The 71928-nt window shown below is 50.9% G+C and overlaps 1 pseudogene; it reads right to left on the reverse strand.

The window, feature by feature from the left end:
• Positions 1-25141: 25141 nt before the first annotated feature.
• LOC141478381 (TRPM8 channel-associated factor 2-like) lies at positions 25142-51822 on the reverse strand (annotated as a pseudogene).
• Positions 51823-71928: the final 20106 nt, after the last annotated feature.

The following is a 71928-nucleotide window of genomic DNA, read 5'->3' on the forward strand; positions in this document are numbered from 1 at the left end:
GCCGATCCTTCACTCCACTCCTGGGGGTGTCGTCGGGCGCTCTGCCGAGCTCGCCGGGCTACCACCGTGCGCCTCCGGGTGTCGCTGCGTGTCCTCCCGACCCCGACACACCCTCATCCCGCCCCTCCGGGTGCCGTCGGTTTCCCGTCTGACCTGCCCGACCCACTCCCCCCGCCCCTTGTGGTGTCAACGAGTCCTCGTCCAACCCGCACGTGCCCTCACCCCACTCCTCGGGGTGCTGCCGAGTACTGTACGAGTTTGCCGCGCTACCACCCTGCGCCTCTGGGTGTCGCTGCGCGTCTTCCCGACTACGCCGAGCTTTCACTGCGCTCTTCGGGGTGTCGTCGGGCGCTCTCCCGAGCTCGCTGCGCTACCAGCGTGCGCCTCCGGGTGTCGCTGCCCGTCCTCCCGACCCCGACGAACCCTCACCCCGCTCTTCGGAATGCCGACGGGCACTGTCCGAGATCGCCGCGCTACCACCCTGCGCCTCTGGGTGTCGCAGCGCGACTCCCGACAGCGCCGTATATACACCCCGCTCGGCAGGGTGCCGCCCGGCGCTCTGCCGAGCTTGCCGCGCTACCGCCGTGCGCCTCCGGGTATCACTGCGTGTCCTCCTGACCATGCCGATTCTTCACCCTGGTCTTCAGGGTGCTGCGGGGCCCTCCCGAGCTCGCCGCGCTACCATCGTGCTCCTCCGGGTGTCGCCGAGCGCTCTCCCGATATGGCCGTTCCTTCATCCCGCTCATCGGGGTGCCGCCGATCGCTCTCCCGAGCTTGCCGCGCTACCACCGTGCGTCTCCGGGTGTCGCTGCGCCTCCTCCCGACCACGATGATCCTTCACCCCGCTCTTTGGGGTGCTGCGGGGCTCTCCTGAGCTCACCGCGCTACCATCCTGCTTCTCCGAGTGTCGCAGCGCGCCTCCCAACCGCGCCGTGTATACACCCTGCTCGGCAGGGTGCCGCCAGGCGCTCTCCCGAGCTCGCCACGCTACCACTCTGCGCCTCCGGGTGTCGCTGCGCGTCCTCCCGACCCCAATGCACCCTCATCCCGCCCCTCCGGGTGCCGACAGGTGCCCATCTGACCAGCCCGATCCGTTCTTCCCGCCCCTTGTGGTGCCGACGAGTCCTCGTCCGACCCGCACGTGCCCTCACCCCTCTCCTCGGGGTGCTGCCGAGTACTGTCCGAGCTCGCCGCGCTACCACCCTGTGCCTCCGGGTGTCGCTGGGCATCTTCCCGACTACACCGATCCTTCACTCTGCTCCTCGGGGTGCCGCCGGGCACTGTGAGAGCTCGCCGCTGTACCAGCGTGCGCCTCCGGGTGTCGATGCGCTTTGTCCTGACTACGCCGATCCTTCACCTCGCTCTTCGGGGTTCTGCGGGGCTCTCCCGAGCTCGCTGCCCTACTACCTTGCGCCTCTGTGTGCCGTGGCGAGTTTGCCCGACCATGCTGCTCCTTCACTCTGCTCCTCGGGGTGTTGTCAGGCGCTCTCCCGAGCAAGCCGCGTTAGCACCGTGCACATCCGGGTGTCACTGCGCGTCCTCCCGACCCGACGCACGCTCATTTCGCTCATCGGGGAGCCGCCGGGCGCTCTCCCGAGCTCACCGTGCTACCATCGTGCATCTCCGAGTGCCGCTGGGCGCTCTCCCGATATGGCCGCTCCTTCACCCCGCGCGTCAGGTTGCCGCCGGGCGCTCTCCCAACATTGCCGCTCCTTCACCACACTGCTCGGTGTGCTGCGGGGCTCTCCTGAGCTCACCGCGCTACCATCCTGCTTCTCCGAGTGTCGCAGCGCGCCTCCCAACCGTGCCGTGTATACACCCTGCTCGGCAGGGTGCCGCCAGGCGCTCTCCCGAGCTCGCCGCGCTACCACCGTGCGCCTCCGGGTGTCACTGCGCGTCCTCCCGACCCCGACACACCATCAGCCCGCTCTTCGGAATGCCACCGGGCGCTCTCCCGATCTCGCCGCGCTAGCAACATGCGCCTCCGAGTGCTGCTGAGCGCTCTCCCGATATCGCTGCTCCTTCACCCGCGCCTCCGAGTGTCTCCGAGAGCTCTCCCGATATCGCCGCTCTTTCACCACGCTGCTCGGGGTGCTGCCGGGCACTCTCCCAATCTCTCCACGCTACCACCGTACACCTCCGAGTGCCGGCGAGAGCTCTCCCGATATTGCCGCTCCTTCATCCCGCGCATCGGGGTGCCGTCGGGCGCTCTGCCGAGCTCGCCACACTACCACCATGCGCCTCCGGGTGTCGCTGTGGTCCGCCCGACCCCGACGCACACCCATCCCGCCCCTCCGGGTGCCGACGGCCGCCAACACGATCCCGCCGAGCTTTAACCCACCCCTCGGGATGCCGACGAGCGCCTGTCCCACCTGCCCGAGCCATTCCCCCCGCCCTTCGGGGTGCCAACGAGTCCTCGTCCGACTCGCCCGTGCCCTCATCGTCGGGGTGCCGAGGGGCACTGTCCGAGCTCGCCGCTGTACTACCCTGCGCCTCCAGGTGCCTCCGAGCACTCTCCCGACCCGACGCACCATCAGCCCGTTCATCGGGGTGCCGCCGGTCGCTCTCCCGATCTCTCCACACTACCACCGTGCTCCTCCGGGTGCCGCTGCGCGTCCACCCTACCCGACACATCCTCATCCCGCTCGGCAGGGTGCCGCCGTCGCTCTCCCGAGCTCACCGCTCTACCATCATGCGCCTCCGAGTGCCGCCGAGCACTCTCCCAATATCGCCGAGCCTTCACCCCGCGTGTCGGAGTGTTGCCAAGCGCTCTCCCGATATCGCCGCTCCTTCACCACGCTGCTCGCGGTGCCGCCGAGTGCTCTCCCGAGCAAGCTGTGCTACCACCATGCACCTCCGGGTGTCGCTGCATGCCCACCCGACCCCGACGCACCCTCATCCCGCCTCTCGGGGTGGCGCCGGTTGCCCGCCCGACCTTCCAGAACCTTTCCACCGCCCTTCAAGGTGCCGCCAGGCGCCCACCCAGCCCTGACGTGCCCCTCCCCCACCCCTCGGGTTGCCGACGTGCACCGGTCTGATCCCACCTCGCCCCTCCCACCTCCCCTCGAGGTGCCGCTGGATGCCTACCCAACACCTTCGCGCCCCTCCCCTTGCCCCACAGGTGCCACTGGGCTCCCATCCTTACCCCTCCGGTCCAACGTCCCCATCCCTCGCTGTGCCACCAGGCGCCCACCTGACCCACCAGCACCCTTCCTCCCGCCCCTCAGGATGCCACTGGGCGCACGCCGGACCCGCCAGTGCCTTTCCTCTGCCCTTTGGAGTATGGCTGAGCCTGATCCACCTGAGCCTCTTCTCCCGCTCCTTGGGACGTCACAGGTCACTTGCTTGACCCTGCCGCACCCTGACCCCATCCCTTGGCGTCATGACGTGTGCCTGCCTCACCAACCCGCACCTTTATGCCACCCTTCCGTGTGCTGCCTGACTGACCCGTTCACACCCCATCCCCTGCTTCTAGGGGTGCCGCTAGGTGCCCGCCCAACCAGCCCGCGATCCTCCTGCCACCCCTGCCGTGCTGCCGTGTGCCTACCTGACCCTGCCAGCGTGCCTCCCCTCACCCCTCGGGGAGCAGCAAGTTGCCCGCCCGACCCGCCTGCACCCTTCCACCACCTAACAGTGTGCCGCTGGGTGCCCAGCCAACTCTCCTGCACCCCTCTCCCGTCCCTCGGGGTGCCGCCGGGACCCTGCCCCACTCGCCCGCACCTTTCCACTGCACATCGGGGTGCCGCTGGGCACACGCCCGACCCTGCTACACCTTTTACTGTGCCACTGGGTGCCCGCCCGACCCCGCTACGCCCCCAGCTCACCCCTTGGGGTGCCGCTGGGCGCTCTCCTGTCCCCAATGCGCCCCCACCCCGTCCCTCAGGGTGCCCACCCGACCCGCTCGCACCCATGCCCTAACCCCTCCTGTGCCCCCGGGCATCCGCTCGAGCTGCCCGCGCCCCCACACTGCCCCACGGGGTGTTGCTGGGGGCCCATCTAATCCACAAGCGCCCCTCTCCTGGCCCCTCAGGGTGCTGCCTAGTGCCTCTCCGACACTGCCGCACCCCCATCCCGCCTCTCCGGGTGGTACCGGGTGCCTGCCCTTCCTGCCTGCACCTCTCCCCATGCATCGTGGTTGCCCCCGGGCACCCACTCGACCCCACCACGCCCCCACACCACCCCTCAGGGTGCCACAGGCCACCTACCCAAGCCCGCCGCGCCCCTCCCCCTGCCCCTAAGGGTGCCACTGGGCACCCACCCGGTCTGTCAGTGCCACCCTTCGGGGTGCTGCCAGGCACCCGACCGACCCCGCCGTGCCCCTCACTCTGCCCCTCTGGGCGCCACCGGGCGTCCGCCCCACCAGCCTGTGCCTTTCTGCCACTTTTCCGGGTGTTGCTGGGTGCCCATCCGGCCCTCAACCTGCTCCTCAGTATGCCGACGTGCGCCCACCCGATCACCCATCACCCCTACCCCCGCCGTTCGGGGTGCTGCCGGGCACACCGGAGGTTTGGGTAGGAGCACGGCGGCACGCTGAAGGGCGGCGGGAGGGTCGCGGGCTGCTTGGGCAGGCACCTGGTGGCACCCCGAGGTGCGGGGGAAGAGGCATGGAGGGATTTGGCATGCTCCTGGCAGAAAGCCAAAAGGTAAGAGAAGCAGAGCGGGGTCGGGCGGGCGCCCGGTGGCACCACAAGGGGCAGGGTGAAGGGGGGGGTGGGTCGAGTGGGCAACCGAGGGCACCGGAGCAGCTTAGGGAGGGACACAGGCATGTGGGCTGGGCGCCCGGCAGCACCTTGGGGAGCAGGGTGGGGGCTCAGCAGGGTCAGGCTAGCATGTGGTGTCGCCCCGAGGGGCAGGTTTGGGCGGACACACGACGGCACCCCGAGGGGCCTAGGGAGGGGCGCGTTGGCATTGGGAGACCGCCTGGCAGCACCCCGAGGGGTGGGGGCACTGGTGCAGCGGGGTTGGTCGGGCACCTGGCCGCACCCAGAAGGGCAGTGGAAAGGCGCTGGTGAGTTGGGCGGGTGGCCAGTGGCACAGCGTGGGGTGGGGAGATTGGACCGGAGGGGAAAGTCGAGCGCTTAGTGCACTGAGAGGGGTGGGGGGAGGGGTGCGGGTGGGTCGGATGGGCGCCCAGCAGAACCCCATCAATCGGGGTGGGGGCACATTTGGCTTGGGCGACTGCCCAGCTGAAACTAGAGGAGGGTGGTGAGAGATGCAGCAGGGTCAGGAGGGCGCCCAGCGGCAACCAGAGGGGCGAGGGGTGTGTCGAGCAAGCACCCGGCGGAACCCCGACGAGGTGTGGTGGCAGCACGAGCAGGTCGGATGGGTGACTGGTGGCACCCTGAAAAGGCGGGATGGGGGCGCAGGTAGGTGGGGCAGTCAACCAGCAGCACCCGGAAGGGTGGTGGAAAGATGCAGGGGTGGTGGAACAGGCGCCCGGTGGCACCCCAAGAGCTGTTGTGGGGGAGCGGCAGGGTCGGGCGGGCACCCAGCAGCACAGAGATGGGTAGGGGGAGGGTCGCAAAGGTGTCAGGTAGGCACCCGGTGGCACTTCGAGGGGCAGGGGGAGGGGTGAGGCGTGATCGGGCCTGTGCCCGGCGGCACAGAGAGGGCTGGGGAGATTGGACCCAAGGGGTAAAGTGAGCGCTCAGTGGCACCCCAAGGAGCAGAGTGGGGGTGCAGCGCAGTCAGGCAGGCACCCAGCGGCAACCCGAGGGGTGGGGGGAGACGTGCAGCAGGGTCAGGCAGTTGCCTGGCCTCAACCCGAAGGGCGGGGGCCCAGTGGCACAGCGAGGGGAGGGGAGACTGGACCCGAAGGGTAAGGCAAGTGCCTAGTGGCACCCCGAGGGGCGGGGGAAGGGGCACGAAGATGTCGGGTAGGCACCAGCAGCATCTTGAGGGGCAGGGGGAAGGGTGAGGCGGGATCAGGTGGGCACACGTTGGCACCTGGTAGGGTGGGGTGAGGGGCGCGGCGGGGCTGGGCAGGCATCCAGCAGCACCCTGAAGGGCAGTGGAAAGGCAATGGTGAGATCGGGTGGGCGCACATCGGCAACCCAGAGGCAGAGGAAGAGGCACGGCAGGTCAGGTGGGCGCCCTGCAGCACCCCGAAGGGCGGGGGAGGCACAGTGGGGTTTGTTGTGCTCCTGACGGAAACCCGAGGGACCTAGGGAGAAGCGCAGAGGGTTCAGGCAGGCACCCGGGGGCACCGGAGGGGTTTGGGTAGGGGTGCGGGAGGGTCGGGTGAGCGCCCGATGGCACCCCGATGGGCAACAGAAAGGCATGGGCAGTTGGGGCGGGCACCCAGCGGCACCCCCAGCGCAGGGTGGGGGCGCGGCAGGGTCGGGGGAGCGCCTGGCGGCACCATGAGGGGCATGGGGAGGGGCGCAGGAGGATCAAGCGGGCTCCCGGTGGCACCCCATTAGGCGGCGGAAGGGCACGGGTGGGTCGGGTGGGTGCCTTGTGGTGCCCCGAGGGGCGGGATGGAGGTGCAGGGGGTCGGGTGAGCGCCTGGCAGCACCCCGAGGGGCGGGGGGAGGAGCATGGCCGGGTCGGGCGGGCACCCGGCAGCACTCAGAGGGGCAGGGAAAGAGGCATGGTGGGGTCAGGTAGGTGCGCTGAGGCACCCTGAAGGGTGGCAGAAAGGCTTTGGCAGGTTGGGTAGGTGCCTGGTGGCACCCCGATGGGCGGGAGGAGGGAGGCAGGTGGGGCGGGTGGTCACCCAGTGGCACACCGAGGGGCGGGGTGGGGGCACAGTGGAGTCGGGCGATTGCCTGGTAAAACACCGAAGGGCAGGGGGAGGGGCACGTTGGGGTCAGATGGGTGCCCGGCAGCACCGTGAGGGGTGGAATGGGGACGCAGGGGGGTTGGGCAGGCTCCCGGCGTCACAGAGAGTGGTGCGGAGACTGGAACGGAGGGGTAAGACGAGCACTCAGCGGCACCCCGAGTGGCAGGTGGGAGGGGCGCCAAGGTGTAGGTGCCCGGCAGCACCTCAAGGGGCATGGGTAGAGGTGAGGTGGGATAGGACAGGCAGCCGGTGGCACCCCGAAAGGCGGGGTGAGGGGCACGGTGGGGTCGGGCAGGCACCCAGTGGTACCCCAACGGGCAGCGGAAATGCGGTGGCAGAAATGCACACCCTTCAGGGTGTAGCTGGGCGCCCGCCCGACCCCACCGCGCCACTCTCCCCGGCACTTGGGGTGCCACCAGGCACCCATCTGACCCCGCCACGCCTCTCCCCCACCCCTCTGGGTGCCTACAGGTGCTCACCCCACCCCAACGCACCCCCACCCTGCCCCTCGGGGTGCTGCTAGGGGCCCATCCGACCCACCTGCGCCGCTCTCCCTATCTCTCAGGGTGCCGCTGGGTGCCTGTCTGACCCCCCCACACCTTTTCACAGCCCATCAGGTGCTGCCAGACGCCCGTCCGACCCCACCACATCCCCACCCCTCTCCTGGGTGTGCCGTAATGCGCCCGTGCGACCCTGCCGTGCCTCTTCCCCCACCCCTTGTGGTGCTGCCGTGCACCCGCCTGATCCCACCTCACCCCTCCACCTGCCCATCGAGGTGTGCCGGGTGCCCGCCCAACCTGCCAGCACCACCACCCTGCCCCTCCGGGTGCCGCCGGGCGGCGGCCCGACCCACCTGCACCTTTGCCCCCACCTCAGGGTGCTGCTGAGGGCCCGCTCAACTCCGCTACGCCACCCTCCACCCCTCTGGGTGCCACAGGGCGCCCATCCAAACCCGCTGCGGCCCTCCCTCCGTCCCTCGGGATGCCTGTGGGCACCTGTCCAACCCCGCCGCGCCTCTCCCCCTGCTGCTGGGGGTGCCGCCGGGCGCCCACCCGCAACCCTCCCGCTGCCCCTCAGTATGTCCCCGTGCGCCTTCCCAACCTGCCCGTGCCCCTCCCTGTGCCTTTCGGGGTGCCTCCGGGGCTTGCTTGACCCCGCTGCACCCCCATCCTGCCCCTCGTGGTGGCGCCAGGCGCCCGTCCGACCCCACTGCACCACTCCCCAGGCCCCTCTGGTCCCACTGGGCGCCCATGCAGCCCACCCGTGCCCCTCCCCCCACTCCTCGGAGTGCCACCGGCTGCCCGCCTGACCCTGCTGTGTCCCCATCCTGCCCCTCAGGCTGCCACCGGGCAGCTACCCCACCCACCAGAGCCCTTCCCCCCGCCTTTCGGGGTGCTTCCGGACACTTGATTGACCCCGCTGCACCCCCATCCTGCCTCTCAGTGCTGTCGGGCGCCCACCCGACACCGCCGCCACTCTCCCCCTGTCCCTGGGTGTGCCATCGGTTGCCCGCCAGACCCATCAGTGCCTTTCTGCTGCTTTTTTGGGTGCAGCCGAGCATGCACCCAACCCACACGCGCCACCACACCGCCCCTCTACATGCCATTGGGCACCCCACTGATCCACCCGCACCTCTCCCCCCATCTCTTGGAGTGCCGCCAATTGCCCCTCCCCCTGCCCCTCGGGGTGCTGCCGTGTGGCTGCCTGACCCCACCATGCCTCTCCCCCCACCCATAGGTGTGCCGCCGGGCGCTTGCCTGACCCTCACTGTGCCCTCCACATACCCCTTGTGGTGCCACTGGGCGCTCACCCCACCCGCCCGAGCTTTTCTGCCCCCCATCGGGGTGCCGCCGGGTGCCCACCCAATCCGCCCACTCCCTTCGCCCCACCCCTTGGGGTGCCGCCGGGCACCTGCCTGACCCACCAGTGCCTTTCCAATGCCCTTCGGGTTGTGGCTGGGCTCTGGCCCGAGCAAACCGAGCCACTCCCCCAACTCCTCGGGGTGCTGCCAATCACCCGTCCGACCCAGCTGCGCCTCTCCCCCAGTCCTTTGGAGTGCCTCCATGCGCTTGGCCAACCCCATCGCGCCCCCACCCCACCCCTCAGGGTGCCGCCGCGCACCTGTCTAACCCGCCCGCACCCCTCCCTCCCCCCGCCCCTCAAGGTTCCGCCTGGTGCCAGCCCAACCCCGCCACACCCCCACCCCGCCCCTCGGGGTGCCACCAGGTGCCCAGCCGACCTTGCCGCACACCTCCCCTTGCCCCTCGGGGTGCCATCGGACGCCCACCCCACCCACCCACACCATTCCGCCGCACATCAGGGAGCCGCTGGACGCCGGCCCAACCCGCACAGGCCCTAACCCCTGCCCCTCAGGGTGCCACCGGGTGCAGACCCGAACCCTCCCCACGCCCCTTGCCCAATTTTTTTGGGTTGCTCCAGGCACCCGCCCGACCCTGTCGTGTGACTCCCCCTGTCCCTCAGGGTGCCGCCATGTGCCCGCCCAACCCCGCCGTGCCCCCCCACCCCTCGGAGTTCTGCCCCTCACCCAGCCCCCCAGGTTGTCGCCATGTGCCTACCCGACATCTTCACGCCCCTCCCCCCACCCCTCAGGGTGCCACTGGGTGCTCGACTTACCCTTCCAGTCCAATATCCCCACCCCTCCCTGTGCCGCCATGCTCCCACCCCACCCACCCATGCCTTTCTCACGCCCATCGGGGTGCCGCCGGGTGCCCGCCCGACCCCACGGTGCCTCTTCCCCCACCCCTTGGTGTGCTCCCTGGCGCTCACCTTAGCCCTCCAGTCCAATCTCCTCACCCTTCGCTGTGCTGCAGGGCGCCCTCCCAACTCGCCTGCGCCTTTCCCACGCCCTTCGGAGTGAAGCCAGGTTCCTACCCAACCCCACCCGCCTGTTTCCCCGCCCCTCGGGGTGCCACCGGGCGCACACCTGACCCTGCCCACCCCTCTCCCCGCCCCTCGGCGTGTAGCCGGGCGCCCGCCCGACCCCGCTGCTCCCCTCCCTCCGCCCCTCAGTGTGCCACTGAACAACCGCCCGACCCCGCCGCGTCTCTCCCCCAACACTAAGGGTACTCTGGTCGCCCGCCCGCCCCTTTGTGTCCCTCCCCCAGCCCCTCGGTGCGCCGCCAGGCACCCTCTTGACCTCGCTGTGCCCCTCCCCCCCGCCCCTTGGGGTGCCGCTGGACAACCGCCCGACCCCGCTGCACCCCTTTCCCTGCCCCTCTGGGTTTTGCCTGGGGCCCACCCAGCCCCACTGCATCTCTCCCCCCGCCCCTCGGCATGCGGCCGGGAACCCGCCTGACCCCTACATGCTCGCCATTCCCAGGTATGTCTTATGCAAGGTGGTCAGCATGGTTGCATAGATGAACTGTGACCTCTTCACAACGACTGAAGAGAGATGTGACTGGTATTTTAGGAACAGGATCAGAAGTCCTAAATAGTATAGATGCTGAAGTACTTGACCACAAACTAGTCACAACCACTGCTGATCTAAACAACACATCCCCTACAGTCTTCTTTATCAGCCTTGGGGAACTACCAATGGCTTTTATCCAATATATTACATCAATGGGAAGAAACAACTGAAAAAGACCACCAGCTGACTGCAAATGCACTTGATACGGCCCAAAACAATATTTCTTTGTCTCTTAGTTGTATCCAAGCCCAACTAAGGATGCAATCGATGACAGGGAAGGTGAAGAAGGCACCTTGCCCACCTAAATTCAAAAAGTAATATGGGATAATGCAATTGAGTTTGAAAAGAAATTTCAGTCCTGGTGGTATCTGGTTAATTTCACCTACGATCCCACTGAGAGCAAAGCCACTGCTTTCGTCTTAACAATACTCAATGCTTCGGTATACACCATATACCAAATCATTGCACTGGGGTTGAATCACCAAGGAGCCATACTCTATCCAACAGAGCATAGAGTGTGGGCACAACAAAGAATAAATGGCAAACTGTTGATGTTGACGCATGCGTCACACGAGATCAACAAGGATTCATTTGTGAGAGTAATACCCTCAAGGCACAAGACGTTTGTCTTGACACCGACCAAAATGTTTGTCATTTTGAGATGCATCCTGATGAAACTCCAGAAACTGTGCTTGTATATATTGGGAAAGGGTGTGTCTGCATGACATCTCCCTGTAGTTTTGTGTTCATAGATAACATAGCAGTAGATATGACTAATCACTCAAATCTTTGTACTTGTGACTTCACTAACGTTGTTGGATGTGATTTCAATTATTCAGCTCCTGTCACATCTTATCAACTGCTACAGTTTAACTATATGCTGATTCATGATTTATTATTTGCCTCTATTGGGATGAACATTACATTGGTGAAGAAGCTGCTACAACTTAATAACTTGAAGCGACTGTTGAAAGAAGCCCAAGAAAATGGACAAAAGCCTGATTACTGCCCATCACGATGACGAGGAGATATGCCGAGAGTTGGAAAAAGTCAAGAAAGATGGAGAACATGAATGGTGGGATACTCTTTTTGGATGGTCACCAACAACTACAGGAATCATTAACAAGATGTTCCACCCTGTTGTTGTTTTGTTAATACTCACTGAATTGTGCTTTGATTTGACAATCGCTTTGTATGTTAGACTTTGGATTATGATGAAGAACTTGCTTGATAGCTCCACAAGATATATTTGTACTTGACAACCCTCATCACAAGAGCATCTGTGATATTCCCAATCAGTTTGGAATATTGTGGAGCTTGAGTGACTATAGTCACGGGGTGGATAACGTGGAATAATTCCTAAAATAAAATTATATTAAAAATATAGCATTGTTCACACATTAAGGAAAGATGTAAAATCGAAACGTTTCCAGGGTGGAACACAGCAGCAGCTGGTATGCAAGGAATCCACTACATCTATGACTCCCTGAACAATATTGCTTGCAAAAGCAACACGGAGGATGGAGTGGAGTGAAGATTCCAAGGCCAAGCTCTGTGATTACACAGCAGAATGGGAACAAGGTGATCCTATGGAACTGATAAGCAGCACACACAAATGGTGTGTAGGCATGTTTCATGTTGAGGTTTGTTGCATGTTGAGGCACGTTGCGTCTTCAGGGGATGGATGGTGGTGCATGGGGGTGTTTGCACAAGGGCTCCCACAAAGATTCACTTGATGATTTGCGTGAGGCTTTGCACAACAGTTTGCACAAGGGTTTGTCAGGGGATGGCAGATCAGGGTGGGGGGGAGCTGTCGGGGTTAGGGGATGGCAGAGGGGGGTGGATTTTGGATTTTGTGCAAGGGGATTTTGCACGAGGGTTTGTAGGGCAGGGGGGGAGGAGAAGGGGTGAGGGAGGGGGTTAAAGGGGGGTTTGGGGGTTGGGAGGTGCGGGAGGGAGGTGGGAGTGGCACATGAGGAGCTTTTCCGGGAGGGTTTGCACAAGGCTGGAGGGATGGGACGTGGGGGAGGGGGGATGGTACAGGGGATTTGGTACAAGAACTTGCACAAGAATTTGCACAAGCCAGTGCAAGAGGACTCGCACGAGAGATTGTAGGGATCTGGAGGCTGTTGCAGGGGGGAGAGACGGGGAGAAGGGGATGGGGAATGGGGGGTGGGGCAGGAGTTCACACGAGACCTTGCACAATGGGTCATAGCAGGGACGATGGTGTGGGGTTGGGATTTTGCACGAGGCCTCACACAAGGATTTGCAAAAAGTTTTGGGGGGTGTATTTTGGCGTGGGGGAGGGGTGGAGGAGCTGTGGGGTGGGGTAAAAAGGGGGCTCACATGAGGATTTGCACCAGGATTAAGACAAGGCCTTGCACAAGTTGTTCCCAGGAGGGTTGGTAGGGGGGTGGGGAGGAAGGTGCAGGAAGGTTTGTAGGGCGCTGAGGGGGATAGGGGGGTTGAGGAGGGATTTGGGAGGTGGGGGAGGGGTGGGGCTGGTGGATGCACTCGAGGGGGCTCACCAAGGATTGGCACAAGAATTCACATGAGGTCTTGCACGAAGGTTTCATGGGCTGGTAGTTCAGGGGAGGGGCTATTGGGGGAGGGGGAGGGGAGGGGGGGGGGGCTACAACAGGGGGTTGCAGAAGGGTTCATGGGGGGGTTGCAGGGTGGGGGAGAGGTTGGGAGCGGTTTGGGGGTAGAGGATGGGGGAAGGAGGTGGATGATGGTACATGACCATTCTCACAAAGCCTTGCACGAGGATTTGCATGAGCGTTTACACGAGAGTTCACATGAGGGTTTGTAGGCAGGTGGGGAGATTTGGGGTGGGAGAGGGGAAAGAGAGGGGGATGGTGTCGCACAACAGGGTTCACATTAGTATTTCACGGGGATTTGCACAAGGCATCGTATGAGGGCTCACACAGGGATTCGTGTGGGGGAGGGATCTGAAGGGGAGACTCAGGCATGGGGAAGAGGGGTGGATGTTGTGCAATGGGGTTTTGCACGAGGGTTCATGGGGGGATGGAGAGGGTTGGAGGTGTGGGAGAGGGATTTGAGGGGGGATTTAGCAGGGTGGCACACGAGGGGGCTCGCACAAGGATTCACACGAGGGTTTGTGGGGAATATTGGGGTGGTTCAGGAGGGGTTTGAGGGGAGATTTGAGGGGCGGGGGATGGGTGTCCTACGAGGTGTTTTTGCACGAGGGTTTGAACGAGGATTTCCAGGAGGGCTTGTGGTAGGGGGCTGGGGAGCTGGGGGGGACGGGGGACAGGGTTGACAAGGGATCTGGAGGGTGGGGAGGGGGTGGATGATGGGACGAGAGTGTTCACACGACGGGCCGCATGAGGGTTTGTGGGGTGAGAGTGTGGGGAAGACGGCACTTGAGGGGATTTTGCACAAAGATCTGCAGGAGGCCTCAAAGGAGGGTTCATTGGGGAATGAGGGGGTTTGTGGGGGTGGGGAAAGGTTGGAGGGTGGGTTCGAGGGGATGGGGTTCAGGGATGGGTGATGGCACAGGAAGGGGCTTGCACAAGGCTTAAGGCAAGAATTCACACTGGGTCTTGCAGGAGCATTTGCACAAGGTTCATAGGGGGGTGGGGGAGGGGTTGAGAGGGGTTTGGGGGTGGGGAGGGGGTGGAGGGTGGCACATGAGGGGATTTTGCACAAGGATTCACATGAGGCCTTGCACGGGGGTTCACAGGAGGGTTCACAGGGGAGTTTGGGAGGGCGGGGGAGGGGTCAAGGAATGATATGGGGAGCGGGGGAGGGTGGGTGGGGGTTGGTGCATGAGGAGACTGACAGGAGGATTCGCATCAGGATTTGGTGGGGGCTGGGGGTTGGGGGAGGGGTGCAGGGGGGATTTGCAGTGTGAGGGGGGTGGTAGTGCATGAGGGGTTCTCACAGGAGGGGTTCTCACACAAGGGTTCACACTGGGATTCTTATCAGGCCTCACACGAGGGTTGTTGGGGGGGGCAGGGGAGAGGGTTGGGGTTGATTTGGGGACTGGGAGAAGGGGGTAGGATACTGGGGTGCGAGGAGATTTTGCACAAGGACTCACATGAGAATTTGCCCAAGGCCTTGCATGAGGATTCGCATGAGAGTTTGTAGGCAGCTGGTGGCCTGGAGGGGTAGGGGGGAAAGAGAATATTTGGTGTGGAGAGGGGGCGAGTGGGACGGGGGGTGGCGCAGGAGGCGGCTCTCACAAGACTTTGCACGAGGGCTCATAGAGGGATGACAGCGTGGGGTTGGGATTTTGCATGAGGCCTCGCATGAGGATTCGCTGGATGGGTTTGGGGGGGCGGGGCTTGGGGGTGGGGGAGGGGGCAGGAGGTGGGTGCTGGCATGGGAGGGGCCTCAGAGGACGCTTTGCACAAGGATTCGCACAAGGGTTCGTAGGGGGCTGGGAGATGAAGGAAGGGTTTGAGAGTGATTTGAAGGGTGGGGAGAAGGGGGTGGATGGTGGTGTGTGAGGGTTTGCACAAGTCCTTGCATGATGGTTTGCACAAGGGTTCGCATGGGGTTGGGGTTGGGGGTGGGGGCGGGGCTGTCGAGGGGAGGGAGAAGGCAGGTGGGTAGAGGCTGGCATGGGTGTTAGCAGGAGGGTTTGGGGGGGTTGGAGGGGAATTTGAGCGGCGGGGGATGGGTGTCCTCTGAGGTGGTTTTGCACAAGGGTTTGAAGGAGGATTTCCATGAGGGCCTGTGGTAGAGGGCTGGGGAGCTGGGGGGGATGGGGGAGGGGATTGAGAGGGGATTTTGAGGTTGGGGAGGGGGGCGAGAGGTTTTGCGCAGGGTCTCAAATCAGGATTCACACTAGGATTTCCACGAGGATTCACACAAGGGTTCCTCAGGGGGGTTGTTTTGGGGAGGGGTACAAGGGGGGCTGGATGGGTACAAGGGGGGCTGGAGGGGTGGGGGAGCTCAGAGGGGGGTGGATGCTGCTGCGCGAGGGTTTGTGCACAAGGGCTCGCACAAAGATTAGCACGAGGATTCGCACAAGGCCTTGCACGAGGGTTTGTGGGGTGGGGGAGGGGGCTGAGATGGGGCCTGGGGGGTGGGGGATGGTGCACAAGGGGCCACAATCCAACTCACTGATCTCTTGGGTCCTCCCAAACCTCCTGGGTCCCCCCAAATCTTGGATTCCCCCATCGTCACTCATTTCCCCAGTCTCCTGGGTCTCCCCAAAGCCCTGGCTCCCCACATAGACCCCAATCTCCAACCTCTTGGATCCCCCCTGATGCCATGAAAAACGAAATCAAGACTCAATAGTCGGGATGACTATTAAGCAGGTATCCTTTATTGCAGCGCTGGACGCACAGGGGATCGCTCCTCCAAATGTGCGTGCCAGACAGAGTCAGTTTAACAACATATATGCACACCACACATACATATTCATGCAAGGACTAATTAGCATATTCATTAGTTTCCAGTAATTCATTACCGTATGCTACCTCCCTCTTGGAGCCCCCCATTTGTCAGAGATAAGATAACATTGTGCTGGCCTCACAACTGCTGCCCACGTACATACATGCCTTTATTGTAGCTCTGCAAGGGGGTAAGCCCCTGTTTGTGGTCAGCCAAGCTATATTTGCTAACTCAGGCAAGCAAACCTTCAAGCCATACCTAGCCTTATTCCTTAATTCAATCCCCCCTTTTCTTTATGTTATTGCAAATTCTTTTGCATAATTTTGTTTACAGTTCATAATAAATGTACTTGTTGAGCAACAGTCCGTACTTTCCACCACAGCCAAAGGTTGAGAATAGTCAGCAGTAGGGCTACAAAAATCAACACCAGTACAGGATGCACTAGGAAGTTGAAAAACTGTGCAGCAGTTGGAGATTTGTGAGGTATTTAGAAAAATGTCCCACCACTGGTTTTCACCAGTTTTCTCGATGGCTGTGATGATGTTCTTTATTTCCAGAGTATCGTGCTGGACTTGCCATAATGTTCGTTTAGAACCTTCTTTCACTTTCTTTAGCAGTATTTTAACGTCTGGGTGGGAAAGCATTTTCTTAAGGATATTAATGTCCATTCCAATCTGTAATTTAGGTACATCATTGTATAGCACGAAACTGTCACAGATCAACTGAGAAGTGGTTATAGGAGCAGAATAGTTAAAATCACAACCTTGTATCTTGGTAAAATTACAAACACAAGAGTTAGTTCCATTTGTTTCTTCTTCACAAGTATCAATGCTAACATTAACACAACTAGTCCTTATACAGACACATCCTTTTCCTACATAATACACCTGTGATTGAGCATGTTCCGAGGGAAGCATCTCAAACGTGCATGTACTGTCCTCTGTGTCTAAGCACAAATCTTTGTTTTCAATTACTGCATTCTCACAAACATATCCTAGTTGTTCCTTTGGAATGCAGGCTTCAGTACTAATGGTCCGCCATTTCCTTATGTCATCACTATATTTTGCCCAAACATTATGGTTTATTGGTCTGACCACTACAGCTTGATGGATTGCCCCTAGTGCTAAAATAGGGAAAATATCCCACACCTTTGCCTTTTGAATTGTGAGCACATAGGCTTCAATTTGTTCTTTTGTGTCATCATAAGTGAAATTAACTAATTGCCACCAAGCCTGATGTTTTAATTCGAATGGGGTGGTAGTATCGTTCTTAGCAAAAATTTCTCTAATCTCTTCTGGTAGGTTTCCTGACATCCCTTCTCTGATTATATCAGAAACCCATTTAGTCCAAGAAAGTTTAACAAGCTCACAGTCCATTGGATATACTCAAGTTTTGTTTCGGTTGCTATTAATAGGTCATCCACGTATTGTAAAAGGGTTCCATTTTTGGAAGGAGGCTTCCATGCCTCAAGCTCTCGTGCTAATTGATTTCTGAAAATTGTTGGACTGTTTTTGAAACCTTGGGGTAACACTGGGGTAACAAGTAAGCTGGGTTTTCCTACCAGTGGTAGGGCTTTCCCATTCAAAAGCAAAAAACTTTTGACTTTCTTTAGCCAAAGGCAGACAAAAGAATGCATCTTTTAGGTCTAGTACTGTAAACCATACCTGACTGTTTTTCAATTTGGTAAGTAAGGTATAGGGATTGGCAACTACCGGGTGCAAATCTTTTAACAATTTTTTTTACTCCTCTTAGGTCCTGTACTACCCAGTAAGTTCCATTTGGTTTCTTTACCGGCAGTATGGGGGTGTTATATTCTGATTCACATTCCACTAGTAGTCCATGTTGTAAAAAGTTATTAATTGGGCCTTCTATTCCCCTGTGATCTTCTAATCTCAAGGGGTATTGTTTTTGACGTATTGGGCTCGCTCCCTCCTTAAGTTCTATTACTATGGGGGTGGCGTTTTTCACCCTTCCTGGAATCCCTGTAGCCTAAACGCCTGGATATACTTGATTAATGATTTCTTTGAGTTCGGGTGATGATACAGTGAGCTTTTCAGAGTGCATTAGGGCTAGGCTCAAAATTTCAATCAACTGATCTTCTTTTACTTTTAATTCCATGACTCCTTGATTAAAAACTATCACTGCCCCTAATTGCTCTAATAAGTCTCGCCCTAACAGTGATCTGGGGGAATATGGAAAGTATAAAAATCGATGTATTCTGATCTGTTTCCCCAATTTAAATCTGAGGGGTTCCAAAAAGAATGCCTTTCTCTGCTGGTCAGTGGCTCCTATCACATTTACAAAATCCTTGCTTACAGGTATTAATTCTTGATTTAAAACAGAGAAAGAGGCACCTGTATCTATTAAAAATTCAACTTCTTTCTCTTGTTCCCCTAGCTTTATCTTAACCAGTGGATCCACTAGGGTAGATGCCCCAGGTCCCCGTCAATCAGTCCCTGTTTCAGCTATCAGGGCAGGTGGGGTACTTTTAAGATCAGAACATTCATTTTTCCAGTGTCCTTTTTTCCGGCAATATGTACATTGATTCCTTTCCAATACATTCTCAACGTTAACACCCCTACCTCTTGCCAAATTCCTTAGTCCTCCTCTATTCCTAAAAGACCTCCCTCTTCCAGGTCCTCTAAATCCCGTACCATTTACTACTCCCCTCTGTTCTAATGCTGCCACAGTGGCTGTGACCATCACTTTTGTCAGCTTTCCCCTGTCTCCATCTTCTCAATTTCTAAAAACTCTCCAGGCTTCTTCAAGTAATTTCTCCAGATCCCTTATATCTGGTTCTTTTAATTTCTGGAGCTTCTTTCTAATATCTGGAGATGATTGTCCTAAAAACAAGGAAACAAGCTATTGCTCCCCTATATCTGAGGAGGGATCTAAAGTAGTATATTTTCCCATTGCCTCTCTCAGTTTGTCCAAAAACTCTGTAGGGGTCTCCCTCTGTCCTTGTTTGACAGCATATAATGCTGACCAATTTATAGCTTTTGGAATGGCATTTTCCAGCCCTAATTTGATCCAATCTCGATATTGTCTTAACATTGCATAATCTTGTCCATCATTGGGATTCCAGTTCGGATCAGTCAGTGGAACGTGCTCGTCCACACGCCCTTGCAGGACCCTCCCTGTAATTTGAGCCTGCACATGGGTTCGGGCAGTCTTTAATACCAATTGTTTTTCTGTCTCAGTCATCTCTCCCAAAATTAAATCTACATCTCTCTAATCCAGATCTTGATTTCTAACTATCAATTCAAATCACTTTGCCACCTTAGAGGGATCATCTCGGTACTCTCTAGCTACTTCTTTCCAATCATTTAAATCAGTGGAGGAAAACGGAATTTTCACTCTAGCTGGCCCACTAGATCCCATTACTTCCCGTAACAGGGCTAGGAGTTGTGGGCTAGGAGTTCTTGCAGTAACTGGAGTAAAGGCAGTTGCCGCTTCCCCTTCTTCCTCACCGCTACTGCCACTCTCTGTCTCAGTGAATGGCGATTGGTGTGGAGAAAGCGGATCTTGCAATAGAGGGGGAGGCATTCCCAAATTCTCAATCTGATCCTCTGTTTCCTCTTTCCTCTTTCTGGATTCTGTTACTTTCAAACACCTTTGTCCAATACTACATGCCGAGCAGCACCTCTTCATTTTCTGCTGCCCCTTTCTTTTATCTTTCCATTCTTTCTCTAGGGACAAAACTAGAGGGTCTTGCGGTGGTATATTAAATCCACAGTCCTTTTGCCATTCAGGATGGTTTCGCAAAGTGAAAAACATATCCGCGTACATAACCTCATCCCATTTTCCTTCTCTTCATAAGAATAACATTAACTGCAACATAGTATTATAGTTTAGAGTCCCATTAAAGGGCCACTTTTCTCCATCATGGATACAAGTGCCTGTTAGAAGAGGCAAAGGGAAACCCTCACAGCCCCCCTCTTCTCTCCATTTACCCCTGCACAACAAGTATGGGGCACTGGAGGCTGAGGGTGAGGCAAATGAGAAGGTAGAAGAAGCACCATCTGGGGAGTCACCTAAAGCAAATCAGTCTCCCCCCTCGCATCAGAACCTCTACACTACAAAAAAAGAGGAAGGTTATTGTTATTGGTGACTCCCTTCTGAAGGGAACAGAGGGTCCCATATGTCGGCCGGATCCTTCCCACAGGGAAGTCTGCTGCCTCCCTGGGGCCCGGGTCAGAGACGTTACCAGAAGGCTGCCAAGTCTGGTACAGCCCTCTGACTACTATCCGTTAGTAGTTATTCAGGTGGGTAGCGATGAAGTCAACACTGGAAATTCAAAAACAATCAAAAAGGACTTTAAGACACTGGGGAAACTGGTTGAGGGATCAGGGGCACAGATAATTTTCTCGTCAGTACCCTTAGTCGCAGGTAGGAATACTGAGAGGAATAAAAAAATATGCATGATTAACAAGTGGCTCAGAAACTGGTGCCACCAACAAAATTTTGGGTTTTTTAATCTTGGGGAACTTTATACGGTACCAGGTCTCCTAGCAACAGATGGAATACATCTGTCTCAGAGGGGGAAAAAGATACTGGCATGTGAGTTGGCAGGGCTTGTTGAAAGGGCTTTAAACTAGGCTCGAAGGGGGAAGGGGTTAAACACAAGTCCAGCAGAAATAAGCCTAAGGAGAGCCTTCAGCCTGCCATCTCACTTGAAGTGGGAGATGCTGTAAATACTGTAACAAAGGCATGGTCTTGCAGAGAGAGACCAAGATCCCCTGAGACAATAGGGGACAGAAGCGTATTTGGCACAAAACATGTTGGGGGATCAGTGGAGTGCCCCTCTAAGAAGGAGACACAGCCAGCAGACCGACTAAAGTGTCTCTACACCAATGCACGCAGCATGGGAAACAAACAGGAAGAGTTGGAAGCCATCCTGCTACAGGAAAGCTACGACATAGTAGCAATTACGGAAACTTGGTGGGACGAGTCCTACAACTGGAGTGTGGCCATTGATGGCTACAAACTATTCAGAAGGGACAGGAGAGGAAGAAGGGGTGGAGGTGTTGCCCTCTATGTGAAGAAATGGCTAGAGTGTGAAGAGTTGTTGCTAAAGAATAGCCATGAGCAGGTAGAAAGCTTGTGGGTGGGAATTAGAGATCGGGACAACAAAGGGAACCTTGTGGTAGGAGTCTACTACAGGCCCCCTGACCAGGCAGAGCCTGTCGACGATGGCTTCTTACTCCAGCTGGAAGAGGCATCACGATCACAGGCTCTCATCCTGCTGGGTGACTTTAACCACCCTGACATCTGTTGGAAAAGCAACACGGCTGGCTGCAGGCACTCCAGGAAGCTTCTAGAGTGCCTAGACGACAACTTCTTGAGACAAGAAATTACCAGCCCTACTCGAGGAGATGCATTGTTGGACCTGTTGGTCACAAATGCAAGTGAGGCCATCAGGGATATCAAAGTTGAAGGCAGTCTGGGCTGCAGTGATCATGCTCTAGTGCAGTTCACTCTCTTAAGAAGTTTGAAGCCCAAGAGGAACACCATCAGGACGTTAAATTTTAAGAAAGCGAACTTCCAACTCTTCAAGGAGTTAGTAAATAGGACCCCATGGGAAACTGCCCTTAGGGACAAGGGAGCAGAACAAAGCTGGCAGATCTTTAAGGATGCTCTCCATAGAGCACAAAAGATCTCAATCCCAACATGTAGGAAATTGGGTAAGGAAGGCAAGAAACCACCATGGTTGAGCCGGGACCTGCTGGTCAAACTAAGGGGTAAGATGGGGCTACACAGGAAATGGAAGAAGGGACAGGCAACCTGGGAAGAGTATAGGGATGTTGCCCGGCTGTGTAGGGATGAGGTCAGGGAGGCCAAGGCACAGCTAGAATTGGACTTGGCAAGGGACATAAGAAAAACAAGAAAGGCTTCTACAGGTACATTAATCAGAAAAGGAAGGTTAAAGAAAATGTACCCCCCCTAACGAGCAGCAATGGGGAACTTGTATCAACGGAGGAAGAGAAGGCGAAAGTTCTCAATAATTTTTTTGCCTCAGTCTTCACTGGCAACCCCTCTCCTCCTAGCTCTTGTGTTGATGGCCCACAAGTTGAGGATCCAGGTGACAAAGTCCATCCCACTATAACTGAAGGCATGGTACATGATCACCTAAGGAATCTAAAGATATACAAGTCCATGGGACCTGATGAAATCCATCCCAGAGTCCCGAAGGAACTGGCTGATGAAGTTGCAAAGCCACTTTCCATGATATTCGAAAAGTCATGGCAGTCAGGTGAAGTCCCTGCAGACTGGAAGAAAGGAAACATCACACCCATTTTTAAAAAGGGAAGAAAGGAGGACCCTGGGAACTACCGACCTGTCAGCCTCACCTCTGTGCCTGGGAAGATCATGGAGCAGATCCTTCTGGACGTCATGCTTGGGCACATGGAGGACAGGGGGATGATTCAGGACAGCCAACATGGCTTTACTAGGGGCAAGTCCTGCCTGACTAACCTAGTGGCCTTCTATGATGAAGTGACTAGGTCAGTAGACAAGGGGCGACCTATGAATGTGATCTATCTGGACTTCTGTAAGGCCTTTGACACAGTTCCTCACAACATCCTGCTTGCCAAATTGGAGGGATACGGATTTGATGGGTGGACGGTTCAGTGGATAAGGAATTGGCTGAATGGTCGCACCCAGAGGGTGGTACTCAATGGCTTTAAGTCCAGATGGAGAGCAGTGACTAGTGGTGTCCTTCAAGGGTCTGTCCTGGGACCAGTACTGTTTTTAACATTTTTATCAAAGACATAGACAGAGGGATTGAGAGCACCATCAGCAAGTTTGCAGATGACACCAAGCTGTGTGGTGTTGTCGATACACCAGAGGGATGGGATGTCATTCAGAGGGACCTGGACAGGCTGGAGAGGTGGGCCCAGGTGAGCCTCATGAGGTTCAACAAAAGCAAGTGCAGGATTCTGCACCTGGGAAGAAACAATCCTCAGTATAAATACAGCCTGGGGGATGAGGTATTAGAAAGCAGCCCTGAGGAAAGGGACTTGGGGGTGCTGATGGACGAGAAGCTGGACATGAGCAGGCAATGTGCTCTCGCAGCCCAGAAGGCCAATCACATCCTGGGCTGCATCAAAAGAAGTGTTGCCAGCAGATCCAGAGAGGTGATTCTGCCACTTTACTCTGCTCTGGTGAGACCTCACCTGGAGTACTGTGTGCAGGTCTGGAGCCCTCAATATAGAAAGGACATGGACCTGATGGAGCGGGTCCAGAGGAGGGCCACCAAAATGATCAGGGGGCTGGAGCACCTCTCCTATGAGGACAGACTGAGGGAGCTGGGGTTGTTTAGTTTGGAGAAAAGGAGGCTCTGGGGAGACCTCATAGCGGCCTTCCAGTACCTGAGGGGGGCCTACAGGAAGGCTGGGGAGGGTCTGCAGTGACAGGACGAGGGGCAATGGTTTTAAGTTGGAGAAGGGGAGATTTAGATTGGATATTAGGAAAAAATTCTTTACCATGAGGGTGGTGGAACACTGGAACAGGTTGCCCAGGGAGGTGGTTGAGGCCCCTTCCCTTGAGATATTCAAGGTAAAGCTCAACGAGGCCCTGGGCAACCTGGTCTAGTTGGGGGTGTCCCTGCTGACTGCGGGGAGGTCGGACTAGATGACCTTTGGAGGTCCCTTCCGGCCTGGACCAATCTATGAATCTATGAATCATCTAATTTATATAAGGGCCACCATTGATTACAATATTTTATCAAAGTTTTCTTATTCACGTTCCCACCTGATGGTCCCCCTATATTTTTCTGATGTTTTAAAATACATCCTATGGGGCTTCTTTTCACAATTCCACCACTTTGCTGTCCTCCCATCTTTATAAATTTAACTCCCCAATTGCCCTACCACACAGTACAGTTAGAGGATAAAATCTATCTCCCCACTGTTCCTCCCACTGCATCCACAGCTGGCAATTAGGGCACTCAAAATCAGTACAATCTGGATTAGACCCAAACCAATGAACATAAAATATCTTAGAAAAATTTTAACATTTAACACTTATTGTTGGCTTACACCCATTTTCCGGGTGGAGGGGACAATTACCATTTATATGACCAGTCATATTCATCTGATCAACCAAATATACTCGCTTCATTCGTCTCCGGCCACACCCCTCGTGGGATAATGGAACCACGGATCAGAACCCCACACTCGCTTCGCAGCTCTGCTGTGTCTCAGTCACTCAAATCATACAAGACACAAGATACAAGATACAAGAAATCATACAAGAGCTAGCTCAATTCATTCACACACTTTTTATCAAATCCAAATCAGCTTTCAATACACAATTCCTTTAAACAGTTCCAATTTCAATACCGATAAGTTACTATCGCCACAAGGCACATTAATGCAAAAGTACGTAGCTTTATTGTGACCGTACCCGACGTACCAAAACCAAGTGTACGAATTACAAGAGTATGAAGCACAACACGTGCTCATACCCGTGTACACAAACCAAGACCAAGTGTACGTACTGCAAGAGTACACAGCACAACATGTGCCTGCACTCACGTACACAGTATGCCCTCAGACACTAGTAGCCTGGCATACGGCACCCTGCGTAGGACGTTTCCTACGGCTTATGGGAACCCCAAATGACTGGTTCCAAACAATTTTTTTTCTTTTTTTCTCTTTTTTTTTTTTTTAAAAAAGAATACCTTATTCGTTAGATGGTCCTTGTCTGCCCCCGCAGTGATCCGTATGAGGCGAGGAGTCCCTCCAGGAAAATCCCAGGGGTACCCTGGGGAGTCCTGTTCTCAGCGGGTCCTGCAGCCGAGCAGAGAGGGTCCCATCTGGGTCACCAGAATTGATGCAGTGAAAGACGAAATCAGGACTCAATAGTCGGGATGACTATTAAGCAGGTATCCTTTATTGCAGCGCTGGACGCACAGGGGATCGCTCCTCCAAATGTGCGTGCCAGACAGAGTCAGTTTAACAACATATATGCACACCACACATACATATTCATGCAAGGACTAATTAACATATTCATTAGTTTCCAGTAATTCATTACCATATGCTACCTCCCTCTTGGAGCCCCCCATTTGTCAGAGATAAGATAACATTGTGCTGGCCTCACAACTGCTGCCCACGTACATACATGTCTTTATTGTAGCTCTGCAAGGGGGTAAGCCCCTGTTTGTGGTCAGCCAAGCTATATTTGCTAACTCATACTCTGGCAAGCAAACCTTCAAGCCATACCTAGCCTTATTCTTTAATTCACCCCCAAAACCCTACCTCCCCGATCTCCCTGGTCCCCCCCAAAATCCCATCTCCCTGTTCTCCCAGGTCCCCCCAGACTCCTATGTCTCAGAGGACACCCATCTCCTGTCTGTCCCCAACCTCCTTTGTCCCCCCCCAAACCTCCTGGGTCCTCCCCCAGATCCCACCTCCCTCACCTCCTGGGTCCCTCCAAACCCTTTGGCTTCCCCCAGAGACGCCCATCTCTGACGTCCTGTGTCTCCCCAACCTCCTGTGTCCCCCAAAAAATCCCACCTCCTCCATCTCCTCAGTTGGTCCCCAAGATGTCCTCACCCTCTTGGCCAACTGGGCGGTGCTGAAGAAGATGGGGCTGAAGGCCAGCCAGAGGATGCAGGTGGTGTACATGGTGAAGCTGATGGGTTTGACCTCGTTGAAGGCCTCAAGGATCCCCCAGGCTTTGATGGTGTAGATGGTGCAGGTCAATACGAGGAGAAGAGCATAGGCCAAGTACGTGGGCAAAGGGGTGGGGGGACACAGCCACAGGGGGCTGAGGTGCTGAGGGCCAGCAGGAACAGGATGCCAGGGCTGGGAGGAGGAAAGAGGGAGGGCTAGGGGCGCATCTTGCAGGGAACCCATGGGGTAGGGACACCCTGGGAGGGGGCACCCATTGGGGAGGGCGGGGCACCCTACGGGAGTTGGCAGGGTCAGCCTACAGGGTAAGGGGGGAGGGGGGGGCTAGCTCCTATAAGGGTTTGAAGGGGTACCTTAATGGGTGGGGAGGGGGGAGACTGGCACCTATGGGGGGGGCACCCTATGGGGACTTGGGGGTCCTGGACCCCTGGGTCCCCCCTGTCCTGCTGACCTGAGTTGGTGCTCCTGGACGCCTGGGTCCCCCAAGAGCTGTCACCAAAGACAGGGTGGGGGTTGTCCCCCTGGACACCCCGGTCCCCTCCACCAAGCTTGACCAAACTCCCGTAATCCTCTCCCCCCTCAATTAAAAGCAGCTGTTAATTACTGGGGGGGGTGTGTGTGTGTCTATAGGGGTGCCCCCCCATAACACCTCCTGGGGGTTCTGCTGTGTGGGGGGGGGTCCCTAATCTCAGCCATGGGGCTGAGGGGACACTGGGGAGGGCTATGGGGACATTTTTTGGGGGAGCTGAGGGGACCCAGAGGAGTTTAGGGGGACACGGAGGGGTTGAGGGGACATGGGGGGTACTGAGGGGATATTGGCAGGGTCTAAGTGGACATATGGGGCTCAAAGGACAATTGGGGGAGGCTCTGGGGGGGAGCTGAGGGGACCGAGTGGGGCTGAGGTGACATTTGGGGGGCTGAAGGGGGTGGTTGAGGGGACATTAGGGACCCAGAGTGAGTTTAAGGGGACATTGGTGGGGGGCTATGAGGGGCTGAGGTGACCCAGGGGGGCTATGAGGACATTGGTGGGGGGCTATGGAAGGGCTGAGGGGACGTTGGGGGGCTGAGGGGGACCTGGAGGGACACTGAGGAGCTGTGGGTGCCCAGGGGGGCTGAGAGGGACCCAGGTGGGCTGAGGGGACCTGGGGGGCCACTGAGGAGCTGTGGGTGCCCAGGGAGGCTAAGTGGACATTGAGGGGCTGAGGGGGCCCGGGGAGACACTGGGGGGAGCTGTGGGGACACGGGGGATGAGGGCACCCGGGGGGACATTGAGGAGCTGTGAGTGCCTGGGGGGCTGAGGGGACACTGGGGGGCTAAAAGAGCATTGGGGGCCTGAAGGGACCCAGAGGAACGGGGTGGGGGACTGAGGGGATCCGGGGGGACGTGAGGGGGACCTTGAGGGGAGGTATTGGGGGGTGAGAGGACGCTGGTGGGGGACACAGGAAGCCGCGGGGACAGACGAGCCTGAGGACGCGGAGCTGCCGCCGCCTGGGGCCGCGAAGTGACCGGTAACGGCCGTTCCCGCCCAAACGGGACCACCGCATCGGCCCCGTCCCCCCCCCGCACTTTCTGGCCCTTTTGCGACAGCGCCCGCCGGGCCTGGGGGGATCCGGGCGTCTGAGGAGCGATACCCCACACACACACACACGCAGGGGAAACTGAGGCACACACAGGCTTGGGGGGTGGGGGTGGGGTGGTGGTTTCCTGGGGGGACCCGGTCGTCTCCCAAGGCTCCCTTAATCCACACTTCCCCCTTTCCTGGGTCTGGGGCACCCGGACGCCCAGGTCCCCTGAAGAGGTGGGGGAGCCGTGGGGGAGAATTGGGGGGCTGTGCCGGGAGAATTCCAGCAGGCTCCACACAAGGTACTAGCGCACTCGTGTCCTCCCTTTCCTTAGCCGTACTCCTCTGTGTAAGAAATGGATTGACCGAAGGGAAACAAGCTAGGAATGGCGAGTACAAGTTTGCTACGTGTGGGGTTTTTTTTTAAAATCCCAGCAGCAGGGTATTTGTCTTCTTCTTGGCCCTTAGCGAGCAATTGTGAACGAATCATTTGACTTTTGTACCTATTTGTGTTAACAGAAAGGAGCTGTTTAGTGAAGACTTACGAAATGTAATTAATGAGCAGCCTTGAATTTTTTTCCCCCTCACTGAATCAATCTTATGTTACTTCTTCTCCAGCTTTTGTGTGAAAGTCAGCCCGCTCTGTTGCTGGAGACTTGTTCCTTCAGAAGGTCTCCCAAGTGCTGTCCTCTTCTTGACTCCTGAGGCAAGAGGGACAAAGACAGAAGTCACCATCTGGCACTGAGACCAGCCCAAGGGGTTCTGCTCTTACTTGCACAGTGAGTATGTCACTACGCTCAGGAAAAATCCACCAGTAAAATGTTATCTTAGCATTGGCAGAGATATACAAGAGTACTTAGGAAGAAGAAGAACACACTGGCGTATAGAAAAGCTGGTGTTTATAGATTCACAGGCCCGTTTTCCTTAAAGAAATAGTAAAAGGGGAGTCAAGAGTTCCCCTTTGCACATGAGAGCGCATGTTCTTAAAGACGTGTGTTTTGGGGGGAGGTGTTCTGCTCTTGAGTTGAATAATAAACCTATCGGGAAGGTTGATGCTTGCTTCTTTTCATAATCATCAGGGGTTGGTTGGCTGGGTTTTTTTAACATATCAGCCTCTTTGTCTCTATTCTCTTTAACTTGTACATTTTTTTTAATTTTGTGGCTAGGCAAAATTAATTGCAGGTTTGATTTTAAGAGCATCTGTTTGAGTCAGGCACCCGTTGAGGGTGATCTGCAGAGACTTCTTTGGCGAGGAGAATATCCTCCTTTTGCCTCTGCTCAAGTCTTCGAGAGCAAGTTTGTCAAGGTAAGAAGTCGTTCCAATGAAATCATTTGGCATGCTCCAGATATAATTCCTTGCAATTATTCTTTTCTTTTTGCTCCCTCAGCTCCACAGGTATTCCTCACTCCTTTATTCTCACCAAACTTACTCTTTTCTCCTTGTATTTTCTCTTTTTTTTTTTTTTTTTTTAATAATTTCACGTCTTACACATAAATGACCTGGGATCTTTTTCCATTTTGTGTTTGTACAACACCCAGCAGGAACCTGATTTGTAACCAGGTCTCCTTAATACCCCAGTAGTGCTGACAAAGACAAGGAATCCTCAGAACAGAGTGCCTCTTCCACCATGTTGACACTAACAACAAGTCCAGATAACGGTACTCAAGAGGTTTCTGACGGCAGCACTCAGATACCCAGTGATGGGGACTACACAAGAGCCAGGGATTGCCAGTCCTCCTTTGCCTTCCTTAAACTTCTTCCCTCTCTTTCCATTCATAGATATTCCTGTCTCATGATTGCACATTCACAGTGGGATAATGGTTATTCCACAGCCCGGTACACACAAAGCTACTGAAATAAGGTGAACTCCTGATCCACAGAAGTCAAGGGTATACCGTGGCTGATCTCTGCTAGCCAGCATTTCATCCATGTGTGGCAGCTGAGAAGCGGCAATTTTAAAGCTCATCTGATGTACTTGCAGAGCCAAAAGCTGTTACCTGTATCAAGCTGCAGGCCAGCAACTTTGAAAGACAGAATGAATATTCCAATTAAATTATGGGGCTAATAGGAGGAAGCACAACTGCTGAATAGTCTAGCGAGTCACTAGGGAAGTAAAGTCCATCTCCGGGTAGACTGTTTCCATGCTGTCTTGCTAAGCAAAAAAGCATTCCAGGAAAAGAAAGCTGAAAACCGCCCTGATGGGACTCAAAAGGGCACCCAGCAACATTGCACAATTACACTGCTGTAGTGCCTGGCTGCCAAGAGCTTATGTTAGAGTTGTTTCTGATCAGCTGCTCTGATTGAGAGGAAGAGCAACAGAAACATGCTGGACCTTATCTTGAACTATGTTATCTGTGGCACATCACCCAGCTGGGGATAAAGTGAGAGGGATCACTGTCCTAGTTCTTCAGCTTGTGCATTGCCTGTCGCTCAGGGGGCAATGTACTTGGATGACAGGAGCGGGTATTTTCCCAGGGGACTGACTGCCCTTCTTTGAGGCAGCAGTCTCACTTGCAGTGTGATGACCCCCTAGCCCTCCTGTGGGGAGTTAGAAAGCTGCAAGGTACTTTCTTCTCTCCTCTATATTCAGGAAGATGTACTCTGGTGCTATTGTAAGAAAGGAACACGCTGTAATCCTAACAGAAGGCAATGTGGGGAGAAACCTAGGCCTCAAGGGCTACTGAGCAGCTCCCGCCTTTCTAGTGAGGATAAGAAGTGTGCACATCAAGAGCATCAAAAATACTGTAAAGGAAATTATTTTGGTGATAGAGCGTTACTCATCACCAGCCAGCTCACCTTGAACAAAGAAATGGGACCTACTGGCACAAAACTGAGGTTGTCTTGTCAAGCTCTATGAAATCTATTTTGCAACAAGCTCTCCACAACTTGAAGATTAGATTTAGTTAAGTTTATTGTTTGAGCTTTGTTTTTTAACAGTAGCCATTGTCTCACTGAATTTTATAAACTATGGATTTATTTGTGCAGCTGTTACAAAACACATCTGTTGGAAATGACTGTAACCGGTTTTGCTTGCAGGGCTTGATGTCTACTGAAAATCTGAGCCTGCTTCTAGATTAACAGGTGGCATCCCCTGCGTGCCCTAATGACACCAAGGCCCATGAGTGGACCAATGGATTGAAAGATGAACCCTACGGTACAGTCACCCTGTGCACATCACTGCTACTGACTGTCCTTAAAGCCAAGACAGGAGCCCACACAAGAGCTCCACACAAGCTCCACACAAGAGAGAAATAGGCTCTATTTCACTACCAAGACACAGCAGTGAAAAGCTCTTTGTTCTCTGCAACTGTCTGTCTTTTCAGCGAGGAGAAGAGCACATGTTTTGTCTTCCAATTTTTAAGTCCATCTGATTTGCACACAGAGCATCTGACTTTTTTCCTCCCCATTTTTCCTCCATGCCATCATGTGCCATCACATCACATATCACATCACATGGCATCATGTGTTATTGCATGTCATCTCCCACATCCCACATGTCATCATGACCTCTTCGCCCCTGGTGGCATCACACGTGGCTGCCATCTCCCCTTGTCATCGTGTGTCACCTCCTTGTCGTGACATGTGTCAGTGTGTGTCCCCGTGACATCATATGTGTCAGCTGGGCTATCATTGCATGTCACCGCACGGGTCCCCTGTGTCATCATGCATGTCATTGAGTGCCCTTGTGACATCACATCTGGGACCTCCAAGGTTCCCCCCCATGATGTCACACCTGTCATTGCATAGTATCATAGCATTACCTGGGTTGGAAGTGACCTTTGAGATCATCTAGTCCAAACATCAACCTAACTGACAAAAACCATCACTAAAATACTGTCAGTGATGTTGACTCAACCACTTCTCTGGGAAGTTTGTTCCAATCCTCAATAAACCTTTCGGTGTAAAAGTTTTTCCTAATATCCAGTCTAAACCTACCCTGGTGCAACTTGAGGCCATTTCCTCTTCTTCTATCACCTCTTACTAGGGAGAATAGATCAACCTCCACCTCTCTACAACCTCCTTTCAGGTAGTTGTAGAGTGCAATAAGGTCTCCCCTCAGCCTCCTTTTCTCTAGGCTAAACAATCCCAGCTCCCTCAGCTGCTCCTCATTAAGACTTGTTCTCCAGAGCTTTCACCACCTTCATTGCCCTTCTCTGGACACGCTCCAGCATCTCAATGTCTCTTGTAGTGAGGGGCCCAAAACTGGACACAGTATTTGAGGTGGGGCCTCACTAGTGCTGAGTACAGGGGGATGTGATCACTTCCCTAGCCCTACTCACCACACTGTTCCTCATACAGGCCAGGATGCTGTTGGCCTTCTTGACCACCTGGGCACGCTGCTGGCTCATATTCAGCTGACAGTCAACCAACACCTCCAGGTTCTTTTCTGCCAGGCAGCTCTCCAGCCACTGTTCCCCAAGCCTGTAGCATTCATGGGACTGGTGTGACCCAAGGGCAGGACCTGGCACTTTGCCCTGTCGAACCGCATCCCGTTGGCCCTGGCCCATCAATCCAGCCTGTCCAGATCCCTCTGCAATACTTTTCTACCCTCAAGCAGGTCAACACTCCCACCTAATTTGGTGGTGTTGGCAAACTTACACCCAGTCCCCCGGTCAAGATCATTGATAAAGAGAACTGGCCCCAGTACTGAGCCCTGGGGAATGCCACTTGTGAGTGACTAGGGAGAGTGTGAGAATCAGTGTTTCTGCTGTGCTGAAAGCTATTCCCAGAGACAGTGAGAACAAGCACCACTCTTCCCTCCTTGAACTTTTGATGTGGGAGCAAGCTCCAGACGTTTGATAGTTTTGAGCCCAGCCCTGGGGAGAGTGAAAGCCCATTGAATTCAACACCCCAAGCAACTCCCAAAGAAATTATCAAGTTAGCCAGTGTATTGAGCTCAAAGGCAGTGATCCTGAACCTTCTTAGGACCCAGAGGAAGTAATGGGTCCAAAGAGCAAAGTAGCTTACATACATGTTAGCCCCATGAAGGAACAGCATAATCGGAGAGCTTAATCCAATATGATTATCTGATTATCCGATAGGATAAAGTCAAGGCTTCTGGTTTGCAAGCACTTGAGCTCTCAGACAGCCACCAATGTTCTTTTGCGTTTTTCCTTTACCAAGGGCTTTTCTGTATAAATAATTACCAGCTGTTCTATCCAGGCACAAAGTCTATCTAAATTATTGGCAATGTAGGAGTTAATCCAGTGTCATAAAGCAGGGACAATTTTTACTGTAGAGGCAAAGGCAGGAAGTAACGGGTATTAATTTATGTAGTGCATTGTTTCAGTCACGTTCCCTACTTTTCCCCCTTTTAAAGGTAGGTCCAAAAAAGGAAGATAGGCAAACATTGCATACAAGGAAGATAATATCAGATACTTAAGGATGAAGTTCATTTAATCTGCTCCTGAAGTCTCATCTAAATTGTGGATATTTGGATTACAGTTTCATGAAAGCCCACAGATTTATCAATAGGCATGGCACCCGAGCTGTACTGTACTGTTTCTTTTTCAAAGAACAGAGGGCATTTACCAGAATGAAATCTCCATACTCTGCAGAACTCTGTTTATTTTGGAGGGGATGGTTTGCAGATGCTCACTGTTATGAAAGGCAACTTAAGCCTAAAAACAATGCTCTAATTTGGTATGATGATTACAGGGTAAGTAAGGAAGCTCCCTCGGAACAGGATAAACATCTGCAGTCCCCTGTAGCCTGCAATGAACTCTTGTCAGTGTGCATGTTTCTCTCTCGACCTGCACAGGCCAGGCTACTGCTTGCACTTAACTCCTACAGAGCTCTGTGCTACGGCAACTACTGATGAGCATCCTCCAATTCACGAGAGTTTAAAACTGGCTATGGTTTGCATAAGCTGCAGATCTATCAGTAGATCTAGACATAACCTGTACTACAGAGCCAGTGCCTTTGCCACAGCCTGCATATCCAATGTAGTGCTTTGCCTCTGAAACGGTTCCACAAGGGACCTTTTCTTCAGTGCATCGGTGATCAGAACAGTTTCTTCTATGTTTTATGATTTTTTTTCTGAATTCACAGTCATAATAAAGTTCCCACTTTCAAGGTCCTACATCTGCATGGTTGAATCTGGATTATCATAGTGGAGAACGAGGAATAATTCATGAAAATAATCCAGATCCATACATTTCCCTACAGTGATAAATGCCAAGTATGCCTGATCTGAAAACGTCCACATATCTTGAATTAAGTCAATTAAGTCACTTTATGGAAATAAGTTACCAATATCTTAATAATGAAAGATCATAGATGGCTATTTCCTATCTAATAAAGTACATGTCTACACATATAGTAAAATCGCTCTTACATCCATTATACTTGATGATTAAGTCACTTATTTTCTCTGTTAACTTACTACAACAATTTCATGTTTCATACTAAGGCAGACAAATTTAAAATAGAATAATGACTGCATTGTTCATAACTGAACAATATTGAATTGGGAAAGCATATACACATATGTAACAAATCCCATGTCTAATTATATTCATACTTAGTTGCCTTTATACATCTAGATACATACAAAAATGTATAGGAATGCTAAACCAATGTTATTTAAGTTGCAAAAAGTAAGACCGTCAGATTTAAGGGTGCCATTCCATTTTAATACTGTCTGATTGTCCATCTCTGCTTGTTCTGGTTCTGGCGGGGACAGGGTTAATTCTGGGATCTAGCAGGAACACGGGAATTCCCTGCCGGGGGGGGGGGGGGGGGGGGGGGCAGCCGGGAGGCCGGGGGAGGGTGGGGGGCAGGAAGTCGCTGCTTGGGAGGGGGCTGGGGTTTCTCGGGTCTGGTCGGTGAGCAGTGGTATCGGAATCATGTTCGTATATTCCTCTATCCGTGTTATTGATGTTGTTTTCTTGTTCCCTTTGCTGGTCTGTGAAACTGCCTTTGTCTCAACCCATGGGTTTTGCCTTTTTCTTCCCATTCTCCCCTCACGGCCGGGGGGGGGGGAGGGGCGAGAGAACGGCTGCCGCATGGTTCTTTGTTGCCGTCTGAGGCCAAACCACGGCACTGCTATACACTGAATGAGTTTTATCTTGGGAGGAAAAAAGCATCTTAGACGGCACAATTTAAAGCTATGATTTCACATATGTAGAAAGTCTCATAAGTCCTACATTAAGCAAAGTGTTTTGATGGGGAAAAAAAAGGGTGTCTGCTGTAACACATACACAAAAATAAACCTCTAACGCTTGCAATATATTTTACTTGCATTATAGTGTTTCATATTCTCTAGTTCCCATGTAGAATTCTTCTTTTTATCCTAAATGTTTTTTCTTAAACAACAGAGAAGGCACACCCCCAGACAGCAGTGATGTTGACCATTAGATTGATAAATAGAGATTACATTTAACGAAGCAATTCAGGAGGAAATACAGAGAATGTTAAAATGGTCAGAAGCAAATTATGGTGGTCCGTGAGCAGAGCTATTGGACAAAGCAAAATCCCATGTAACTGCAGAACAGAGAACAGCAAGACGAAGGTGAAAAAAGGGGAACTGCATTTTTTAACTGGCTGACTGAATTGGTTCAGCTTCAGTTCTGACCCAAAGGCTACTTGATGCTCTCTGTATAGCAGACCTCCATTGATTTCAGAGGATTTAGAATTAGATACTGTGCTCTTGTTTAGTTCAAACATATGAACCAGGCAAATGGTAGTGTCTAAAAATAATGCTTACATCTTCAGCAGTGTCTCTTTGGGCTTAACTGAAGGCAGCTCGTCTTCAGAAGAGCTGTAACTTGCAAACAGAAAATGCCTATGGACTTTATTAAAAGTTGTTGATAATGTTTTTTTTAAAGGCAACTCTGTAAGTCTGTCACTGGCTCCTCCTTTTACTATCCTGTATTTGTATCCCAGGGCAGGTGGCACCAAAGATGAGAACTGCTCTAAAGGGGAACCACTGCGTGATGCAGTGTTTACACCAAACAAAATTGGTTCAAAAAATATTATGCAAAAGGAACTGTATTTTCTCAAAGAAAAGAGCCATTCCTGTATTCCAGAAGAGTTTTATTTAGAGAATACTGTGGCCCATTCAAACTTCAGTTCACTCACATAGCTTGCAGTCTCCACAGTTCCATCCAACTGTCCAAAATCTCTTCCCCTGCAACAGCCGCCTTCTCTTCTGTAGCCTTAAGATATCAAGTATTAAATCACTCAGCAGGTTGTTTTTTTTTATCCCACTCCTCTAGTCCCACAGAACTCTCTGGACCCCTAGCACCTCACTGCTCTGTAATGGAAATCCAACTTCTGCTGAGCTCTGACAGTAACCAACTCATATTGCAGGTTTTCAAGTGCCACTTTCAGTCATCCGTCCTCTCCAGCCATCATTCCCCATTCTCGTGATACATTCAGCTTTCCTATTACTGACATTGTTATACTATGCAAGATTGAGTGGGAAGAGTCTTCAAGTCCCCAAGACAGGTGCACATAGACAGGTGAGGAAGGTGATCAAAAAAAGTTATATATGTCACTGCCATACCACAGAATTCTCTTCCTTTCATGCTAAGGGGATGATTCATCTAACCAACCTTAGAGAAAAATAGAGACCTGAAAAGGGCAAACCCTCTTTGCTGTCTTAGAGGATTAATTGCCTTCTGCAGGTGCCTGCTTCTCTGCATTGGCCCTAAAGGAAGTCTTGGGTGAGCAGCTCAGATTGAGAAGGCTAACTTTTGGAGGCCTAAACCAGGGCAGATGAATCCCATTTTAGCTATGCTTTCTTTATGGATTACTTCCTACAGCTTCTATTGGAGAATCAAATGCTAAAATAATCAATACAAATAGCACAAATTTCTCTAGTTGTCTAACTACATTTTGGGAAACCAAAAGGAGCAGAACCTGTTATTAAATCAGCAGCTCATTCAATGCCACTGAGTTCTTTACCACCAACAGAAGAAAAAGCCATGTTTGAAAATAGTTTGCTAACAGAAGTAGTTAATAAAATTGACAGAATCATTGGAATTTTATGTCACATTTTCTCTTGAAGTGGTATTGTGCCTCTTTGTGTTTCTCCAAGTGTCTTAGCAAATCTAACACTTTACCTACTGGTGAAATCACCATTAGCCTGACAATAAAAGGAAGTCATTGTCAGGTCTTTGTTGGGCTTCCAGCTCCCTACTAGCAGAAGAGAGTATATAGCAATAGCAGGCAACTTTCCACTAAAAACAAGTTGACTGTAAAAATGAAGCCAGTAAGTCTATGTGTAATTTGAAAACCTCACCAGTGAACCCATTTGTTCTTACTGTATCAGAGCACGAAAATCATCTGTTTCTGGTTTCATTTCTGCTAAGGTCAATGTGGCATCCTAATCTATTCCTTTTTCCCACTTCAGCTCCTGCTCAAGTCAGTCTCAGGTGTGTCCTAGGATTTTCCCAGACTGCATGCTGCTCTCTGACTGCTGCTTAAACTACATTTTCACAGAAATTATTAAATGTTTCATGTTATTTTGCAGGCTGTCTCTGTGACAGGCTTGAGAGGGGGGCCTGTGCAAACCTCATGAAGTTCAACAAGTCCAAGTGCAAGGTCCTGCATGTGGGTCGCAGCAATCCCAAGCACAAGTACAGACTGGGCGGAGAATGGATTGAGATCAGCCTGAGGAGAAGGACTTGGGTTGTCGCTTAATGACAAGCCCAATATGAGCTGGTTATATGGGCTTGCAGCCCAGAGCGCCAACCACATCTTGGCCTGCATCAAAGGAAGTGTGGCCAGCAGGTTGAGGGAGGTGATTCTGCTCCTCCACCCTCGTGACACTCCACCTGGAGCTCTGGGGCCCCCAATGCAAGAAGGACATGGACCTGTTGGAGCAGGTCCATAGGAGGGCCATGAAAATCATCAGAGGGCTGGAGCACCTTGCCTATGAAGACAAGCCTGGAGAAGAGAAGGCTCTGGGGGGACCTTATAGCAGCCTTCTAGCACCTAAAGGGGTGCACATCAGGGAGCGTAGCAATTAGGACAAGGGGCAACAATTTTAAACTGAAAGAGGGTATATTTAGATTAGATATTAGGAAGAAATTCTATACGCTGTGGATGCCCCATCCCTGTAAGTGTTCAAGACCAGGCTGGATGGGGCTTTGAGCAACCCAGTCTAGTGGGAGATGTCCCTGACCATGGCAAGGGGGTTGGAACCAGATAATCTTTTAAGGTCCCTTCCAAACCAAACCATTCTATGATAATGTTTTCTTGTTTTATTGCTACAATCTCAGTTTGGACTTTCTGCCAAGCTTTTCTCTGATTTATGCTACATTGCTTTTATTTTATGGAGGAGAACAGACATCATTCTGAGGGTGACATTAATTTGAGTTAGTGCAATTTTGAATTGTTTTACTATGCATGCCTACATATTTCAGGCTGCATTTAGAGCTGGTGTAAATAAATTGTAGCTGCCCCACTGGAATATAGTGCCATTATATTATATTATATTATATTATATTATATTATATTATAGTGCCCCACTGCCCCTACAGTTGGACTAATCCATCCTAGCTGAGAATCCAACCCATCACCTTTTTCTTTTGTCTTTTTTCTCTTAAGTATTTCAAGATCTATTTTGTTGTGCCATTCATTAAAAAGTAATAGATCCTGCCATACTTGGGTAACAGATCTGATAATATTTTAAGATTATTTTTTTTTAATGTACATGAACTCAACTTCTATTCATAAGCTTATTAGAGGTGAAATCTGCTTCTGTAGGTAGGAGCAGGTCTAAATCTTTATGCCATGTAAATTTTCTTCTGAATCTTAAAACCAGGACGAAACCGGTACTGAAACACTGTCTAAGCTATGATTAGCCTCTGCTTTTATTTTATTGGAAGAAAAACTCGTAGTGAATAAGAATGGAAAGAAAATTTGAAAGACAAAGCAAAATATTAGGCCAGTTAATCATGGGAAAATCAGAACCATATCTGAGCCAGAACAAGAATTAAAAGCTGCTGCAACAAATCTTTGGCTAGATTTTTAGCTTTAGGCTTTTTTTACTGGGCATAGGGAGGTGAAAGTAGGACCACACACACAACCTGCAAGTCCACAACAATTGCTTTATTTATTGCTGATACACAAGGAATGGGTTGGGAGTGTGTCCTGGGTCTGGCAGGGATAGGGTTAATTCTCCCCAGGACCTAGCAGGGACACAGGTATTCCATCCCACCTGAGCCATGCCCAGGAGCTGGCCGGGGAAGGGGAGGGACAGGAAGTCGGGGAGGGGGGGCGGAAGAGGAAGTCATCCCCTGGGGGAGCAGAGCAGTCGGGGGCCATCCCGGGTACGGTCGGCAAGCAGTGGTATTGTACTCATGGTTGTATATTCCTCTGTCAGTGTTATTATTGTTGTTGTTTCTTGCTCCCCTTGCTGTTCTGTTAAATTGCTTATGTCTCAACCCACGAGTTTTTGCCTTTTTTCTTCCGATTCTCCCCTCCCGGCTGCGCTGGCGGTGGGGGCCCGATCTGAGCGAGCGGCTGCCCCCTGGTTCTTTGTTGCCGTTTGAGGCTAAAGCACGACAAAGTGGTATGCTATTAGGCTAAGCATTGACACATTTGCCAGCTCTGTGTAGTCACCAGTGTGGTTTGCTATCCAAGCAATTATGTTTGAGGAGGGAGAAAGATTTAATTTCTGTTGCTCCGTGGAAAAGGCTGGACCTCTGTCTTGATGAACGGCTGTCTTCTGCCTGTCTGCTCCCTCATCCTACCATGTCAGTGCCTATTTTTTTAATGTTTGATGAGTCCATGTGTTAAACCACTACTGACTACACTCAAGTCACCTCTTCTTTGTTTCCACTCTGCAGTCTTGCATGGCATGTATCTTGCTGACAGCCTATGGTAAGAGTGACAGCTACAACTTTTACATAATTGTCTTACATAAAGCTGGGCATTGGGTCACACCATCACACAATGTAGGAAGATACCTACAGCAATTCAGTATCAGCTATGTATTATATCAGCTGTATATAAGCACTATAAGGTCACTTTCATGTGGGTAGGTGTGGAAGTTCTGCATACTTAGAGTGATTAAAGTTAGGGATTTTAGGGTAATCAAAACCATAGTGAAAATGTCATGTTACTGAAATTATAACTGAAGAATACAACATTGTGGAGGCTACTATTTGCTTTACAGACCCATATTCTATTGGTATTATCCTTGAGACCGCTCCAGTGACTGCTTCACCCGGAAAATTTCCATTTCGTCAGAGAAAGGCTCTGCAGGAACTAAATCTACTCAGAATTATATTCCTCCTGTGGCAAAGAACACAGAACAAAGCTCATTTGTTATTTAACCCTTCAGAAGATGGCTTAGATGGTTGCTGAGCTGCAAGAGGGAAAAGATAGACCATAGCTAGTCTGAGAATCAAGGTTTAGATATTTTTTCCTTCATGGTCTCTAAGATCTAGTTGGGTCCTGTTCCCAGCTGGGTAAAGAGGACAGTTCCACAGACAGCTCTTGATAGGCCAACCCCAGGCTGTAAAAAAAGGAGCCAGGTTCTTGTTCACCTGCTGAGAAAAATTCTGTACCCACAAGTTCATCTTGGAAGGGTTGTCTTTTGGGATGGTGGACATTTTCTGGTAGTCAGAGAAGAGCCGGGTGAAGGGGTTCCAACCAAACCCTTCCTGCAACTGAAGGAAAGAATACAGTGTAAAAACAAGGAACTTCTCATTTCACTGCCATTATTCCTGTGTTACAAGCAGTAGAAAATTGCATAGGTTTCTGCAGTGTCTTTTAGAATAAATGTAAAGTTAGATGAAGGCATCCAACTTTTAGGCTTCAGAGCATAATTTACAGCACTAGAGTACAGAAGAATAACAGGAGGTTGTTTACTCCTCATAGTCCCCTATTGATATGGAAACTTCTGGTGCTGAGACTAGCTATGGACTAAGCAGTATGTTTTTGTGAGAAGGTTGGAGACTCATGAGGAGGCTGACTGGAAGGTGGGACGTGAAGTGGTCTGGTCTTGTGCCAGGTCAAAAGCAGTAAGCCAACTTATACTGGAGGAGGCTCCACACCATTAGGTTATGTCTGAACTGCAGAATGCATCCCAGACAATTCACAACCCCTTGTCACGATATGTCCACAGTGTTCCTACTTGTCTGTTCCCTCCCCTGCCACCAGTTTCCTATGGGAAGAAAACACAGGTACTTGTGGGAGCGAACTGTGGGACATCCTGGACAACATGGGGAACCAGTGCTTTGGAGCATGCTGCAAGTGCTACTTTTTCCTAGTCTAGACAGAATCTGGGAGGTCTCTGACTTTACTCCAAAGCAAGCAGTAAGGAGTAGAGACAAAACAGTACAGACAGGAGTTTTGTTGTTCCATTCAATCAGTAAATTCATTGGGCCAATTAACTAGTTTTCTAATTGTTTTATACTCTTTTTTTTCAGGATCTGTGTTACAGGCTTAGTGACAACTCTGGGGTGGTAAATGGGTAACCAGGCTGAACTCTGAGAGATGGTATACTCCATCAGGCAATGGCAAGACCGTCCTGCCACAAAAATGTAAGAACCATGCAGGAGCTGGACCTAAAAAGGCCTGAAGACCAATGCTCAAGCCTTCCTGGATTGAAGGAATGTGAAAAGCATCTAAATGGCACAGCCAAATGTGGGGCTCAAAGGAACATAGAAACCATTCCATAGAAAAAAAAAATATAACTGTAATACAGACAGAATTGTAATTGTTCTTTCATGTCACATTTATCTCAGCAGTCCTGTCAGTAGCCAGATAGGAGATCCCAGCCCATAGGGTGTGGGTGAGGCAGTGCGGCAGAGGCCAGCACTGAGTGGCCTTACACTACTAGTAAGGTAGTGTGGGGAAAATTTTAATTTCCCCTTTTGAAACTGTTCCACTCTGTATATTTTGATATTCGTTGCACCAGAGAAAACAGAGGTTGACTTTTCAGCTTGATGATTCAGGCAGTCCTCTGGGATGTGGAAAATTCAGGATCAATACTCCTCCAGTAAATATTTTGTTGTTCATATAAGATGTGAGAGCTCCTAGACAAGGGGGCTGAGGGGTACTCACAACAGGCAGTAGCTTAAGCCATCATAATGGATATTCACCTTAAAGTTCCCAGGTAAAATGTTGAGTGCTCTCTCCATTAGGCTACTAGTTGCTACAGGGAAGAAAGGGAAAGGGGGAATGTGGAATAATTCCTAAGATATAATTTTTATTAAAAATATATAGCATTGTTCACACATTAAGGAAAGGTATAAAATCGAAACGTTTCCAGGGTGGAACACAGCAGCAGCTGGTATGCAAGGAATCCGCTACATCTATGACTCCCTGAACAAAAGCAACACGGAGGATGGAGTGGAGTGAAGATTCCACGGCCAAGCTCTGTGATTACACAGCAGAATGGGAACAAGCTGATCCTATGGAACTGATAAGCGGCATGCTTGCCACCCTGAGCCAACAGTCTGTCAAATTTTGATGAAATGCTGTTCTTTGTGTGAACTTTGCTCGTTATAATGTCATTATAATACCAAAACACACCTCCAGCCCGAAGGCTGCCCGCCTCCAAGGTGCGACCACTCCTCCTTGAGTCTGCGCCCTGAATTTTTCATAAACTATACCTTTAAATGCGAGGCGAGAGAATTTTACACCAATCATAATAAAGGTATTTATGACTAAAGTCACTCAAAGTCCACCTTGAAGGTAAAAAATAATATAAAAATAACCCGAGAAAGGGGGGATGCTGGGGAAGACACCATCGTAAACAAGTCAGGGAGGACCCCATCAGGGACTGCCTCTGACTCCCGGGACCAGTCGAGGGGCTGAGCCGTTCTTCCCCCCCATAGGGACGCCTGTGGATAAGACTTAGACTGTGCCGAGTGCTTCCTCGGGGAAATTAGAAATCTCTCTAGAGGGTTACCTGTTACATTTATAGCCAGGCTGTATTGTTTGGAACTTTGTCGCGTGCTTTGTACCATTAACATTTTTTCTTTTACTTGCATGTGCTTTGCAGACAGTGTACTTATCACCAGCAAACCATAAGAACCTTTGTATCTGTTGCTTAAACAAACTGCACTGTTTAAGTAGCTAGCCGTTTCGGTTTCTCACTGGATGCGACCAGACACTAAAGTGCGGCCGTGCTAGTTCGTGAGCACGACTAGACTGAAGGTGCAGTCTACTATTAGTGTATCCAAAATCCTGATAGTTTAAAATATATTAAACGTGACTGGACTGATAGTGGTGAATTGGGCATCACTCAGAATTTAAACCCAGCCGCCCCGAGCCTCCCACCTCGGTGAGGAGCGTTAGATCGCAAGGGGGTTTATTTTCTGCCAAAACTATTTTGCCTCTTCATGCAACAGGGAAGGCAAAAATCTCTCTCTCATCCTTCCCAAAAGAACGCACTTTAATCTAGGACAGGGTTCATGATTTAGAGTCTCAACCACAGTGAGGGATCCAGCTACATGTGCAAGCGGATAAGCTGAACCCGTCTCCTTACATTTGATGGACTACACTGGCTCTACTCAGTGCATCGGCTGATATGAAAACCCTGCTCTTTGCTATGTAAAGAGAAGCCTAATCATGTAACTCACCAGGATACTACTAGAAGCCTGGCTCTTCTAGACACTTTACAATGCCAAGAGGTTTATTTTACCAACTAGCCCAATGTCCCACAGAAAATGTGCAGCAGATTAAAAAGCTGTGCCTAAATTTGATCATCCTTTTCCCATGCTGTATAACAAGAAGCAATTCCTGTTTCTCTCCTAGGCAAAAAGATTACTATATTGAACTAAGCTCTGTCCTGAGTGGCTAAGCCCAAGTCTAGCAAAGGAAGGTTTGCAGGAAAAATCAGCAATAAACGCTCTGTCTGTATAGATAGAGTGCTTTCTGGACTCAAGATGAACCCAGATTATAAGCAAACATCTTACAAGGCATGACAGCTACAGTTATCAGGCTGCAGAGGCATCCTTCTGAACACAGGCTCAGAGGTCAAGATGGAGAAATAGACCACAGTCAAGAAATTGTCTTGGAAAACAGTATGTGTTAGTTGTGAGACAAGGGGTGGTGGCTGTTAACTACTTAATCCCCATTCTGTGCTTGGGAAGTCTCCTCAGGCTCTTTAATGGATGGGAGACAGAAAGAGAGGACTGGCATATACCAGAGCAGTAACATAGCAAGAACAGATCCCTGTTTCCCATCCGAGAACAAGAAGCACCAGGTTTCTCCAGCGTCCCTTGATGATCTCATTTCTTCTTCTCCATCAGATATTTGCAATTTATATAACAACCCTGGTTTTGCTTAGTTTGACAGAAGAGCAAGAAGAAATTGTATACAGGAAGAGAAACTGATGGAAAACATGGGAAATTCAGCAGAGGGATTTACTGTAGGGACTGGAGATTCCCATACAGGGACACAGTAAAGCAGGCAGAGTGCAATGCAAGCTTTGTTGTGGCAGAGGTCAGCCAGTCTCCCTCCAACACAACGGTTTCCATCAGAAATGACAACTCCAACCTCAAGAAATGTCAGTTTGGACAAATTCTGCCTATTTTGTGACAGCTCCCTTATCTACCTCCTGCCATGTAGCAGGCACAAAGTGACTAAGTGACATACCCAGAATCCCAGAAGACAACAAAGCAGGGAAACTAAATCTGGGTATTCCTAAACCCAGGGATTTCTAAGACATTCCTTTCAGTCGCAGAGATAGCAGCACTGTGAGCAGCACTAAGGAAAAAGGCACTAAGGTAAACAAACCTACCAAGCCTGAAGAAAGGAGCTCTGACTGCCCTTCTACTGTGATGGGCACTTTCCCCAGGATGCTCCTTGGTGGTACTATGATGTAAGTGAGGCCACCCCAGAGGCAGGAAATAGACTGTTTCTGGCAGGCAATATCACAGGTACGTATTACTACTGGGGTTCGCTTCAGCTCTGTGGCGTGAGAAAGGTCATCCATGTGACACCCAATCTGCACCTGGCAAACAGAAGGGTAGGAACAGCTGGTCAAAGGTCTCTGAGTGTGACCTGGAAGATCGACCTGGCAGACTGACCACAACACTCGGAGTCATCTGTTGCAGCACTGCCTTTCCAGGACATGCACACGGAATCACGGAATTGAAGGGACCTCTAGAGATCATCTAGCCCAACTCCCCTGCTAAAGCAGGATTGCTCAGAGCACATCACTCAGGACTGCATCCAGGCGAGTCTTGAAAATCTCCAGAGAAGGGGACTCCATGACCTCCCTGGGCAGCCTGTTCCAGGGCTCTGTCACCCAGCCTAGGCTTTCAGCCTGTAATGACCAGAAGCAGCAAATACAATGAAAAAAGCTGGTGAAGTTCAGTGCTATCCCTGTCTCAAGTAGTGTTACAGCAATACTCCCATTATTACTGGATCAACTACATCCTTCACCAGCAGTTCAAGGTACTGCAAGACTTCTTTCACTGCACTGTGCTTGCATTGATCATTCCTTCACCATTCACCAGCATCAGTCACATCCTGTAACATATGAGTAGGAGAGATGTGATTACTGCTGGCTTCTTTAATTGTGTCTCTTCCTTGGTCCTCATACCAGTAAAACAGACAGCATGTGGCTACAGGATCAGACAGAAACACCTGAGTTAACTTTGCATTTCAGCTGCAGGGAGCTCACTGCAAAAATATCCAAGCGGGTAAGCATTTATCTGCTTCATACTTTGCAGCGAACAGAATCCCAAGTAACTAGTTTATATCTGATCTGAATATATCTACATGAGCAATAGTGACAGCACTGTGAAAGTACCTTATGAGAGATCTAGAGAGACAGAACTAAGTTTGGTGCATAGAGGGGCTCAAGTACTTATTTTGGGCATGAAATTCACCTTGATCAGTTCTCTTTGCACGTTAACAAAACAAATACAGCTGCCTTCAGGCAGCAGTCATACTCAGTTATCTTCCCAGCACACAGAAATAAGAGGAATGCAACAGAAGAGTGTGGGAAACGTGAAAAATTATGACAATGCATTGAAAGTGCCACAGGGTGGCAGCAGTAAGAGAGGACTGAAAAGGCAGCAAAACCTTCTTGCAAGCTATTTTTGAGTGCTCACCTGACAAATACATCCGTGTAAGCAGAAGCCAAACTAGAGAGAGTTTACCTTTAGACCAGCACTGACCACCAGGCAAGGGAATGTTATAACTGCTGTGTGCCCTTCAGGGAGGTAGAGTCCCATACTCCTCCAGGCTGTCTTACCTAAAGGTGGGAGAACACAGTCCTCAACAGTCAGGCATTTCAGCCCGACTTTGTGGATTCTGGAGATTTTAAGCTGCAATAGAAGCATACTCCCATCTTTTCCTCTTTTGTTGCTCTACAGTCACAGAACTGTCTCAGGTTTTACCCAACCTGTCAGAAATACAGTTTTAAAGCAATAGGGTAGCAGCATGAAGAAGATCATCACGCCATTAGCAAGCAAGCCCATCCAAGTTTGAACTTCTGGAAATGCCAAGTTTAAATGTGTTTACTAGTATCTTTTAAAAATAATAATAAGAAAAAAAAGAAACCAAAACCCCAACACCTCCCCCTCTCCCCTCTCCTCAGATCCTCTTACCCTAAAGGCCTCATAAGAGGTGCACACTGTGGTGGTATTAAACACTGTTGAAGCCATAATGGTCCTAAAACATTTCCTAAATAACTGACTGACAGTTACATCACATTTTTCCTTACTGACTGGCCCAGCACAAGCTGGGGCCTGCATGAATTCTCATTTCTAGCTGACTGAAGTTATAAGAAAGCCTAAAAGGACTGTCCTATACTAGGTGTAACTGTAAGATGGGTACCCTACCATACCACTACAATTCAGTATGTTTCTAGACAGTCTTCCCATGGAAATGCAAGTCTCCTCTGCCTAGTACTCTGAGGTGACTCTGTTAGGTGGTTCTTCTCCCCCAGGTGCCTGTGCATGAACAGCAAGGAAGCAAGACTTTCACAGGGTGTTTCAGAGAACTGAAATCAGGGTTGACCACAAAAGGAGCCTGTCTGCCACTACCGAGGCCAGCCTCCTCACAAGCCCACAGTGAAATTGTACATCTGTCCTCATGTTCAGACATCCCCAGACACGTGCACGCTAAGGATGGGTGCCCCATTGATCCCAGCAACAGGATGCCTCAAGAGGAAGGGACATATACTCACCTGGGTTTGTGCCATCAATTTCCACAGTGATAGGGAGGGCACAGACCCCAGCAGCAGATTTCTGCACCAGGGCTGCACTGTCTGTCATGGTGAGGGACAGCTCGGTTGCCATGCAGAGAAGGACTGCCTCTTTGGTGTTGCTCTTGACAGGGCAGTGCCTGCTGCTGTGTGGGATCCCACTTCTCTGAAGCACTTTGGTCAGGATGCTGTGGACCAAGGCATAAGCAGGGCGGTCGTAGGCTGGGATGTGCAGAAAGGCAGTGCAGTCTTGTGCTAGCCTTTGCAGCCAGTCCTTCGAGGGGGCCTGGAGCTCCTCATGCTTGTGTACATGCCTGTTGAAGAGAGCGAGCGCCTTGCGGAAGTAGTAGTGCTCCCCAGACCCCAGGGCCGGGTGCTTGGCTGCCCAGACGCTCTGCCCCAGGATGCTCAACCCAAAGCAGTTGAGGATTTTGTTGCCAGGATATTTTGCAACAGCAGCTTTGCTACGGTTCTGGGAAGCCCAGTACCAGGTCTGGCCTCCAACCTGTAGGCCACCTCCCTCTGCCACGAAGGTCTGAACCCTCTCCACCTCTCTGTTGCTGTAAGAAGAGCAGCAGTACAGGTTGATGTCAGCTGTGACACCTGTGACTGCACCTCTCCCTGAGAAAGGAGGCTATACAGTTTCTTCAGGCTGGCATCCACACCCACCAGCCCCTTTCTCCCAGCATCCAGCCAGCGGACAGCGTTGTGCATGAACCTGGCCGGCTTTGGAGAGAACAGCTGGCTCTCGTGGGTTGCCACCACAACATGGCCTCTGCCACAGCGTGCTGCAGCTAAGAGGCAGTGGTGTGAGCTGCCCAGGCAGAGCGGGAAGGAGCGTACAACATGCACCAGCAAGATGGAGGGTACGCCCCTTGTCACCACATCCAGCTGCGACACACCGCGCAGGAGACACCCAGTATCAAGGCCGAGGGGGGCCTGGTGCCTGCAAAACCAAAAGAGGTCCAAAGCTAGTCCTCATCCCAGAATCCTTTCCACAAAAGGCCACCTTGTCCATTCCCTGCCTCTTCTTTCTCCCTCATCCTAGTAAATCATGTTGCTAGTTCTTCCAGTTAAAAAAAATAAATCCATCAACACCTATTTTTCCCCCTTTAAAGCCTCAGGTTTTGCAGCCAAGTAAATCTGTAAGAATCTCAGAACTCATTTTAAAAAAGGGAGAAGAAGAGGTCAAAAGAAAGTTTCTAGACCTCTGACTTTGAAGAGCAGCTGGAAAATCTAAATGCATTGCAGAAACTCAAGAATCATAAGACCTTTCATATTTTTTAAACTGCAGGTTTAAACTGCAAATTATATGGGAATTGGCACATCCCCTCTGACAGAAACTTTCTCCGTTTACCCTACCCTAGTCATTATCAACTAGGCAAGCCCAAAAGATTTCTCTGTGTCTTCTCCCAGCCTCTGCCACTGTTGAAGAAGAAAAGAACAGCTAGGCCAGATGGACAGGCAGACACACAGCTAGACAAATAATGAGTTCCTAGACGATGAATCAGGGCATTAACACATTACCAATTACAGAATCACAGAATAATACGGGTTTGGAAGGGACCTCTGGAGATCATCTAGTCCAATCCCCCTGCCAAAGCAGGTCCACCTGTGCTGCCATACAGTGAGGGCTGGAGAGTTGGGCAGAGAGGAACCTGATGAAATTCAACAAGGGCAAGTGTAGGGTGCTGCGCCTGGGGAGGAACAACCAACCCCCTGCACCAGTACAGGTTGGGGGCTGACCTGCTGGAGAGCAGCTCTGAGGAGAAAGACCTGGGAGTCCTGGTGGACAGTAGGATGACCATGAGCCAACAATGTGCCCTTGCGGCCGAGAAGGCCAATGGCATCCTGGGGTACATCAGGAAGAGTGTGACCAGCAGGTCGAGGGAGGTTATCCTCCCCGCCTCTACTCTGCCCTGGTGAGTCCCCATCTGGAGTACTGTGTCCGGTTCTGGGCTCCCCAGTTCAAGAAGAACAGGCAACTGCTGGAGAGGGTACAGCAGAGGGCTACAAAGATGATTAGGTGCCTGGAGCCTCTCTCTTATGAGGAAAGGCTGAGAGATTTGAGTCTTTTTTAGACTGAGGAAGGATCTGATAAATACTTAAAGGGTGGGTGTCAAGAGGATGGCGCACAGGACCAGAGGAAATGGTCTTAAATTGCAGCAGGGGAAGATTATATTAGATTAGGAAGAATTACTTTACTGAGAGAGTGGTCAGGCACTGGAACAGCCTGCCCAGGGAGGTGGTGGAGTTGCCATCCCTGGAGGTATTTAAGAAACGTGTAGACATGACACTTCAGGGCATGCTCTAGTCCCCGAGATTGTTGGTTTGTGTCTATTTGTTTGTATCTGTTTGGTTTGGGGTTTCTTTTTTTGTGATTGGACTCAATGATCTCAAAGGTCCCTTCCAACCATGAAGATTCTGTGATTCTGTGATTTTTTCAGTGGTGCCCAGTGACAGGACAAGAGGAAATGGGCATAAACTTGAATATAAGAAGTTCCACCTAAACATGAGGAGGAACTTCTTTACTTTGAGGGTGGCAGAGCCCTGGAATAGGCTGCCCAGAGAGGTGGTGGAGTCTCCTTCTCTGGAGACATTCAAAACCCACCTGGACACGTTCCTGTGCAACCTGCTCTGGGTGGACCTGCTTTGGCAGGGGGGTTGGACTACATGATCTCCAGAGGTCCCTTCCAACCCCATGTGATTCTGTGATTCTGAATATCGACCAGCTCTCTTGAGCCCCCCTACCTTCCAGAGCCCTATCCCATGGGATTTCTCCAAGCAGTTTCTTGGAGAGGTCGAAGTTAGCCCTCCTGAAATCCAAGGTTTCAGTCCTACTTGTTGTTTTGCGCGTACTGCCCACGATCCTGAACTCTATCTTTTCATGGTCACTGCAACCAAGTTTGCCCCCAACGTTCATGTCCTCCACCAGTCCCTCTTTGTCAGCACTAGATCCAGTAGTGCTTCGCTCTTCGTTGGCTCCTCCACCAGCTGAGTTAAGAAGTTATCATCAACACACTGGAGGAACCTCCTGGAATGTAGATGCCTGGCAGTGTAGCATTCCCAGCAGATATCAGGGTGATTGAAGTCCCCCACGAGAACCAAGGCCTGCGATTGTGAGGCTACTTTGAGCTGACTGTAAAAGGCCTCATCAACTTCCCCATCCTGATCAGGTGGCCTGTAATAAACACCCACAACACTATCTCTCATATTGGCCTGCCCCTTAACCCTCACCCACAAGCTCTCAACTCTCTCTTATTCTGACCCCAAGGAGGGCTTTGGGGACATCTCCTCACACTCTATCCATTCCTTAACATAGAGAGCAACATTTCCACTCCTCCTTCCTCACCTGTCCCTTCTGAACAGCTTGTAGCCCTCAATAGCCACACTCCAGTTGTAGGATTCATCCCATCAGGTTTCAGTGATGGCCACTATATCATAGCTTTCCAGCAGCACGGTAGCTTCCAACTCCTCCTGTTTGTTGCCCATGCTGTGTGCATTCGTGTAGAGGCACTTCAGCTGGGCTGTCGGCTGTGCTGCCTTCTTAAGGGAACTGTTGGTCTCCACAATATAAAGAGATTATACTGTGCAAGGCCCTTTTATCTCTGCTGTTTCCATATAACTCCCGTATGTCACTGTGAAGAAACACATGTTGAATTATTCTCATTTGCTTTGTTTACACTTTCTCCTAAGCAAAACATGGTTTTCTCCCAACACCTGGAAATAATCTGTTGTTACGTGGCCATTGCAGACAACTCAATAAGAGTAAAAGATGCTGCCATTCTGCATGCCCGTAGGACAGGAATTAAATCTGCAGCTCTCCTTTGGTTATGACTTTACTGAGACCCTTTATCGCACAGAGTATATGCCCATGCATATAGCACAGCACCTGCCTTAAAGCGCAGTCTGATCTTCTGCGGGTTAAGCAAAGACCAGCGGGAAGGCCCAGATGCACAAAGCTGTTGTGTTGTATGGAAATTAGGTATCCACATTTCTCTGGGGCTCTGGATCCAAAGGAAACCACCACAAAAGTACCCTAAACAAGGTGTAATTCACAAAGTTACCATTTAAAGTCTTGTTAATTGCTATGTAAATTCTCTCTGCTGGGTTCTCCACCACTCTCTCTCTTCCATGCACTGCACATGAGGCAGTGGGAACATGCCCGTGCACTGCAGATGGGAACAAGAATCAATCAGCAAATTTTAATTTAGTAACTTAATTTGTTAGCTGTGTCCAAGCACTTCGCTGAATTCAACAGCTTTCTACTACCTTTTTTGGGAAACAAATTTGGCATCCAGAGACTATCAAATCCAATTATTTTGTCCGAAAATAACAGAAATTTAGTATTACATATGCACAAGGAAAAGGCTACTAAGGAAAGACTTGCAGGGAATTTTATTGTAATTGTTGCAGCTTGCACTGCAGTGAAATGAAGCTGCCACACAGAGGAAGCGCAGCAGCACTCATGTTCCTTGGAGAACCTGCTCTGCCTTGTGTAACTCAGCAGAAAGTGGGGTGAGGTATGCCTGGCACACCTGCTGGCAAGGGGAGGTGGAGGAAGACAGCAGAGCAATGCCCAGGACACTGCTGCCTGCCTGGTCTGCTGTGCAATACGAGTCATAGCAGCCCTGAGCTTTACATCTGCTGCTCCAGTACCCAAGGGACCAGGCTGGAATCCCAAATGAACTGGGAGCACCAAGATTTCCTGTCCACAGCCCATGTCAGAAGCTGAGAAGGGAGGTGGCACACCAGCCCCAGCCCCTGGGTTTCACCTGAAGGTGAATTTCTGCAAGTAACAGGTTAAACAGGTTTAGCAGCTGCCAGCCAGAGCCTGGCCCAGAGGGCTGACCTGGTGCTCCATCTCCAACCTAGTTTTGAACTGTAGGAAAGTTGCCCTGATCATACACATCTGGGGAGAAGGAAAGGAATTACTCCTGTTGCCTCTGTGTTGCTGTGTCTGCACACTCGATCAGACAGACTGCTCTAAAAGATGGCTCCCCTTGTTTCCTTCCCCTTGAATGAATTCCCCGGGCATGGCCCAACTTCCCTGGAAGCAGTCAAAGACACCATTCTTTCCAGCTGCAAACAGCAGAAAGGTCCCCCTTGAATTAGAAGACAACAGTTGCATCCCATCCTGGCTATTAAAGAACCAGCATTTGGCATGACCCTCATCTCTCACCTCAAGAATCTTCTATAAACACCTCACCTGCATAACCTGATCAGTTGTTTAAACAGAGAGCAGTTCAGATACTCATGGGACAATTAAGGGAATCTTGGAAATATTCTTGGCAACTTTGAAGATGCCTTTCTCTACCGCATTTCCTGTGAAGTACACGCCAGCCACGCTCATTACCTGGTTGCCAGGAAATTGAAACAGAACCTTCTCCTTGCCATGTTGATTAGCCCAGTGCCAGGCCTGGCCACCAATGAGCAGCCTTCCACCCCCCTTTACAAAGCCAACCAAGTCTTTTGCCTGCGTGCTGTCATAGGCATCCATCAGTACACCCCCAGGGAGGGACTGAGCTCTGCCCCAGCCTGTACTTTGATGCCAGCCCTGACCAGCAGCTGGGAGAGGGAATCCAAATGAGGATGGACCCCAACCAGGGCCTCAGGGGAAGGCCTGAGCCACTCCACAGCATTTCTGAGGAAATGGGAAAACTTGGGAGTCCTTCAAGATTCCCTCATGGGAAACAGCCACCATCTGGCCCTTCCCATACTGTGAAACAGCAATCAGAACCTGCTTCTTAGAGCTCACAAGCATGGGGTAGGCATCCTCTCCAACAAGTAGCAGCTCACAAGGAAAAAAATTGCCAGTGAAGTCCCATGGCCCAACACCATCCACTAACAGGTCATAGGTGGCAGAGGGTTTCATCTTCAGGTCACTTATCTGGTGGAGAGAAGACCAACATTCATTACATTGGTTCAGCAACAAAGCTGTAACAATTCTGCAGGGTCCCTTCTGGGTTGTCTAGTAGGAACTCCAAGCAAACGGGAAACTCACTGGAAGCAGCTTTGTGGACACAACTTTTTCAGTCATTTGGGATTATGGTTTTTTTTGCTTGCTTGGCTTTCTTATCACGCCATTTAAACAGACGTGACAAATATATCAAGATGATGGAGGAAAAGAAAGTGACTGTTCCAACAAATTCTGCTATGCCTTATGGAAGAGGACAGGGAAATAAAGGTGCTCACTTTCCCATTAATAGTTTATTTGGAGAGGGAGAGTGACAGAGGCTCCAGGAAGCCTACTAGGAACTTGCCTGGTAGAGGTGGTTTACATGGAAATAGCCAGAAAATGAAAAGACCTTATCAACACAACACATGGCATAATTCAAACATGCATATTTTTCTTCCTAAAAGATACATACAGAACTACACAACAGTTGCTGCAAGATGATATTTCAAAGCTGTACTTTTCTACCTCCGTTTAGGCACTATAAGCCCTTGCTTACTACTAAGAGGTGCTGTGAGTAGGAGGAGAGTCAGCATAAATGATGAGGACAACCATCTCCCCTGAAATAACTGTCATTTTAAGTCACATACTACCTAGGAGAGCAGGTCTGGGCACAGGAGATCCATGCCCTAGTTCCCCAGTCCAAACTGCCGTGTGATCTCAAGGAAACAATTTCCCTTTTCTGTAGCTTTGTTTCACCAGTTTTCCCATCTATGAAGTAAGGAAAGTGGTACTGACCTCAATTGCCAAGCCCTCTGAGGTCTATGGGTGACATGTGCTCTATTTAGGCTCCCCCAGCTTGAAAGTTTGGCAAAATTATCTTCTGCTGAGCTGGGGCTACTGTGACTGTGCAAACAGGAAGGCTTTGAGGTAGAGAGTATGACCCAGTCCCACCCAGTTCCTGTCATTCAGGATTCATGAGGCTGACTTGGAGAACAATGCCTATGTCAAGGGAAGGAGCTGCTCTGGGGCGGGCCTGGCCCTTTCCCTGGCAGCATCCCATGCCAACACTGGAGCAGCGTTCTCTGGTCTTCACATGCATTTCATATTTGTCTACCCTGAGAGCAAATCCTTGGCACACAAACACAGGAAAATTGAGAAATCCTGGAGAAGCAGCATTCTTGATTTGTATTTATTTGTCACAAGCCCCAGCATGCTCAGAAACTGCAACAGGATCAAGAATGACAGTATCATTCTCATTGCTTATCCTCTGGACATGGCTGGAAGCTCCTATTTTTGACCTGAACTCTTGTGAGACTCCACTGTTTTTACATATGACTTCTGAGTTGAAGTTGCTGATTAACGTAGGATAAAAACTACATTGCCCAGTAATTTAGTGCTTGTTTGCTGACTTAGTCTGAATCCCAGCTTTGTTCCTCTGGGTTTGAATAAGCCCTACATTTAAAGGCAAATACGAGACCTAAGTGGTTTGCCAGGAATCATGCAACAAAGTAGTAACATGGCTTGGGAAAATGCTGAATTTTTTTTCTGGTGGCTTCTGTGGATTTGATACTAACGTACCTATGTATGTACCTATGTACATACCTATATACTGATACACTGACCATGGTGTAGGGGAGAAGAAAATCGGGTGGATAGTTTCAGCAACTTGTATTCTACCTGAGGCCTACCCTACAGGACTAGGTTTGAAGCAAATTCAGTGAAAAACCACCCTTACTTCTTTGCCCCCACCGTTCTTATCATAGGATTTGGAAGCAAACATCCTAGACTCTGGTTCCATAAAAACATGGGTGCTTCCTGGCACTTATCCAGAAAAAGGAGTGGCTGTCTCAGAAAGGATTTTAACTCTCTTAACTGAATGGAGTCCTTAGAGGTCCCTGTAAAGCCTGTGAGGATCTCCATGAGTAAAAAGTATGGGATTGTGCAATATCTGAGACAGGACAAAAGTGGATCACCTGTTAAGAACACAGGCAGCTTAAGTGAGCGACTGAGACACAATTCCTAGGGATTTGGCTGCTCTTCCTAAATAGGGAGGACCCTTAGGGTTCCCACTCTTTCCTCTTTTTCAGATTTACAGTCTAGATGTCTGCACAGTAACCAAGGACCAAGTATGCTGTAAAGTCTGTAGGCAGTAAAGAGTCACTAGGCTCCTGCTTCTTAACATGTTTATCAACAAATTGGCAAGGAGGGGAATGCTGACATTTGGCATTTCCTAAAGAAACAAAAGTACTTACATTCATTCTGTCTGTTCAGTGTCAACAAGGTTTTAAAGTGAAAGAGGGTAGATTAGATCAGATATAAGGAATGAATTTTTTTTATTATGAGGGTAGTAAGACACTGGAATGGATTAGCCAGAGAAGCTGTGGATGCCCCATCAGAGGAAGTGTTCAAAGTCAGGCTGGACAGGGCTTTGAGTAACCTGACCTAAAGATGTCCCAGCAGGGCAGGAGGGTTGGACTATGTCCCTTCCAACCCAAACCATTCTGATTCCATGATTCTGATTCAGGTGCTGTGTAGCACAAATGCAAATTTAACATATATAAAAACTGCAAGTGTATTTCAAAGTGTACTATGGCATATTCTTACAAAGAAAGCCAGTGTCTACACTGCAAGAACAAGTGGGTTCTAAAGCTGTCTTAAGCATACAAGTGAGAGCCTGGTCTGATGTTAGGGCAGTAATGTGCTCAGGCTCTGCCCTGTTGGAGGATCAGGAGCTCAGTGTGTGCTCACATATGAACAGCATCCAGGGTAACTGTGAGGCTGGACCGCTTGAGAATGGGCTCAAATTTGTGTTAACCTGAAGATGGAGACAATGACTCACTCTCAGAACTGAGTATCTCAGGTGTGTTCTGCATGCTTCTCCACCCTTCTCAACACCTGTGAAAGCATAAGCACCATGAAGCCACCAGTGGGGCAGGCTAAAGCAGAAACCCTTGAAATTTAAAGATCAAGCAATGTGCAAGAAGGGTGGTGAGATGCAGCAATAAATTCAGGTGCAGTGGATCGCACACAAAAAGAATACAACACTTAAACTTGGACAACATTTCTTAAAGAAATGCTCAAAACTATGGTAAAAGAAGGCACCTAGTGGAGATCATAGGGTCATAGAATATTTAGAGTTGCAAGGGACCCATAAGGATCACCGAGTCCAACGCCCTGCTCCTTGCAGAACTACCTAAAACTAAACCATATGACTAAGAGCGTTGTCCAGACGCTCCCTGCACTGCTGCCAGGACCACTTCCCTGGGGAGCCTGTCACAGCCACCGATCACCCTCTCAATGAAGAACCTTTTCCTAATGTCTCATGATTCTGAGACTAACCAAGCAATCACTCAGGAGAAATGTATGCCAAGTAAAAAAAAGTAACAAGTTTACTTAGTTCTTCGTTACCATAGACAGATAGATATTTACAATTGATCAATGTCGTAGGGCCTTATTTCAAATAACGTGGCTGCACAAAATATTGCTCTCACCCATGTCCTATGAGCTATCCCCCCAGTATTAGTTTCCCTAGGAATGCCCTCACCACACTGGAGCCGTGCTGGGTCAAATCATGTCTTCCCTGGCAGTTGGCACTGGGGGCCTCCCTGCCAATGGCTGGGCTGTCAGTCCACCTGCCAGCTGGCAGTGAGTCCGAGTCAACACGGAGTGTGTGGCTTCTGGCTTTATTCCTTTCTTACGCCCCGTGCTCAGTGCTTTCAAGCCGATTAAGTGTGCACCCAGTGCTTGTGATAAGCTTGGGTTCAGTTCCATGTTCCAATCACAAATGAATATTCAGGGTTGTTCCCTTTTTGGTTCTTCTGTTTGCTGTTATCTTGTATTGTCATCTTTGAGCTTGTACAGACCTGCATTCCTCACTTCTTACCCCCATTCGTGTGAGTCTGTGGTGCCTGGTTGATCCACAAAACTGGGGAAGGGAACCTCCAGGCCACAGCTTGTCACAGCAGGGCTTTGGTCAACCTACACACTGCAGTGATTTGAGCCATGACATATCCATGAAGTCGACCCTTTGATAGCACCCCAAAGCTCCTTCCTTCCTGATGGGCTAGGCCACCCCGAGTCCTGCCCCTGCCTGTCCAGCTCCTGACAATAAAGCTACAGCTGAGCTGTGATGCCTACACCATCTTTTACGTCCGAACCTTGTTATCTCTAGCAAGTCTTTACATCAACCTATCCATAAATCTAGCATGTTGCAGACTTTAGACAGGCTTCATGTCCTGGGAGGCTGTTTCAGACTCTTGCTGCAATTAGTAGCTTTTCAGGACATTTTACCACCCAGGTTATTCTCTGTTATTTTAGGCAATCATCTCACTTGTCTTTTGCTCTGCCTGAAACCTATTGCCAAAATTTTCATTTTCACCTCTCCTAAGTGTACCCATCAAGTTCTCAAATCTTTCCTTTGTATCCTCCCCACCTTGCTTAGTTACTGTCTCCAGTTTCACAATTGCCTACACCGTATATCTTCAGAAAACAGGCCTGACATGACATTAAGGCTGCTTTCCAATGCATAAGTCATAAACATGACTTAAAAGAGGCTTAAAATGAGGCTTAAGAGAGACTCTTCTGACCTGCCTTCCACCCATACATACCCTAGAGAAAGCATTACGGCATTGACATCACCTAAAACGCTCACTGCCTTTTTTCTACTGTCTCTGCCCCCTCTTCCATAAAGCGCTCCACATACAGTCCCCTTTCAACTGTTGTCTGTTGCACCCTAAAGAAGGCCCTTAAACAATACCTAAGCAGTCTTTCAAAAGTTACTAAAGGGCATAGCCTGCAGTCCTGGGTTTAAATTACATATGACTTTGCACTGCTATGCTGAAAACAGAGGAAGGGCTGAAAATATATGAGATCTGTAACACCAGTAAGAGATCTCCACTAAAGATCTCCTTTCCTTTTTACTATTTATCACTTTCCTCAACTTGGTTCTAGCATGTTTGGCAGTTGTAGCTAATTTGGCACCATTTCTACATACTGCAACTTTTAAATGCTGGATTTTGAAGTATACAACATACAGCTGAAAAAGTACTGGTCCTAAACAGAAGGTTCATTGCCAAACATAAGGCAGACGACTAGCAAAAACTCATTTTAGACCAACATATAGTTGGCTTATTATTAGAAAACCTAGGTGAAAAGAGAGGTCAAACCTGATGAACTGGGAGTACAGAGAACTTGTGGAGAATGTGACTGACTGGAGAATGTAAATTCAGTACCATATAGACTTGTTGCTTGGGGCAGGTGAAGATGTATCTCATGTTTTTGCTGTGCCTCCCCCAACAAGACCTGCTAGACCTGCTGGACCAGAGCCAGGTTAGATGCTTCTCACTGTGTTCCTCAGTGCCAGTGTATCAGGGTCTATGCACAGAACCAGTTTTGAACCTCTTACAGATTTAATCCGCAACCAAGTAACTCATCCATGTTAAATTGCAAACCGACAGCAGCTACAAGCTTCCCGACCAAATGCACCCAGAAACCACAATTGTTTCTTTCCGCCTTTCCCCTACTTAGTCAGTTTGGAAGTGCACTACCGTTTATGTTTGCTAGGGGCTGAAAAGCCTGCTCTTTTTCAGGGGAAACCTGTAGATTTTGCAGTTTACTCCCACCTGCTTAATTAACTACAGGATCTTTATTTAGGCTCTTCTGCTACCTGCTACTCCTTTCCTTTGGCATTGGCAGAGCCATTCTAAGGCTGCTGGAGTCGTGCACCGTTCACAGGCGCATCTTTACACCGGCACAGAACAACTCCAGGCTGCATTGCCAAGTCAGGACAGATGCAACACACGTACTCGCAGAGCAACCTCACACGCTGCTGCCAAACCTTTTGCAGCCTTTCCAGGGATCCTTTCTGAACATAGAGGTCTGCATTGCGCAGGCCCACGCCCTGCGATGGCCATGTGGCTTGGAAAAACAACTCCGGAAGCACTGAACACCAGCCCGTGCGCCTCTTTTACCTTCAGTGACCGGTCTCGTTACCGAAGGCTCAAACGCCAGGCAGAAGATGCAAAGCAGGAGGCGCACAAGCAGCAGGCATGCCCCCTCCCCCGCCGCTGCTTGGCGGAGTATGCGCGATCCGGCGGTAGTTGCGCAGCCCGGGCTCCCTTTTGGAGCCGCGGGCGCGGAAGAGTGCCTGCCCCGGGCGGGTGGGAGCGGTGGCGGGGCAACAGCTCGCCCACCCGGGGCCCATCGGAAGAGCGGGAGGAGGGAGAGGAAAGGGAAGTTCGGGAAGGGCCGGGGGGGCACTGCCCGAGGTGGGGGAGCGGGTCCCCCGCTGCTCGGGGCGGGGAGGCAGCGTTAACGCCTTGCAGCAGAAGGTTGAATGCTTTTAACGCTTTTGCTGTAGTGATTTATGCCCGAAATGACTGACAAGGTCCTGGTCTGATTTTACATCCTTGGCAGTTGAAAATGATTTTGCCAAAAGTAGCGTGCAGCCCATGAGGTTTGTACGGGTACCAAATAAACCCAGAACCTGGTGTGCAAAAAATCCCATAGCCAGAGGTCGATGTTCACAAAGGAGACGGAGGAGACCTGCAAAGACTTTACTGGAATAAAGGGGGAGGCCACTGGGGCATTACCCTGTGGGGTCTCTCGATTCTCCAGAGGATGCAGCCTCCATTTTACCCTAGTTCCCCGGCCACGTGTAACCCTCTTCCTTTCCCCACTGGCTGAGGTACTTGGAAGGAACAGACTTCTCGATCTGGCTATTACAGAGAAGTTTAACTTTTGCGGTTTTCTAATTGTCTAACTTTTGCATTTTCAGTTATCTCCTGCAGTTTCAATTATCTCTCCTATTTCCTTCATTTATCTTACTCTTGCAATTTAAATTAACTTCCCTGTTTGAGGAGACACTCATATCCCTACTTTATCACCTGTTTGTGAAGACACCCCTATCTTATCACTGGTCTGCTAATTCCTCTATGCTTGCACAAATGCTCTTCCTGTTCAGAGGGGGGCATCTCTTTCTGTTGATGCATCCCCAAATATTCCAGCAGCAGCTGGAGGCGCAAAGCAGTGATGCTCACCCTAATGGATTCTGATGCTGAAGCCACGGAATTTACATTCTATGCCCTACGCTGTCTCCACCTGTCCTGGGCCGGGGTAACAAGGCATTTACAGGAACATGGTTTCTCAGGGGATCCCTAGCCCAGCGAGACAAGGGATGCCCCAGCTCCCCGGGCTCACTGCTGGGCTTGTTTCTACCACCTTCCCTGTAATCGGCTGCAAGCGCGTGGTGGGAGAGAAACAAACCAGCCCAAGCGCCTGCAAAGGCCCGCTGGCACCGAGCGGGCAGGGGCTGTTTGAGGGCCGGGCCGGGACCCCCGCTGCACCCCCTGCGAGAGAGGGGCACACTTTCCCCCTCCGCCCAGAGCTGTGAAAGCGCAACCCTCCTTCTTGTGAATAAACTCCTCTTCCTCCCCCCCGCCCTCGCTGGCAATAGCCTCTCCGCCCCCAGGGGCGACGCGCACTTTCTCCCCGGCCCCTGGCATGGGCGGGCGCTTTGCGGCAGCCCGGCTGCCTCTAGAAACTTCTTGGTCCCTCCCTCTTCCCCTCCTCTTCCTCCTCCTCGCCGACCGGGGGCCGGCACTGCGGCGAAGGCAGAAGCAGAGGAGGCGCGGGGCGCCGGCCTGCACTGCTCGGAGCCAGAGGCGCGGCGAGGCGCTATCCCCAGCCCGGGGGGAGGCCAGTCTCGACCCCGGCCCCGTCAGGTGGCCCTTCCCTGCGCAGTGGTGGCAGTGGCAGGTGGGATGATGGCAGAGGAGATAAAAGCGGACGGGGCTCCCTTGGAGGGGGCAGGCATCACCCCCCAAGCGGGATGAGGGTGTCCTGAAGGTACCCGGCGGCTGCGGGTGACCGCTCCCCATCCCCACCCACCACATTCTGGGAGGGAGCGGGGGCCGGTCCCTCCTCGCTTGCGAGCGGGCGCTCTGCCCCGCGGGAGCCCACTTTGTGCTCTGAGGGGAAGGGACAGGCTTGCGCACCCCTGGCAGTTAAACGTTGGCGGCAGCGGCGCGGGCGGGCGCGAGTCCCCGGTCCCGCTTCCCCGCCCCCCGGCCGGGGCGAGCCGGAGCCCAGGCCGCTCGCCGTGGGGTGATGAGGACACGGTGGGGGGGAAGGGCTGGGAGGCACTTTCTTTCCACGCTCGGACTTTTCCCCAGGGTTGGGGCGGTCTGTCCACCCGGCCCGCGGAGTGCGGCTGTGCCCGCAAGGCTCATTGCGGGGAGGGGGAGGGATCGGGATCAGGGCCCGCCCCCAGCACGTGTGCGGGGGCTGAGGAATGAAAGATGGTGCCTCGGCGGGGCGCGTGCGTGGGCTCGCGGCAGCCCTGCCGGTGGCTGCCTGCCTGCGGGCCTCTGGGAGCAGGCCTCTCCATCTTGGGGGGAGCAGCCTCTCAGCCCTGAGATGGTGCGTCGCAGACGCGGGGCTGACGTAACGGCGGGCGGCAGAAGCCGGGGAGGCCGCCCGTTGGCTCGGCCTCAGGGGGAGGGCTGGCGGCACGCAGGCCGCAGGTGAGCTGGTGGGCAGGGCCGGACTCAGGGCTGGCTGCGGTGGGCTTAGTGCCCTGTGTGGAGGATACCGGTAGCCTGGCTTCTTCCCTTTGTACCGGGGAGTCATTTGATAAGGACAGCAGAGTTGATACCATGAGGGGGAGTTGCAACGACTTCCTCTGTCAGATATTTCCTATTTCCACAGCTCTAGAAACTTCTTTAGTCCCTCTTTAGCATTTTAACAATCACTAGAAGCGTGTTTTAGTCACTTCAGCGTTACGGTGTTTGAAAGAAGAAAAGTGGTGCCACAGCAAAGACAAAATTCTAGTTTTAACCTTTAGAGGCTTCTGGCTTTAAATTCTGGGTTTGTCATAGAGGCACCGTCTGCAGTTCAGGGAGGATATCAGGGAGCAGATTGAAGATGCGCGGTTGACGTCCATACGCTGCTTTCCCTTGTTTCCTGCTAACATGCTTTGTTGAGAGTTCATATTTCTTGCATGTAGCACAGTATCAGGTTGGAGTTCTCATCTGCACGGCTGCCTGTGGGTCTCCTGCATCTCTGATCCCCTAGTGTGGTAAAAGGCAGTGAGTCTCTACCTACTCCGTGCACTACCTGCCTTTTGATGATGGAGAAGGAGCAGGTGACTTTTAAAGGAGAGGAGGAGAAAATCCTGGTAAAAGAACTGAGGTTGTGAAAACCTCAAAAAAGATTAAATTGTGAATTGATAAGGCAAAAGACTGTAGAGGTCATGAAGTCCAGCCTTCATGGATTTTATTTTTTTAGTAATTGCCAGAGCGCAGAATATACCCGTTGAAGTCAAGGGTCTAACTCTGAACTAATCTACACCAATTTTGTACTGGTGTCATTACACTGATTCCAGGAGAGGTTTTTTTTTTTATTATTTGTTCATTAGCTTTGTATTAGAATAGTATCCAGAGGTTTTTACCTCATATTGCCGAACATGCTTACGCTATTTCTAGTCTAAGTATTGAAGTTTAGAAATAGAAATACTTGCAAATGCAATATGAACAGAAAAATCTGTTTTTTCCACCTGAAAGGGAAATGTAGACTATGGAAAACAGGGTTGCCATATTGAGTATATGAAAAAAGTAAAACTTGAGTCTCTTGAAAATGAAATAAATGCAAAATAATATTGAATAAGTACTGTAAATTAGATATTCACTACTTTCATGTTGGTCAGCTTGGTATGACACTACAAGAACATGGCATTTGGAAAAGCTTAGTAAATCTCCATTAAATGCAGTTATTATTTCAAAGTGACTTCAGATGGCTGCTTTAAAATTACTAGTATGCTTTTTTTTATTTCTATATCTAAGCATGATAAAGTTTAAACTGGTATCAGATTCCCGTTATTTTCAGATGTCTCTCTTCACTTATTTCTGTGAGAGTAGTTGCTTGAACTTTTGCCTGCCTTGGGGCAGAAATCAATAGATTAGTTCTGTAATGCTAGTAACTGCGGTAGCACCGAGGAGGTGCAGGGTAAGGGGACAGCGTGCTCTGTGAGGTTAGGCATCCCTTTTCACACTGAGCATTCTCTCCCTAGGAAACTGAGCAGGTATTTTTTTACGGTGGGTTGGTTGGTTTGTTTGTTTGGTTGGTTGGTTTTTTGTCTTTTATGCATCCAGTGAGGCACTTTCAGCTTGTTAAGAGTCTCACAGAAGCTGTCCACGTTGTCTTGGCTTTGGGTGGAGGCTGCTGGCATTTCAGTCCTATAGTCAGTTGCAAAGATGGTGGGACGCAAAGCAGGAGGCTGCCAGCAGTTAGTTACAAGAAGTTGGAATTTGGGAAGGAGGCTCCCAAAGGTCTCCTTCCTTCAATGAAAAACATGATTGGTATAGAAGCATGGCGTTTTTGTAGCTTTTCTTTAAAGGACGGATACCAATCCATACTTCTGCATAACTGCCCTTAAAGAAATGTTTTATCTTGTATGAACAGTATGTTTGCCAGGTCTCTATAGATGCGAGCAAATAGGGTCCTCCGTTGGTTCCCTTTTGCCTAGCTAAAGTAATGCTGAACTTTGCGTCAGAGCTAGGTGGTTTCAATCGGTCTTGGAGAAAACAGAATTCCTGAAGTTCAAATTTGAGTTATGGTCAAGGCTTCGTATCCTTGTCCTATGAGGGAGGTCAGGTTTATTCCCTTTTTTTAATACACATTTCAAATGAACACCAGAAAGATTGGCTGATCTTGCTTTTTGTGTAGTCTAGACGTAGCTGGTACTGGTCTTGCTAGCCAGGCTGGGGAACCTCTTGAAAAGAAAATCAAATCTTTGCAGTTCTATGTGAAATTAGGGTGCTGGCAATCTGTGCCAGAGTTGTAGGAAGACAAATAATACAGTATAATAATTCCTAAGTTTTACTGTGTTGGCTGCTAGAACTAACCTGAATTGGAGAAAGATTCTGTTAACCTTTGTTAAACTAGTTTAACTCGATTAATCTCAGATTGCATGTTAGAATAAACTTTGCAGGGAAAGAACCAGCTCCTTTTATTTAAATGCTTTGCCTAGAACACTGAACTCAGGAGTAATGAGTGAAACGGGAGACCTGGCCTCCCAGGATATGGATAAGGCTGAGCTACTGAACAACTTTTTTGCCTCAGTCTTCACCAGCAAGGACTCTAACCACACTGCCCAAGTCACGGAAGGCAAAACCAGGGGCTCTGCGAATGAAGAACTGCCCACAGTAGGAGAAGATCAGGTTCGAGACCTCTTAAGGAACCTGAAGATGCATAAGTCCATGGGACCTGATGAAATCCACCCACGGGTCCTGCGGGAGCTGGCGGACGAAGTTGCTAAGCCGCTTTCCATCATATTTGACAAATAGTGGCAATCTGGTGAAGTTCCGGCTGACTGGAAAAAGGGGAACATAGCCCCAATATTCAAAAAAGGAAAAAAGAAGACCCAGGGAACTATAGGCCAGTCAGCCTCACCTCTGTGCCTAGCAAGATCATGGAGCAGATCCTCCTGGAATCTCTGCTAAGGCACATGGAAAATAAGGAGGTGATTGGAGACAGCCAGCATGGCTTCACCAAGGGCAAATTGTGCCTGACAAATTTGGTGGCCTTTTACAATGAGGCCGGACTTTAGCCTTTTCAGATCACTGGTTGGAAAAGTCCCATGGGAGGCAGCCCTGAAGGGCAAAGATGTTCAGGAAGGCTGGGTGTTTTTCAAGGAGGAAGTCTTAAAAGCCCAGGCGCAGGCTGTCCCTGTGTGCTGTAAAGCGAGCCGTCGGGGGAAAAGGCCAGCCTGGCTGAACAAAGAGATAGGGTCACAGCTTAGGGAAAAAAGGAGAGTTTATGGCCTTTGGAAAAAGGGGCAGGCCACTCAGGAAGATTACAAAGGTATAGTAAAGTTATGTAGGGAAAAGATTAGAAAAGCCAAAGCCCAGCTAGAACTCAACCTGGCCTTGGATGTTAAAAACAACGAAAAGAACTTCTATAAATGTATTAATAGCAAGAAGAGGACTCGGGAGAACCTCCATCCTCTATTGGATAAGGGAGGTAATGTAGTAACAAAGGATGAGGAGAAGGCTGAAGTCCTGAATGCCTTCTTTGCCTCAGTCTTTAGTAGTAGAGTAGGGGGTTCCCTAAGTCTCCAGACCCCTGAACTAGCAGACAGGGGTGGGGAGCAGAATGAAGCCCCCGTAATCCAAAGGGAGGTGGTGAGGGACCTGCTCCAACACCTAGATACAAACAAGTCTATGGGACCAGATGAGATCCACCCAAGGGTACTGAGGGAGGTGGCGGAAGTGCTTGTGGAGCCACTCTCCATCATTTACCAGCAGTCCTGGCAAACTGGGGAGGTCCCAGCTGACTGGCGTCTAGCAAATGTGACACCCATCCACAAGAAGGGTCGGAAGGATGATCCAGGGAACTACAGGCCTGTCAGTCTGACCTCAGTGCCTGGGAAGGTCACGGAATAGATCATCCTGAGTGCCATTATGCAGCGCATGGACACCCAGGTGATCAGGCCCAGCCAGCATGGGTTCACGAGGGGCAGGTCCTGCTTGACAAACCTGATCTCCTTCTATGGCAAAGTGACCCGCTTGGTGGATGAGGGAAAGGCTGTGGATGTTGTTTACCTGGACTTTAGTAAAGCCTTTGATACAGTCTCCCACAGTATCCTCCTGGAGAAACTGGCTGCCCATGGCTTGGATGGGAGTACCCTCCGCTGGGTTAAAAACTGGCTGGAGGGCCGGGCCCAGAGAGTGGCGGTGAATGGAGTTAAATGCAGTTGGCATCCGGTCACGAGTGGTGTCCCCCAGGGCTCGGTACTGGGACCTGTTCTCTTTAACATCTTTATCAATGATCTGGACGAGGGGATTGAGTGCACCCTCAGTAAGTTCACAGATGACACTAAGTTGGTTGGCAGTGTCGACCTGCTGGAGGGTAGAAAGGCTTTGCAGAGGGATCTGGACAGTTTGGATCGATGGGCTGAGACCAACGGGATGAGGTTCAACAAGGCCAAGTGCTGGGTCCTCCACTTGGGTCACAACAACCCCAGGCAGCACTACAGGCTTGGGGCAGAGTGGCTGGAGAGCTGCCTGGCAGAAAAGGACCTGGGGGTGTTGGTGGACAGCCGGCTTAACATGAGCCAGCCGTGTGTCCAGATGGCCAAGAAGGCCAACAGCATCCTGGCTTGTATCAGGAACAGTGTGGCGAGTAGGACTCGGGAGGTGCTTGTCCCCCTGTACTCGGCACTGGTGAGGCCCCACCTCGAGTACTGTGTCCAGTTTTGGGCCCCCTACCACAAAAAATGACTGCTAGACAAAATCCCTTGGGAGGATGCCCTTAAGGATACAGGACTCCAGGAAGGATGGACATACTTCAAGAAAGAAGTCTTAAAGGCATAGGAGCAGGCTGTCCCCGTGTGCCGAAAAACGAGTAGGCAGGGTAGGAGGCCAGCCTGGCTAAATAGGGATCTCTTGCTGGATCTCAAAAACAAAAAGAGAGTCTACGACCTTTGGAAGAGGGGGCAAGTCTCTCATGAACACTATAAAGATGTAGCAAAGCTGTGCAGGGAGAAAATAAGGAGAGCCAAAGCGCAGCTAGAGCTCAACCTAGCTGCAGCTGTTAAGGATAATAAAAAATATTTCTATAAATTCATTAACAACAAAAGGAGGATTAGGGAAAATCTCCCTCCTTTATTGGATGCAGAGGGAAACATAGTCACAAAGGGTGAGGAAAAAGCTGAGGTGCTCAACGCCTACTTCGCATCAGTCTTTAGCAGTGGAACTAGCTGTTCCCTGGACACCCAGCCTCATGAGCTAGGAGGCAGGGAGGGGAAGCAGAATGAGAGCATCACAGTTAAAGAGGAAGAGATCAGTGACCTGCCGTGCTGCTTGGATTCACACAAGTCTATGGGACCGGATGGGCTACACCCTAGAGTGCTGAGAGAGTTGGCAGACGTGCTCGCCAAACCACTTTCCATCATTTACAGGAAGTCATGGCTAACTGGGGAGGTCCCAATGGACTGGAGGGTGGTAAATGTAACACCCATGTACAAGAAAGGCAAAAAGGAGGATCCAGGAAACTATAGACCTGTCAGTCTAACCTCGATACCAAGGAAGGTCATGGAGCAGGTCATCTTGAGTGCCATCAAAATCCACATAATGGGCAACCAGGGGATCAGGCCTAGTCAGCATGGGTTTATAGAAGGCAGGTCCTGCCAGACGAACCTGATCTCCTTCTATGACAAGATAACCAGATTATTGGACAAGGGAAAGGCTGTTGATATTGTATACCTGGACTTTCAAAAAGCATTTGGTACTGTCCCCCATACAATTCTCATGGAAAAACTGGCTTCACATGGCCTGGATGAGCATACGATCCGCTGGGTCAAGCAATGGCTGACTGGAAGGTCCCAAAGAGTGGTGCTCAATGGATTTAAATCCAGCTGGCGGCCGGTCACAAGTGGTGTGCCTCAGGGCTCAGTGTTAGGACCATTTCTGTTTAACGTCTTTATTGATGATCTCGACAAGGACAATCATCAGCAAGTTCGCAGATGACACCAAGTTAAGCAGGAGTGTTGATTCCCAGGAGGATAGGGAAGCTCTACAGAGAGACTTAGATAGATTGACCAGACCCGTCCCACAGGGAAGTCACCTGCCTCCTTGGGGCCAAGATTAAGGATATACAGAAGAAAATTCACTCCCTGGTTCAGCCCTCAGATTATTACCCACTACTGATATTTCAAGTAGGCAACAATGAGGTAACTACCAGAAGCCAAAAGGCAATGAAAAAGGACTTCAGAGCGCTGGGACAATTGGTCAAAGGATCAGGAACACAAGTGGTGTTCTCTTCTATCCCACCAGTCACAGGGATAGATGAAGGGATAAAAAGATTCAACAGATCAATTTGTGGCTAAAAGACTGGTGTAAACGGCAGAACTTTGGATTCTTTGATCATGGGCTGATCTACAGGTCACCAGGCATGCTGGCAGCAGGTGGGGGAAGCCTAACCCAAAGGGGAAAAAGGATACTGGGACAAGAATTAGCAGGGCTCATTGAGAGAGCTTTAAACTAGATTTGAAGGGGGACGGGGTTGGAACCAGGGTTACTAAAGTGGTGCCCAGGAGTAGTGTACTAGTGGGTATAGGTGCCAGTAAGGCCTTGCAGCCTGTTGCAGCAGTCGATGTGGGAGAGAAAGATACATGCAGCTGTGAAGACATAAGGAGTAGTGATAAGATGGTAACTGCTGATATGTCTGCACATGGACAGGTGGGAATTAGTGCCTGCCCTCCCAGAAAAATAGTGGGACAATTAGCCCAGCTGAAGTGCATCTACATGAATGCACGCAGCATGGGCAACAAACAGGAGGAGCTGGAGGCCATTGTACAGCAAGAAAACTATGATCTAGTTGCCATCACAGAAACATGGTGGGAGGACTCGCATAACTGGAGTGCTGTGATTGACGGCTATCAACTCTTCAGAAGGGACAGGAAAGGAAAGAGAGGTGGTGGGGTGGCCCTTTATGTTAAGAGTAGTATTGTATGCCTAGAACTTGGCAATACACATGAAGTGTTGAGTGCCTATGGATAAGAATCAAGGGGAAGACCAATAAGGCAGACCTTGTGGTGGGAGTTTGTTATAGACCCCCAAACCAGGATATAAAGACTGATGAAATATTCTATAAGCAGCTGGCAGAGGCCTCACGATCACTCTCCCTTGTACTCATGGGGGACTTCAGCTTCCCAGATATCTGCTGGAAATACAACACAGCAGAGAGGCAACAGTCCTGGAGATTCTTGGAGTGCATGGAAGACAACTTCCTAACACAGCTGGTGAGGGAACCAACTAGGGAAAGTGCCATACTGGACCTGCTGATAGTTAATTCAGAAGGTCTTGTGGGGGATGTAAACGTTGGAGGTCATCTTGGACAGAGTGATCATGAAATGATAAAATTTTCAATTCTTGCTGAAGCAAGGCAAGGGGCCAGCAAAACTGCTACGTTGGACTTCCGAAGGGCAGGCTTTGGCCTCTTCAGGAGCATGGTTGAAAGTGTCCCTTGGGAGACAGTCCTGAAGGGCAAAGGTGCCCAGGAAGGCTGGTCGCACTTCAAGGAGGCACTCTTAGAAGCGCAGGAAAGAGCCATACCCAAGTCCCAAAAATCAAGCAGGAAGGGAAGAAGACCAGCCTGGCTAAATAGAGAGCTTTGGCTGGAGCTCAGGAACAAAAAGAAGGTTTATGATCTTTGGAAAAAGGGCCTGGTAGGCAAGGAGAAATACCAGGAAGCAGTGAAGATATGTAGGGGGAAAATTAGAAGGGCCAAGGCTCAAGCTGAACTCATCTTGGCCACTACAGTTAAGAACAACAAAAAGGGTTTTTTCCAGTACGTAAACAGAAAAAGGAAGATTAGGGATAATGTGGGCCCACTGAGGAATGAGATGGGCACCCTAGTGGTGGAAGATACGGAGAAGGCAGAGTTGCTGAATGCCTTCTTTTCTTCAGTCTTCACTGCTAAGGCTGCCCCTCATGAACCTCTGGCCTTGGAGGCCAGGGGGAGGGTATGGAGAGAGGAAGTTTTTCCTCCAGTAGAGGGGGACCAGGTTCGGGACCACTTGGCCAAACTGGACATTCATAAGTCCATGGGCCCAGATGGGATACACCCACGAGTGCTGAGAGAGCTGGCAGAAGTTATCGCTGGGCCACTCTCTATCATATTTGAAAAGTCATGGAGAACAGGAGAGGTGCCAGAAGACTGGAGGAAGGCCAACATCACACCAGTCTTCAAAAAGGGCAAGAAGGAGGACCCTGGGAACTACAGACCAGTTAGTCTCACCTCCGCCCCTGGGAAGGTAATGGAGAGACTCATTCTAGATGTCATCTCCAAAGAAGTTGAAGAGCAGGGGGTTATTGGAAGTGGGCAACATGGGTTTACCAAGGGTAAATCATGCTTGACCAATCTGATAGCTTTCTATGATGCCATAACTGGTTGGCTGGATGAGGGGAGGGCAGCAGATATCATCTACCTTGACTTCAGCAAGGCTTTTGACACTGTCTCCCATAACATCCTCATTGGAAAACTAAGGAAGTGTGGGCTGGATGAGGGGACAGTGAGGTGGATTGAGAACTGACTATGTGACAGGACCCAAAGGGTAATGGTTAATGGAACAGGCTCAAGCTGGAGGCCTGTAACCAGTGGTGTCCCCCAGGGGTCAATACTTGGTCCAGTCCTGTTCAACATATTCATCAGTGACCTGGACGAGGGGACAGAGTGTAACCTCAGCAAGTTTGCTGATGATACCAAGTTGGGTGGGGTGGCTGACACCCCGGAGGGCCGTGCTGCCATCCAGAGAGACCTGGACAGGCTGGAGAGCTGGGCAAGGAAGAACCTCATGAGGTTCAACAGGGAAAAGTGTAAGGTGCTACACCTGGGCAAGAAGAATGTCAGGCACCAATACAGGTTGGGCGTGGACCTGCTGGAGCCAAGCTCCGAAGAGAAAGATCTGGGAGTCCTGGTAGACAGCAAAATGACAATGAGCAAGCAATGTGCTCTTATGGCCAGGAAGGCCAACGGAATCCTGGGCTGCATAGGGAAGAGTGTGGCTAGTAGGTCGAGGGAAGTCATTCTCCCCCTCTACTCTGCACTGGTGAGGCCACAACTGGAGTATTGCATCCAGTTCTGGGCTCCCCAATTCAAGAGGGATAGGGAACTACTGGAAAGAGTCCAGCGAAGGGCAACAAAGATGATTAAGGGATTGGAGCATCTCCCTTATGAGGAAAGGCTGAGAGAGCTGGGACTCTTTAGTCTGGAGAGGAGAAGGCTGAGGGGAGACCTTATTAACGCCTATAAGTATCTCAAGGGTGGGTTGAAGGAGGAGGGAGCCAGACTCTTTTCAGTGGTTCCCAGTGACAGGACAAGGGGCAACGGGCACAAGTTGGAACATAGGAGGTTCCACTCGAATATGAGGAAGAATTTCTTCACGGTGAGGGTGACAGAGCCCTGGAACAGGCTGCCCAGGGAGGGTGTGGAGTCCCCTTCTTTGGAGATTTTCAAGACCCGCCTGGATGCAGTCCTGAGTAGCATTCTCTAAGCAATCCTGCTTCAGCAGGGGAGTTGGACTAGATGATCTATATGGTCCCTTCCAACTCTAAAAAAATTCAGTGAAATTCAGTGAAATTGGATCATTGGGCCAAAATCAATGGTATGAGTTTCAACAAGGGCAAGTGCCAGGTTCTGCACTTGGGCCACAATAACCCCAAGCAGCACTACAGGCTTGGGGAAATGTGGCTGGAAAGCTGCCTGGAAGAAAGAGACCTGGGGGTTCTAATTGACAAGCGGCTGAATATGAGCCAGCAGTGTGCCCAGGTGGCCAAGAAAGCCAACGGCATCCTGGCTTGTATTAGAAATAGTGTGACCAGCAGAAGTAGGGAGGTGATTGTGCCCCTGTACTCAGCACTGGTGAGGCCAGACCTGGAGTATTGTGTCCGGTTTTGGGCACCTCAATACAAGAGAGATATCGAGGTGCTGGAGCGAGTGCAGAGGAGGACAACGAAGCTGGTGAAGGGCCTGGAAAACAAATTGTATGAAGAGTGGTTGAAAGAGCTGGGACTGTTTAGTGTGAGGAAGAGGAGGCTGAGGGGAGACCTCATCACTCTCTACAACTACTTGAAAGGACACTGTAGAGAGGTTGGTGCTGGTCTCTTCGCACAGGTAATTAATGACAGAACAAGAGGGAATGGCTTCAAGCTCCAGCAGGGTAGGTTTAGACTGAACATTAGGAAAGAATTTTTCACAGAAAGAGTGGTCGGGCATTAGAATAGGCTACCCAGGGAGGTGGTTGAGTCACCATCCCTGGATGTGTTTAAGAGCCGTTTAGATGTGGTGTTGGGGGATATGGTATAAGGGAGAACTTTGTAGAGTAGGGTAGATGGTTGGACTCGATGATCCCAAGGGTCTCTTCCAACCTAGATGATTCTATGACTCTATGAAAAAAGACATTGAGGTGCTGGAGTGGGTCCAGAGAAGAGCAACAAGGCTGGTGAGGGGTCTGGAGCACAAGTCTTATGAAGAGAGGCTGAGGGAACTAGGGTTATTCAGCCTGGAGAAAAGGAGGCTGAGGGGAGACCTTATTGCTCTCTACAACTCCCTGAAAGGAGGGTGTAGAGAGGCGGGGGTCAGTCTCTTCTCCCAAGTCACGGGCGACAGGACTAGAGGAAACGGCCTCAAGTTGCGCCAGGGGAGGTTCATGCTGGATATTAGGAAAAATTTTTTCACTGAAAGGGTTATCAGACATTGGAATGGGCTGCCCAGGGAGGTGGTTGAGGCACCATCCCTGGAAGTGTTCAAAAGACAGGTTGACGTGGTGCTGGGAGACGTGGTTTAGTGATGGTGTTGCATTTTGTTGTTTTGTGGGTGTTTATTTTTGTCAGTTAGGTTGATGGTTGGACAAGATGATCTTGAAGGTCCCTTCCAACCTAGAAGATTCTGTGATTCTGTGAATACTGCCACAGGCTTGGTGGACAAGGGCAGAGCAAGAGACGTCATCTACCTGGACTTATGCAAAACATTTGACAGTGTCCCACACGACATCCTGGTCTCAAAATTGGAAAGTCATGGGTTCGATGCACGGACCACTCGGTGGATCAGGAACTGGCTGGATGGCCACACTCAAAGGGTTGTGATCAATGGTTCAATGTCCAATTGGCGGCCAGTGACAAGTGGAGTTCCTCAGGGGTCGGTACTGGCACCAGTGCTGTTCAACATCTTTGTCGGAGACATGGACAGTAGGATAGAGTGCACCCTCAGCAAATTTGCCGATGACACCAAGCTTGGTGGTGCGGTCGACATGCTGGAAGGAAGGGATGCCATCCAGAGGGACCTGGACAGGCTTGAGAGATGGGCTTGTGCAAATCGCATGAAGTTCAACCAGACAAAGTGCAGGGTCCTGCACCTGGGATGTGGCACAAATACAGGTTGGGCGGAGAACGGCTAGAGAGCAGCCCCGAGGAGAAGGACTTGGGGGTGTTGGTGGATGAGAAGCTCAACATGAGCCGGCAATGTGCACTGGCAGCCCAGAAAGCCAACCGCATCCTGGGCTGCGTAAGAGAAGTGTGGCCAGCAGGTCGCGGCCCTCTACTACTACCCCTCTACTCTGCGC

This window comes from Numenius arquata, unplaced genomic scaffold (genome assembly GCF_964106895.1).
Source record: "Numenius arquata unplaced genomic scaffold, bNumArq3.hap1.1 HAP1_SCAFFOLD_260, whole genome shotgun sequence".
Taxonomy (NCBI): Eukaryota; Metazoa; Chordata; class Aves; order Charadriiformes; family Scolopacidae; genus Numenius; species Numenius arquata.